Source organism: Eulemur rufifrons, chromosome 7 (genome assembly GCF_041146395.1).
Source record: "Eulemur rufifrons isolate Redbay chromosome 7, OSU_ERuf_1, whole genome shotgun sequence".
In the NCBI taxonomy this organism is placed as follows: domain Eukaryota; kingdom Metazoa; phylum Chordata; class Mammalia; order Primates; family Lemuridae; genus Eulemur; species Eulemur rufifrons.
The window spans coordinates 56331511-56403599 of NC_090989.1; the positions used below are offsets into that span (position 1 = coordinate 56331511).

The 72089-nt window shown below is 37.7% G+C and overlaps 1 protein-coding gene and 1 pseudogene across 2 annotated transcripts; one reads left to right on the forward strand and one right to left on the reverse strand.

Moving 5' to 3' along the window:
- Positions 1-26956: 26956 nt before the first annotated feature.
- BTLA (B and T lymphocyte associated) lies at positions 26957-57257 on the reverse strand. Of its 2 annotated transcripts, XM_069472604.1 has the most exons (5): positions 57170-57257; positions 40166-40489; positions 32539-32679; positions 31088-31134; positions 26957-27238 (listed from the first exon to the last, which is right to left on the reverse strand). In XM_069472604.1, exons 1-5 carry the CDS (start codon positions 57255-57257, stop codon positions 26957-26959), a joined length of 882 nt encoding a protein of 293 aa, XP_069328705.1. The 2 variants fall into 2 exon arrangements, with proteins under 2 accessions (XP_069328705.1, XP_069328706.1); XM_069472605.1 differs by lacking the exon at positions 32539-32679.
- Positions 28954-29671, forward strand: LOC138387729 (elongation factor 1-beta pseudogene; annotated as a pseudogene).
- Positions 57258-72089: the final 14832 nt, after the last annotated feature.

Below are 72089 nucleotides of genomic sequence, written 5' to 3' on the forward strand. Positions count from 1 at the left end.
AAAACCTTCTGCTGAATGATTATTTCATTAAGGAGGAAATCAAGATGGAAATCAAAAGATTTTTTGAACTAAATGACAAAGGAAACACAAGTTATCAAAATTTGTGGGATAAAGCTAAAGCAGTCCTGAGAGGAAAATTTATATCCATGAATGCCTACATCTGAAAGATAGAAAGATCATAAATAAACAATCTAATGAATCAGCTCAAAGAACTGGAAAAGAATGAGCAAACCGATCCCAAACGAGCAGAAGAAATGAAATAACAAAGATTAGAGCAGAACTAAATGAAATTGATAGTAAAAAAAACCATATGGAAGATTAATAAAACAAAAAGTTGGTTCTTGGAAAAAATAAACCAAATTGACATGCCTCTGGCTAGATTAATGAAAAGCAGAAAAGAAACCTCTAATAAGATCCATCAGAAAGGAAAAAGGAGAAATTATAACTGATGCCACGGAAATATAAAATATTATCTATGAATACTGTAAAAACCACTATGCACATAATCTGGAAAATGTGGAGGAAATGGAAAAATTCTTAGAAACACATAGCCTCCCTAGGCTCAATCAGGAAGAAATAGAATTCCAGAATAGACCAACATCAAGTACTAAAATTGAAACAGCAATAAAAAACCTTCCAAAAAGAAAAGTCCTGGACCAGATGGTTTCACACCCAAATTTTACCAGACCTACAAAGAACTCATGCCTATCCTGCAGAAATTACTCCACAACATCAAGAAGGAAGGAATCCTCCCCAACACATTTTATGAAGCCAACATTACCCTGATAACAAAACCAGGAAAGGACACAACAAAAAAAGAAAACTACAGACTAATATTCCTTATGAATATAGATGCAAAAATGCCCAACAAAATCCTAGCAAATCGAATTCAAGTGTTTATCTAAAGAATAATCCATCACAACTAAGTGGGCTTCATCCCAGAGATGCAGGAATGGTTCAACATATACAAATTTATAAATGTAATTCACCACATAAATAGAAGCAAAAACAAAGACCACATGATCCTCTCAATCGACACAGAAAAAGCATTCAACAAAATTCAACACCCTTTTATGATAAGAATGCTTAACAAAATAGGCATAGACAGGACCTAACTAAAATTGACATAAGCCATATATGACAAACCCACAGCCAACATCATACTGAATGGGTAAAAACTGAAAGCATTCCCACTTAGAACTGGACCCAGACAAGGTTACCCTCTATCATCGCTTCTATTCAACATAGTGCTGAATGTCCTAACCAGAGCAATCAGCCAAGAGAACCAAATCAAGGGCATCCAAATAGGGGCAGAAGAGGTCACACTATCTCTCTTTGCTGACGATATGATCTTATATCTAAAAACCCCAAAGATTCTGCCATGAGACTACTGGAATTGATAAACAAATTCAGCAAAGTCTCAGGTTACAAAATCAACTTACAGAAATCAGTAGCATTCCTATATGCCAACAACAGTCAAACCAAGAACCAAATTAAAGACTCAATGCTCTTCATAATAGCAACAAAGAAAATAAAGTACCTAGGAATATATTTAACTAAGGAAGTAAAAGACCTCTATAGAGAGAACTATGAAACACTGACAAAGGAAATAGCAGAGAACGTAAATAGGTGGAAAACCATACCATGCTCATGGGCTGGCAGAATCAACATTGTTAAAATGTCTATACTGCCCAAAGTGATCTACAGATTCAATGCAATCTCTATTAAAATAACAACATCATTTTTTGCAGATCTAGAAAAAATAATTCTACACTTCATATGGAACCAGAGAAGACCCTGCATAGCAAAAGCATCTTAAGCAAAAATAACAAATTGGGAGGCATCAATTTACCAGACTTCAAGCTATATTACAAGGCTATAGTAACTAAAACAGCATGGTACTGGCAAAAGAACAGAGACATAGACCAATGGAACAGAACTGAGAACCCAGATATAAAACCATCCTCATACAGAAATCTAATCTTTGACAAAGCAGACAAAAACATACACTGGGGAAAAGAATACTTATTCAATAAGTGGTGCTAGCAAAACTGGATAGCCACATGTAGAAGGCTGAAACAGGATCTGCACCTTTCACCTCACAAAAATCAACTGACAGTGGATAACAGACTTAAACCTAAGGCATGAAACTATAAGAATTCTAGAAGAAAATGTTGGAAAAACTCTTATAGACATTGGCCTAGCCAAAGAATTTATGAAGAAGACCCCAAAGGCAATCACAGCAACAACAAAAATAAATAAATGGGACCTAATTAAATTAAAAAGCCTATGAACAGCCAAGGAAACTATCATGAGAGCAGACAGGCAATCTACAGAATGGGAGAAAATATTCACATGTTACACATCTGATAAAGGGCTGATAACTAGATTCTATATAGAACTCAGGAAAATCAGCAAGAAAAAATCAAACAAACCTATCAAAAAGTGGGCAAAGGACATGAACAGAAACTTTTCAAAGGAAGATAGACTAATGCCAACAAACATATGAAAAAATGCTCAACATCTCTAGTCATCAAGGAAATGCAAATCAAAACCACAATGAGATATCACTTATCTCCTGCGAGAATGGCCTTTATCAAAATGTCCCAAAACAATAAATGTTGGCATGGATGCAGAGAGATAGGAACACTTATACACTGATGGTGGGACTGCAAACTAGTACAGCCTCTGTGGAAAGCAATATAGAGATACTTCAAAGTGACACAAGTAGAACTACCATTTGATGCAGCAATCCCATTACTGGGCATCTCCCCAAAATAACAAAAGACATTCTATAAAAATGACATCTGCCCTCGAATGTGTATAGCAGCACAGTTCACAATTGCAAAGATGTGGAAACAACCCAAGTGCCCATCAATGCATGAGTGGATTAATAAAATGTATATGCATACCATGGAGTTCTACTCAGCCACAAAAAACAGTGGTGATCTAACACCTCTTGTATTATCTTGGATAGAGCTGGAACCCATTCTACTAAGTGAAGTAACCCAAGAATGGAAAAACAAGCACCACATGTACTCATCGTCAAATTGGTATTAACTGATAAACACTTATGTGCACATATAGTAGTAACATTCATCGGGTGTTGGGCAGATGGGAGCAGGGAGGAGGGGATGGGTACATTCACACCTAGTGGGTGTGGTTCACACCATCTGGGGGATGGACACGCTTGAAGCTCTGACTTGGGTGTGGCAAAGGCAATATATCTAACCTAAACATTTGTACCTCTGTAATATGCTGAAATAAAAAAAATGGTAGATTGAATTGTTGTTAATTTGTAAGTCTTCCTATTGCTTTTTTACTCTTTTAATAAATCTTAATCTTAATCTAGCCAAATCAATGCTTCCTTTATGGCTAGCTCTTTGTGTGTCTTTATGCAGAAAGTTTTGTTTATTCCAAAGTCATAGAGATGTTCTCTTATAATTGCCTCTAAAAGTTTTATTGTTTTATCCCTCACCTTTGTATTTCATAGTTCTCAGATTTACTTTTGGGAAGAAGGTGTTGATACATACTTTTTTCATGTGAATATCCAATGGACCAATTCCTTATTGTACTGCAATGTCACATTTTTTATAAATCAGGTGAGTCTGTTTCTGGACACTCTATTCTGTACCATTGGTCATTTTATCTATGTTTGAGCCAAGACCACACTGTCTTAACTACTATAATATGTTATATAAGAATATAATTAATTATAGTTTTTAACAGATCTTGATATTTGGCACTATAATTTCCCTAGCTTTTTTCTTCTTCTTCCTCAGGATTGCCTTGGCCATTCCCAAACCTATGCATTTCCATAAAAATTTCAGATTCAGCTTGTCAATTTCTGAAAAAATAAAAACAGACAAAAAAACCTGCCAGTGCCTAACTGAAATTGATTTAATAGTTTAAACATATGACAAAATATTTTGTAATTACTAAAATTACACAAAGAATTTAGAAAAACTCTTTTAATATTAATAATGGCAACTAATTTTAAGGTTTCTTTGAAGTTGCCAGCACCAGAGAAAGAAAGACAAGCAGAGTTGAAAGGGATAAGTAAAGAGGCTTTATTGGGGCACTCCTGGGTGGGGGTAACGAGTCCCTGAGAGAGGGACCCAGGCGAGCCTTACGGGACCCACAAGACCCAGAAAAGCCGCCCTGCCCAGAAGTCTGAGTGGGTTTATATGGGTTTTTAGGGCTGGGGGATGGGAGTTTCTTCGGCTAGGAGATGTCAGTGCGAGGAGTGAGGAATTTCTTTGTTTCAGCTTTGGGGCGGGTATTGAGGGATAGGAGAGGTTTCTTCTTTTTTCATTAGGGAAGGGAGGGGTACCTGCCACCAGCTTTACACTAATATTGTCCAAAGCATCATACATGAACATTTCATTGAATTGTCACGATAACTATATCACCTATATACAATTACCCTTATCATTTGATAGTTGAAGAAATGAGAGCTCAAAGATATGATTTAAATTATGCAAAGTTACACAGTGAGTAGCAGAGCTGGAAAACAAATCCTAGTCTATACTCTAATGAAAAATGAAAATTTTGTCATCTACATTAAAAAAAAACACATTTTGTATGGAAATCTTTCTAAAATGAATCACAGACTTCTTTTGCCTTCTTTGCAACCTGAAGAACACAATCACACATTTTCCTTTCAATTTATGGTCATTATTATGAATATTAGTGATTGGCTTAAACCAAAATACAGTGTTGTCCTACTGCTCTTTTATGGTATCTAGGATTATTTTCTGTTACATTAAATAGTCTGACAATAACCTACTTTTTCTATTTGGAACTGCTCTTTTGGACTTTCTACCTTGAGTATGTTAACTTATCTTAACTCTTTCCCCTTGCTTCTTGCTGTGTGTTTTTAAGTTGATTTAATAAACCATGTAATTTAAGCATTTTAATCTGATCTGTGAGCCTCTCTGATATTTCTGGTCTGGGATAGCTTCTTTGAAAGTATACTTGGAGACAGCCATCACATGAAGGGCAAAGAAGGTAAAAAAAGAGTAGAGTCTTGGATGACACAGTTGGGCAGGTGAACCAAACAATCTACTAGCAGACTCACCATGGCAAAAAGGATAGAAAAAAAATCTTTCTTAGAACTGGTATATTACATATGTAGTGAAATATTTGTATCTGGTGATAAACTAATGAATTTTTAAAATATATTAACCAGGTGCCTCAAAACATGATATTTTACCCAACTTTTGAAATAACTGACAGATTTCTATAATATTCTTATACTGCTGTTCTAATATTTTCCAAGTATTATGGATTCAGAGAAATTTAATAATAGGCTTCCATATCAAAATGAAATACTTACTATACATACCTGCCTATCTCTTCTCTCCCTGAAATGATAAAAATAGCTTAAAACATTATAAATATGCAACCAAAAAAGAAGAAAAGGTTAGCGCATGTTAAAAACCAAAAGTTTTAACAAAGTTATGAAAGGTAAAAATGAATACAAGAGTAAATGTTGAAACAGGATGGAGAAAAGATGGCCTAGAACAGAGATGGCTCTAAAAGAGAATGTAATGAATTCTGAGGCAGAACTCTAGAGAGGCTTACAATTCAGACCCTGAAGTTATCTAACTGAAACTCTAAATCCAGGCCAATTGACTTCATATGATATTTCCCAAGTATTGCAACCACATGTAGAAACATGGGCAGCCATATAATTATACCCTAGGTTAAAAAAAAAAAATAGAAGGATTCTTCCAGAAAAAAATTGAATACATTATCTAAGATTACATCAGTTCCTCCAGAGCAAAGACCTCTACATGTGGGCATCAGAGGTCCGAAAACATAATTGACCTGTTCTCTTTTGTTTGCACAATATGAAGACTATCAGTTAATAAGCCCCATTTATCTACCCAGAGAACCCAAGAGTTATGCATCATCACCAGATAGTTGAGAGAATTTGGCAACATGAAATAAAGTTCAAGTTAAAAACAAAAAGGAGAAAAAAACCACCTCTAATCATTTAACATAAGAGAAAGAAGGATGATTTAAACCCAAAAGAAAAATTAAAAACAGACAAAATTCTAGCTAGTATCTGCAGAGGAATTTGAGAGGTTATCATTTACAAAAAATAATCAGTGGAGGCTATGAAGAAAGAAAAAATAGGTAATCTAAAAGAACTCTTGGAAATTAAGACAGACAGAAACAAAAAGAAAAGAAGAATCAAAAACGGCATTAAAAGATAAAACCTAAGAAATATTTGGAAAGAAGCAGAAGAAGAAAAAAAGAGATAAAAGCTCTGAACAAAATATGAAAGAAACAGAAAATTCACAAGGTTCAAAAATAGACTCAAAGAAGTTTCAAAATAATGAATTGACAGAAAGAAATTATCAAAGGAGGAAATCATCCAAAAGATGGAGTAGATAGTTTTGAAGATACGAAAAATGACACAGAAAGGTACCATAGAGTACCAAGGACAATAAATGAATAAAAATCCATACAATGTCACCATGGAAGTTTAGAACACCAGAGAAAGAGGAGGAGAAAAGAAAAGAAAACCAGATCACCCAGCAATGATCAAGAATCAGAAGGCATTAAATTTCTTATGGATCCTCAGGATTCTTGAAACACTTCAAAGTCAGGGTAGACATGAAGTTCAGAAGCAGTTACAGGTGAGGGAAACTAGAAAAATTAGTTAATTGATTAAATACAGAAATAAGTCATAGAAGATTTCTGTGGGGTCAATGACAGAAATTCCTAAATTTCTTTATATTAAGTCAAAATACAGATAATATGTTTATTTTAAATTCTTTAAAAAATATTTTTAGTGATTCCAAGTTAGTACCCTATATCCCCTGACAGAACTTCCAGCTTAGAAGAAGAGTTAAGGCTACTGCTATGGTTTGAATGTGTCCCCCAAAGTTCAGGTGTTGAAAACTTAATCCCTAATACAACAGTGTTGAGAGGTGGGACCTTTAAAAGGTGACAGATTAATGCCATTGTTGCTACTGTGGGAATGAGTTAGTTATCATGCGAGTGGGTTCCTAATAAAAGGATGAGTTCTGCTCCCTTTCCACTCTTTCTTGAACACTCTCTTGTTCTTTCATCTTTTGCCATGGAATGATGCAGCAAGAAGGGCCTCACCAGATCTCAGCCCCTCAGTCTTGGACTTTCCAGCCTCTAGACCATGAGAAATACATTTATGTTTATTATAAATCACTCAGTCTTGGGTATCCTGTTACAGCAGCACAAAACAGACTGAGACAATCCTTATACTGTTGCAAAAAGAACTTGGCAGAATTGTGTTTGTGTTCTAGGACTTTGTGTAAGGTAGAATTTAAGAGCAATGAACAAGGATGCTGGCAGAAGGAATATCTAAACAGCAAAGCATTCAAAGTGCTACATGACTTCTTTTGACTACTTACACAGTAAAATGAAAGAAGCAAGCAATGATTTAAAGACAGAATTTTTAATTAAAAGGGAAGCAGAATGAAAAGATTTGGAAAACTCTCAGCAGGGCCATGTAAAGAATAAAAAAGAAAGAATCCTAAGGGTGTGGCCAAGCAGCCATTAGCTAGAGAGATTAAATGGATAGAAGGAAGCCAGATTCTAGTCACCAACGCAATAGGAGAGTGACCCAAAAGGCATTTCAGAGATCTAGGCAAGCTAGGATCTTGAGGGCAAAGTTTCCAGAGAGGCAACCATAGGAGCTCAGTATTCACCACCCAGAACCACGTCACAACTTTTCTCCCTGCATTCCGGCACAGCACTCCTCAGCCTCCCTAGCTGTGGCTCAAGTGGGCTCAAGTGAAGCTTAACTCTGTCACTCTGGAAGATGCAAGCTGTGGGCCTTGGCAGCATCCATGTAGTGCTAATTCTGCAAGCTTGCAGAGTGCATGAGCAGCGGGGCCATGGTATTCTCCACCTAGATTTCAAAGAATATTGTGGACAACCTGTAAACCCAGGCAGAAACTTGCCATAGTGGCAACACTATTAATACTACCAAAAGTCCCCACCAGTGTGATATCTAATGGAGCCATGGGAGGGGGACCACCACCGAGCCCCTAGAACTGTAGCTCTACCAGTGTGCAATTCCAGCCTGGGAAAGCTGCAGGCGTGAGACTCCAACCCCTGAGAGCTGCTACCTGGGCTGAGCCCAGACTCCAGAACAAAGCCATGGGGGCTAGGCTTTCTGAGGCTTTGGGGTCCCAACACCTACCCCACTGTGTCCTGGAGTCTTAAGATTTAATATCTTCCCTGTTGGGTTTGGACTTGTTTGGGAACTGTTACTCTTTTCTTCTTGCCAATTTCTACCTTTTGGAATAGAAATGTCTGTCCTATGCCTGTCCCACCATTGTATCTTGGAAGCATGTAACTTGTTTTAATTTCACAGGCTCACAGGTGGAAAGAAATTTTCCTCAGATTGAATTGTACCTTGAGTCTTACCTATGTCTGGTTCAGATGAGACTCTGTCTGGACTTTAGACTTTTGAGTTGGGACTTAGGTAAGCCAAGACTTTGCATCTATTGGGTTGGAATGAATATATTTTGCATGTGAGAAGGACACAAATCTTGGAGGATAGTGGCAGAATGCTGATTTGAATGTGTCCCCCGAAGTTCATGTGTTGGAAACTTAATTCCCAATGCAACAGTGTTGAGAGATGGAACCTTTAGATGTATTAATGCTGTTATCTCAAGAGTAGGTTAGTTATTGTGGGAGTGAGTTCCTGATAAAAGAAAGAATTTAGCCCCCTTCCTGCTCTCTCTCATTTGCTCTTTTGCCTTTCCACCTTCTGTCACAGGATGTCCCTCACGAGATGCCAGCTCCTTGATCTTGGATTTCCCAGACTCCAGAACTGTGAGAAATAAAGTTCTGTTCGTTATAAATTACCCAGACTGTGGTTTTCTATTATAATAACACAAAGTAGACTAAAATAGTTACCTTTTCAACAAACTCTTATAATTTTAAGCATCTAAAAACAGAGACAAGAGATATGGGTAGGGGAAGCTACTACACAATTTTTCTCTTTTTAAGCTTCATTAATCTGAAAACAGAATGGATTTATTTTTCTAGTGTCACCTTTTTATCCTTCCCCTTTTCTCTATTTTCTCTCTTCTACTCTTTCTTCAACTTTGCAAAAGTCTTTCATAGTCTCTTCATGATTCTCCCCCACATTAATGAATTATCTGCTGGGGGAGAAAAGGTAGCATATTATGTGGTATAGAATAACCTGTTTCTGCAGTAGTCACTGTGCCTTTTAACCCTAGCTGGCCTTAGCTGTCTTGTATGCAGCATGAGAGGCATGAACTAGGTGAGCCAAGTTAGTGCTCCAGTTTTAACATTCCTTCACTGGACATAATACCCACACAGTCAAGGCCCAGGTCTTCTGCCGTAGCAATTTTCACTCTCTGGAAAACATTTATCTTGTCCTATATTCTTAGAATAGTAAGGTGTGTTTGTTCTCCATAGTTGCCACGTAGACACACATTAAAAGGACATTTTTAACAGTATTCATCCTCAAAAATCACATCTCATATGGTTGTGGACGGGGTTCAATATTCATACATAATAGTCAATTTCAGTATGGTTGAAGAATTTCCCCACATATTTATGTTATAAGTGCATCATTTTAATCTAAGAAGCTGTTCTCCTGCTAGGATATTTTACAGATCATTGGCCTTGTCAAATTGCAGAAAAGAGCCATATTCTCTTCTAGCATATATAAGAACTAAAAAGCAAACCCCTAATTAACAGGGAGCTACATATTTATACCATTCTCTGGAATTAGCCACGTTGGAGTATCAACTGTTGTATATAATAACTACCTTTTTCCTTGTCTCTCTTCTAGGGTTGCCAGATAAAATAAAGAACTCCGAGTTAAATTCAAATTTTGGATAAAGAACAGAAAAGTTTTTAATTTGTTCCAAATACTGCATGGACATTCTTATACTAAAAATTTATTTATTTATCATAAATTTAAATTTACTTGGACATGCTGCATTTTTATTTGCTAAATCTGGCAGCCCTATTCTCTTGCCACACAGACAAAATCCTTAAGGAAGGGATTCTATCTTGTTATTTCTGTTTTCCCAATGCAAGCCCAGCCCAAGTAATCTTTACATATTACTCAATTTTTGCTGAAATAATTAATAAAAATACAGACTAAACAAATATAAGATTGGTAGAATTTGTAAAAATTATTTGTAATTTAGTAGCTCATGGCATGAAAGTGAGCAATTCAACTGAGCTAAACTAGTGTATGATTAGAGTGGACTTGGGCATAGGGTGATCACACACAAATTTTTATTTTTAATCATATGTGAGAGGAATTATTCTGATATCTGGTTCAAATTCTTTATGAGTTCCTTAACTTCTGATCAAGTGTTAAGATTAAGAATGGCTCCAATATACTAAGTATATCATTTCTGAAAGAGGAAAAATACTGACTAATGTAAGTAGGAGGGTTATGGAAATTCAATTCAACTGAGAAGAATTTTTATTCCCTCTCGTAATATTTTCCCTTGACATGAGGGACCGGTAGTCAAAGATATAATAGGGTTAAAACACCAATAAAATGAAATCATTTTCCACAGGAAATTTAAAATTAAAAAAAATTCCATTCAGTGACAACAAGAAGAAAACATTCTGTAGAGATTTGACCATGAAGTACATACAAGTAGATATGTATATAAAAACCACCAGCAAAAAAATCTAAAACTGCTTCTATGTATCATACTTGATTTTATCCATTTACATTCGCTGAATTCTTTCTCTTTTCTCTGACTCTTATTCTAAAATTCATAAAATTTGGCTCATTTTTTAATAAACTTTTTGCTATCTGCCATAGACCAGTGTTTTAAGGACTAAGAAAGCATATATCTACCATTTTGCCGAAGATGACACACTTGTAACCAAAGATCTGTGTCCATCTGCTGCTTTCCAAAATATGGTCTGGTACCAGTCCCTTCTAAGCCTCAGTTGACTCAACTACAAGATGTGGCTCAGGATTCTTGCCTTGCATCGCTATTGTAAGGATCAAATGAGAACATGTGCAACAAAACACAACTATTAAGTACATTTATATTTGTTTCCATATATTTTCATTATGGCTCTTGTGTTGGGAAGAAAAAAGATAAGCATAGGGACAGTAAAGAGTAAATCATTGGGATTCAACTTGGAAGCTGCCATTAAAGCATTTGTCTTGAAAATTGCCTGATTTCTTATAACAGAGAATGGCCCACTTTATTACATTTAATTCTAAATCTACAACCACTTTTTGAGGATCTACTATGGAAGAAACTAGAAATGCTGAGATAAAATAGTTGTGGTTCCTTCCCCAAAGCAGGAACCATATATATATATATCACCAAGTGTGTAAAACCATACTTACATTGAAACATGCACTTTCTCCTCTCACTAGACCAGAACTGGGAAAAATCCTTAAAAGACAAAAATCATGGGAATTGAATGGCTAAAAAAAAGCCAAAATCCAAAATCTGTTTATGATTAAACTACTAAAAGTATGAGATGTGGTACAAAGAAACTCTATACCTGGAGAATTATGGTAAGAAGAGACAATAACTATGGTGATTAGTAGGACTAGCGGAGCTGATCAACCCCTGCCCTGATCAACCCCTGCCAGGGGCTGCTTACAATAGGAAGGACTAGGAGAGAGAAGATCAGAGAGAATGGAGAATGAATAATGTGCTTGTGACTGTGATAGTAAAGAAAAATGAGGAGCATCCACACTCAGCAAGCCATGCCTCCCCTACGCTTTCATTGAAATGATGCCCTGGCAGGCTGCATACTTAAAGCAGACAATTAAAAATAATTTCTCCAATACAGAAAAAAAAGGTCAAGAATACTGAGATGTTACATGGAAGCCAACACATAAAGAAAGAATAAGGTCAGTGAATCCAAGAACCTACAATGGGAGAAATAGAGTTAATAGAGCAACCCAGAGACTTTTTTCCTTTTAAAAGTATAATTAGTAAGTTGAATTGAAGCAGTGACAGAGGGCAACCTTGTCTGGTTCCAGTTCTAAGCAGGAATGCTTTCAACTTTTCCCGGTTCAGTATGATGTTGGCTGTGGGTTTGTCATATATGGCTTTTACAATATTTAGGTAAGTACAGTCTATGCCTACTTTGTTAAGCATTCTTATCATAAAAGGGTGCTGAATTTTGTTGAATGCTTTTTCTGCATCTATTGAGAGGATCATATGGTCTTTGTTTTTGCTTCTATTTATGTGGTGAATTACATTTATAAATTTGTGTATGTTGAACCATCCCTGCAACTCTGGAATGAAGCCCACTTGGTCGTGATGGATTATTTTTTTGATAAGCACCTGAATTCAGTTTCCTAGGATTTTGTTCAGAATTTTTGGATCTATATTCATAAGGGATATTCATCTGTAGATTTCTTTTCTTTTTTCTTTTCTTTTCTTTTTTTTTTTTTTGCATCGTTTCCTGATTTTGGTATCAGGGTGATGTTGGCTCATAAAGCATGTTGGGGAGGATTCCTTCCTTCTCAGTGTTGTAGAATAATTTCTGCAGGATAGGCACCAGTTCTTCTTTGTAGGTCTGGTAAAATTCAGGTGTGAAACCATCTGGTCTGGGACAGCAATCAGACAAAAAAAGAAAATCAAGAGCATCCAAATGTGAGCAGAAGAGGTCAAACTATTGCTTTTTGCTGACAATATGATCTTATGCCTAGAAAACCCCAAAGATTCTGCCATGAGACTACTGGAATTGATAAACAAATTCAGCAAAGTCTCAGGTTACAAAATCAACTTACAGAAATCAGTAGCATTCCTATACACCATCAACAGTCAAACCGAGAACCAAATCAAAGACTCAATACCATTCACAATAGCAACCAAGAAAATAAAATACCTAGGAATATATTTAACTAAGGAATTAAAAGGCTTCTATAGAGAGAACTATGAAACACTGAGAAAGGAAATAGCAAAGAACATAAATAGGTGGAAAACCATACCATGCTCATGGGCTGGCAGAATCAACATTGTTAAAATGTCTGCACTGCCCAGAATGATCTACAGATTTAATGCAATCTCTATTAAAATAACAACATCATTTTTTTGCAGATCTAGAAAAAATAATTCTACACTTCATATGGAACCAGAGAAGATCCTGTATAGCAAAAGCAATCTTAAGCAAAAATAACAAATTGGGAGGCATCAATTTACCAGACTTCAAGCTATGTTACAAGGCTATAATAACCAAAACAGCATGGTACTGGCAAAAGAACAGAGACATAGACCAATGGAACAGAATTGAGAACCCAGATATAAAACCATTCTCATACAGCCATCTAATCTTTGACAAAGCAAACAAAAACATACACTGGGGAAAAGAATCCTTATTCAATAAATGGTGCTAGGAAAATTGGATAGCCACATGTAGAAAACTGAAACAAAATCCACACCTTTCACCTCACAAAAATCAACTGACAGTGGATAACAGACTTAAACCTAAGGCATGAAACTATAAGAATTCTAGAAGAAAATGTTGGAAAAACTCTTATAGACATTGGCCTAGGCAAAGAATTTATGAAGAAGACCCCAAAGACAATAACAGCACAGCACCAAAATAAATAAATGGGACCTGATCAAATTAAAAAGCCTCTACACAGCCAAGGAAACTATTACAAGAGCAAACAGACAACCTACAGAATGGGAGAAAATATTCACAAGCCATACATCTGATAAAGGGCTCATAACTAGAATCTATGTAGAACTCAGGAAAATCAGCAAGAAAAAAAATCGAACAACCCTATCAAAAAGTGGGCAAAAGACATGAACAGAAAGTTTTAAAAGAAGATAGACTAATAGCCAAGAATCATATGAGAAAATGCTCAACACTCTAGTCATCAGGGAACTGTAAATCAAAACCACAATGAGATATCACTTCTCTCCAGTGAGAATGGTCTTTATCAAAAATCCCAAACCAATAAATGTTGGCATGGATGTGGAGAGATAGGAACACTCACACACTGCTGATGGGACTGCAAACTAGTACAACCTCTGTGGAAAGCAATATGGAGATACTTCAAAGAGCTACAGGTAGATCTACCATTTCATCCAGCAATTCCATTGCTGGGCATCTACCCAAAGGAAAAAAAGATAGTCTATAAAAACAACATCTGCACTAGAATGTTTATAGCAGCACAATTCACAATTGCAAAGATGTGGAAACAATCCAAGTGCCCATGAATGGATTAATAAGATATGGTATCTACTCAGCCACAACAAACAATGGTGATCTAGCACCTCTTGTATTATCCTGGATAGAGCTGGAGCCCATTGTACTAAGTGAAGTATCCCAAGAATGGAAAAACAAGCACTACATGTACTCATCATCAAATTGATATTAACTGATAAACACTTATGTGCACATATATTAGTAACATTCATTGGGTGTCGGGCAGATGGGAGTGGGGAGGAAGGGATGGGTATGTACCGCCCTAATTGGTGTGGTACTCACCATCTTTGGGATGGACATACTTGAAGCTCTGACTCGGGTGCAGCAGAGGCATTATTTGTAACCTAAACATTTGTACCCCCGTAACATGCTGAAATAAAAAAAATTAAAAAGCATAATTAGTACCCTCAGAAAGTAAAAAATTAACAAATTGTACATCATGAAAATTAAAAATTTGGTTGTTGAAATGAAAACCTTAAGGAGATGGTCTGAAAAGTAGAGCACACACAGCTGAAGCTTGATGTAGTAAGCTAGAAGAGTGAGAGAGAGAATTGTCAAGAACTCATACAAAGAAACAAAGAGGGGAAAAGTATGAAAGACAGCTTAAAAGACTTTGCAGAATAGATCCAGAATTTCAATGGCCATTTCAAAGGAGTTCCCAGAAGTAAGAATAGAATAAATGGAAAAGAGATTATATTTAAAGAAATGATAGAAGAAAATTACTCTAAACTGAGAAAGACATAAATCCTGAGATTAGAAGGTCCTACTAAAAGCCAAAGAAGAAAAAAATTTAAACACACTATCTATAGTGTTATCTTAGAACCTACAAAATTATGGAAGAAAATTTTAAGAGCTTCTGTAGAACAAAAGAAATTACCTACAAATGAATAAGAATCTTATTAGAAGATTGCTATCTTCTAGAGGCAACTCTGGAGGCAATAAGATAATGAACAAATATCTTCAAAGTTTCAAGAGAAAGTTATTTTGACCCTAGAATTCCAATCATAGCCAAATTATGAGATGAAATAAAAATATGTTATATGTGCAAGGACTCAGAATATTTATCACCTAAACCCTTTCTGTAAGAATTTCCTGAAGATTTATACCAGAAAGAAAAATTCCTAAAAGAAGATATGGAATTTTAGAAGCAAAGAAAATGATAACCAAAGAAATTAATAAAACTTACTGTGAAATCTGAAAATGTATTAATTAACTAGACTGAAACTTTCATATTAAACTTTCATATTAAAGGATATATAGAGAGGCTTAGGAGAGGGAGCAGAGAGATTTTTAAATGCACCAACTTCCTTATCTAATTGGAGGATATATTAAATAGTTACTAATTAAATGTAGACATTGTTAGAAAAAATATTTAATCACATAGGACAAAAAATTAACCTTTATAGAATAAAATGAGAATATAAAACATTTACATAAGTTGAAAGGAAAATAAAAAAAGCAGAAAATGGAAAAAATAATCAAAGCATGCTAAATATGATATTTGTGGTAAAGAATAAGTTTCATGAAATAAATGCATCAAAAACGAATGAGTTATATAACTCCATTAAGATAGAAACTTATTTTTTCAAAACCTAGATATGTACTAGTTAATAACATCTATGGTAGAAAAAATCAAAACAACAAGTTTTTCTGGTGGTGTGGAATATTGGCTGGCAGAGGACATAAGGAACTTTCTGGGATGACAGTAATGATCCACACTTCCATAGGAGATTGGGTTACCCAGGTATGTGCATTTTTCAACTCAGCAAATGTACATTTTATTGCATGCAAATTTTACATAAAAAGCAAAAGCTCTAGACAAATATTGACGTCCAGTTAATAATATACAAATTAAAGTATTTAACTGGAAGAATATTTTTGATGGATAAATTGATATCTACAAATATTGGATGGATAATTATGTGATAATGCAAGTATAGTGCAAGGTTAATTGCAATATATGTCAATAGCAGCATTACTCATATAGCCAAAAAGTAGAAACAACTCCAGTGTTCATCTATTAATGAATGGATAAATAAAATGTGATATATTCATACTATGGAATATTATTAGTCCATAAAAAGGAATGAATACCGGTATATGATACAATGCAGATAAATCTTGAAAGCATTATGCTAAGTGAAAGAAGTCAGACATAAAAGGCCACATATTACATGGTTCCATTTATATGAAATGTCCAGAATAGGCTAATCTGTATTGACAAAAAGTAGATTATACTTGAAGCAAATTATTGGCTAAGGTTTTTAGAATTTCCACTGTTGGTGTTTTTAATGGATAGTATTGGGGTTTGGGGCTGCCCTCTTCTTTCCCCTTTAGAATTTCCCTTTTTTAAGTTCCCTTTTACTTTACTATGGAATTAAACTGAAACCATCCTATATGTCTCTCTCTCTCTCTCTCTCTCTCTCTGTCTCTCACATGCACACACACACACACACACACACACATATACAGGCCAACCCTGTTCCCCCACCACCAGGAGAGCAGACCAGAGCAAGCCTGTCTGCAGCTAGGCAGATCCAAACTGAGAACAAACCAAGAAGATCAGTTCTGTGTCACAAATTTGCCAGGCAGTGTTACCACTTTTCTTCCCCTTTTGTGAGGAAGGGGTAGAGAATTAGAATCGTTTCTCGCATAGAATTTACTGTTGAATGGAAGGGAGTAAAAATTCATTTCCATTTTCAGAAGTGTAAGATCAGAGATTATATGCTTTTCCCATGGATATGTATCTGTCCAAAATGATTTCTCATAATCATGTGTATGTGCACAGCATTTTGCGATTTGCAAAGAATTTTCTCATAATTATCTCATGTGGCTCTCAGAGGGTCCTTCTGCAATGTAGCAAGTTGGGGAGCTCAAAACAGGAATTTTGGAATTAACTATGAACCTTGAAATTCTGAAATCTACATAGTGATTCCCATGACACTGCTCTTATAGGATTTTTGATTACAAGAAATGTCTCATTTGTCACAACATTTCGACCCATTTTACTTTATGTTACGAAAATATGGTCAATAAACAGAGACATTAAAAAGGAGAGGATAAAAAATTAGTGGACTTAGATAGGCATAAATAACCAAACAAATCATCCCTATCCTCAACATTCTCCTCTTCCATTAGCATCAACACTTACCTTGGTCAGAACCTTGTGCGTTACTCTCCATTTCTCCCTCTTTCTAATCCTACGTATCTACTGACCAAGTTCTGACAAGTGTACCTCCATGACATCGCTCCTTGTTATTTTACCTCCTTTGGATACCCAACACTACCTCCCCTCTCCTCTCACAAGTCTATTAACTGATTCCACTTCTGCCTTTTCATTTTCCATCTCCTACTTGACGGATAAATGACCTTTCAAAACTGTAAATCTAAATACCACTCCTTTCCACCCTTGGTGGAAGATGATGCTGCTGGGGTAAAACTACAGCTATTTTCAACTCCCTTTTTCCTTAACACTCCCAACTAAAGAATGTAGTTGTGTCCCCTCAATTCCCTGGTACCGAGTAATGGCCATGGTGCTCATTTTGGGCCATGAGCTAGTAAGGAATTCTGTTGCGTGGCTTCCAAAAAAGTTTTACTTTTTAAAGAAAGGAATTTGTGCATTAAACTCCCCCAACAGCCAGTATATTATTCTCTTGCTCTGAAACGCTCTTATGGAGATAGCATGATTGCACTTCTCCCTGGTGTAGGGATTGTGACTCATTTGCAAGAGCCCTTTCCTTCTGCTACAATCTCTCACTGTTTCCAATTATTACCTTTTTTTTTTTTTTTTTTTTTAAGGGACAGGGTCTCTCTCTGTCACCGAAGCTAGAGTGCAGTGGTGCGGTCATAGATCACTGTAACCTTGAACTCCTGGGCTTAAGTGATCCTCCCGCCTCAGCCTCCTGAGTAGCTGGGACTACTCAGGCACATGCTACTGCACCTGGCTATTTTTTATTTTTTGTAGAGGTGAGGGAAGAGGTATCGCTTTGTTGCCCAGACTGATTTCAAACTCTTAAGCTCAGGCAATCTTCCAGCCTCAGCTTCCCAAAGCCCTGGAATTATACGCGTGAGCCATGACACCTGACCTCAATTATTTCCTTTTTAACACACACGCTTACCCCACAGTTAATTTTTTTTGGCTCAGCAGATGTAACCATTTACCCACATAGCTGCTAGTAACAGCAGCTGTGCTAAGGTTTAGCCTTACTTCCAGGAAAACTTCATAGTATTTGAAAGGTAAACAAACAGGATTATTCCTGCCTCTTGGAAATGAAATCACATTTACAGTTACTCCACATTTGGCTACATAGGGTAAAGTTATGACCCACCCAAAAGTACTTTGAGGAATACACACTGTCAAATTTAATGACATAATATTTTGTCTTGTTCATTTGTAGCACCTTTCTTGGACACGTGTAAATTTTAACCCAGGCCTGATATCACTAGATCAGGCAAAATGGAAAAACTTTGGAAAGTGATACATTTATAAAGTGGTATAATTGCATTCTTTCCTACGCTTCCTTCTCATTTCCAGATCTTAAACATAGTTTCAGTGATATTGTCACTTTACTTTCCCTCATATTCAATCATTTGAATGAATAATTCAACCCTTAAAATCTTTTTTTTTCTCAACACCTGATGAGAAAGAAGTTTTTAAATCCCATTTCAGTTTTTCAATGAAACCACTGCTCTGAGAGTGAAAAGGAACGTGGTGCAACTGGTAATATTATTTTTTGTTCATTTCTGTACATTGGTAGAAGAAAAAATGTACCATAATCAAAAGAAGTATATCCAAGGGGGCCAAATTGATGGATAGTTTGCTCTTCCAGAACTTTCATTGTATTCACCGAGGTTGCTTCTCTTAGATGATAAGAAAAACCCACTGTAGTAGTGTCTCAATTCCAGTTAAAGCCAATGTGTAGTCCCCTGGGACTACAGGTAGCATCCAATCCACCTATCAGCTATGCACCGGCCCTTGCCCTCAAGCCATCCTACCAAAGCCATTTTAAGAAATTTCTTTTCTGTAGACAAAGGTGGAGTTTCTTATCACATTAGTCATCATGTACAAGGGGAATGTGTCATGTCTGAATCCATCAATGCATGGGCTGAGTTCCTTTATGCCTATTCATTTTAGGAAACCAGTAGCTGCTAGCTAGGGATATGACTTATGGCAACTGCCGTAGTCTCCATCCTCCTTCAGAGCTTGCAACTGGGGTTTCTTATGGCATCTACATGATCTACTTGAATTTTTCCTCTAAATTTCTAGAGGACATTCTGAAATTGAGTGCTCCATAAAGGGATGCTTTCTATGTCCATTCATCTCATTTGTCTGGCCATATAGCAAGGCCACAGGCTATAGCCCAACATTTGTAAGTATCCAAACAACTACCTGAGGATAGGAGTCTTATTCTACTTCCTACATTAGAAAACCCCCAGCTGTGCCCATTACACAGATTTATGTTGACTTTTTTCCTTAATGCTTCCCCTCTTCAGTGTGGGGCTCATTCCTACACAGTAAGGTGGTCCTCAATCCAGAAACTCCAATAGGTGAACAGTGAACAAGGCCAGTGAACAAGGCCTTGCCTCAGCTGGGAGAAAAAGTGTAAAGTTCAGACAGTGATGGGGTCAGGGAGGCCCTCAGAGGCCTATATCATTGTCCCTATAGGCAATAAAGCAACCCGCTCCTATATGGGACAGACAGTCTTTTCCTTCAGAATTACACCTGAGCTATATTTTTTTCATTTAAAACTTCTCCTTTTTTCTGAGACAATCTGGTGACCAATGTCTCTAGTCAGCCATCTTGTCTCCCTCCTTGACTGTGTTTTTGGAACCAGTTTTTTAATCTTCCATGGTCTATTGTTAACCTCTAGGAACTATCTGCCCTGTGGACTGGGGCCAGACAGGATTGTCAAGTGAGCTGTTAAGAAGCAAAAATTCCCACCTCCGTTATTTTCTTTATCAGAGTAGTTATATGTTAATGCCTTCCCAGAATTCTACATTGCTTAATGTTTACTAGGAGGGCCAAAATAATGCCAAAGGTTTTTATGCAGCACAGCCAACTAAAACTGGGCAAAGGGTGAGAATACCATGCCTCATTTACATACAATGTTATACCTATTATATATTCAGTTTAAGGTGATAACCACCAAGGCATCTCTCTAGTCACTCTGGTGGAGGATATTGGTAATGAGGGAGGCTATCTGGGAGCAGGTAGGGAGTAGGTATATGGGAAATCTCTGTGCCTTCTGCTCAATTTTTCTGTGAACCTAAAGCTGCTCTATGCATACTCCCACCTGGCCATGTGAAACTTCAATTATGATTTAAGTGAAAGTAGACCAATTAATTCAATCAAAATATAATATTTATACTATCTAATTTTAGATGATCTAATGAAAAGGAAATATATTCATAGGAATTATATTTAAATCATAAAAACAGGCATACCTTGGATATATTGTGAGTTCAGTTTCAGACCACCACCATAAAGCAAGCCACATGAACTTTTTGGCTTCCTAGTGCATATAGAAGTTATATTTACACTATACTGTAGTTGATTAAGCATGAAATAGCTTGTGTTTAAAAAATGCACATTCCTTAATTAAAAAAATATTTTGTTGCTAAAAAATTGCTAATGATCATTTGGGCCTTCAATGAGTCACAATCTTTTTGCTAGTGAAGGGTCTTACCTCAATGTTGATGGCTGCTGACTGATCAGGGTGGTGATTGCTGGAGGTTGGGGTGGCAATTTCTTAAAATAGACAACAATGAAGTTTGCCACATTGGTTGACTCTTCCTTTCATGGAAGATTTCTCTGTAGCATGCAGTGCTGTTTGATAGCATTTTATTCACAGTAGAACTTTTTTCAAAATTGGACTCAATCCTCTAGAACCCTGCTGCTGTTTTATCAACTAAGTTTATGTAATATTCTAAGTCCTTTGTTATTTCAACAATGCTCACAGCATCTTCACCAGGAGTAGATTCCATCTCAAGAAACCACTTTCTTTGCTCATCCATAATAAGCAACTATTCACGTGTGATCATAAAATTACATCAATTAAGTCACATGTTCAGGCTTGCCTTCTAATTCTAGCAGTCTTGCTACTTCCACTACATCTGCAGTTATTTTCTCCACTGAAGTCTTCAAGCCCTCAAAGTCATTCGTGAAGGATGGAATCAACTTTTTCTAAACTCTTGTTACTGTTGATATTTTGACCTCCTCCCATGAATCACAAACGTTCTGAATGGCATCTAGTACTGAATCCTTTCCAGAAGGTTTGCAATTTACTTTGCCAAGATCCACCAGAGAAATCACTACCTATGGTAGCTATGGCCTTACAAAATGTGTTTCTTAAATAAAAAGATTTGAAAGTCAAAATTACTCCTTGATCCATGGACTACAGAATGGATGTTGTAAGAGCAGACATGAAAACATTCTCAGTACTCTGGCAAAGGTACTGAGAATCGGCAATCAAACCCAAACCTGTATGAAACATCGTCCAGGACCAGAAAGATATGTTTACCCAAGCAATGCCCTGCCTGGACAAAAAGAATGGAGCTGTAGCTTTACATATCCAAATTAGAGACTGAAAAAAAAATTTCCCGAAACAACAAGGAACAGAGACCAGCTGCAGGAAATGGGTTGACCAGAATAAGAAAAGAAAACAGCCCACGGAGAGCTAACCAAAATAACACCGCAAGGCCTCTTCCCACTTCTCACTAAGAGTAGAATGAGAGAGGGTGGAAGGAGAAATGTTTTGTAACTGACATGTAGGCAGATTAGCTTTTCAGACCCTGGTATTTTGGTGAACCACTGACTGTTATTGCTGTGTGCTCACAAATTCAATTCTCAGTCAGGAATTGTTGACAGATAAAGCAATTGCAATGGAAGGTTTACACTAACTCATGAATAGGGTCTGATTTTAATGATTAACCCCCAGAACTTGCTTTTGAACCTGTAAATTGATTTCTAGCACAGGACTTTCAGTTCCCACGTTTTCAAGTTTAGCACAAACCTCTATTAGATAAAATAGTGATGTTTTCTTGTTCACTTGCTGTTTTTACTTTCTGGGTTGGGTGCTAAAACCCTAAAATAGAACTTTCTAAATTAGTCTGTCTTGGGAAATGCAAATCAAAACCACAATGAGATATCACTTAAATCTAGTGAGAATGGCCTTTATCAAAAAGTCCCAAAACAATAAATGTTAGTGTGGATGTGGAGAGATAGGAACACTCATACACTGCTGGTGGGACTGCAAACTAGTACAACCTCTGTGGAATGCAATATGGAAATAGCTCAAAAAGCTACAAGTAGAACTACCATTTGATCCAGCAATCCCATTACTGGGCATCTACCCAAAAGAACAAAAGACATTCTATAAAAAAGACATTTTCACTAGAATGTTTATAGCAGCACAATTCACAATTGCAAAGATGTGGAAACAACCCAAGTGCCCATCAATACATGAGTGGATTAATAAAATGTGGTATATGTATACAATGGAGTTCTACTCAGCCACAAAAAGCAATGGTGATCTAGCACCTCTTGTATTATCCTGGATAGAGTTGGAACCCATACTAAATGAAGTATCCCAAGAATGGAAAAATAAGAACCACATGTACTTACCATCAAATTGGTTTTAACTGATCAACACTTAAGTGCACATATAGTAATAACATTTATCGAGTGCCAGGCAGATGGGAGAGGGGAGGAGGAGATGGGCATATACACACATAATGAGTGCGATGTACACCGTCTGGGCGATGGACATGCTTGAAGCTCTGACTCAGGTGGGGCAAGGGCAGTATACATAACCCAAACATTTGTACCCCCATAATATGCTGAAATAAAAAAGAAAATAAATAAATAAATAAATAAATTAGTTTGTCCTATAAATATGACTTGGCTCCTCACCACACAGGAAGTCTAAGTGGATCAAAAATTTACAAATGGCTACTCAAAGAATGAGGGCCACTTCACAAACACAATCCATTCATTAGTTGAACATTTTTTAATTCTAATATGTGCCAAACACTAGGCTAAGAAACTAAAGAGGACTGTGATGTAATCCTTGCCCATAAGAAGCCCACAGTCTAATGTAGCAGCAAACATAATAACAAGTAAATGCTATGATCACAATGAGAATGAGAAGACAAGCCATAGACTGAAATTATTTGCAAAAGGCACATTTGATAAAGGATTGTTATCCAAACTATACAAAGAACCCTTAAAATTCAACAAGACAATGAACAACACAATTAAAAAATGAGCAAAAGACCTGAAAAGACACCTTACTAAAGAAGATACACAGATGCAAATAATGGAAACTGGTGTATGAAAATATTATTAACACCATATGTCATTCGGGAATTGCAAATTAAAACAACAATGACATACCACTATGTACCTATCAGAACAGCAAAATTCCAAAACACTGATATCACCAAATGCTGGCTAAAATGCGAAGTAACAGGAACTCTCATTTATCGCTGGTGAGAACGCAGAATGGTACAGTCACTTTGGAAGAAAGTTTGGCAGTTTCTGACAAAACTAAACATACTCTTATATGATCTAGCAATCATCCTCCTTGGTATATACTCATATGAGTTGAAAACTTATGTCCACAAAAAAACCTGCATATGGATGTTTATAGCAGCTTTATTCATTATTGTCCACACTTGCAACCAAGCAAGATGTCCTTTAGTAGATGAATGAATAAATAAATTGTCGTACATCCAGACAGTGAAATATCATTCACTACTAAAAAGAAATGAGCTATCAAGCCATTAAAAGACACGGGGGAAACTTAAATGCATATCACTAAGTGAAAAAGCCAATTGGAAAAGGCTACATGGGATAGGATTCCAACTATATGACATTCTGGAAAAGGCAAAACTATGGAGACAATAAATAATTTCCAGGTGTTGGGAGGGAAGTAGGGATGAATAGGAGCAGCACAGAAGTATTTTAGGGCAGTGAAACTATTCTTTAAGTCACTCTAATGGTGGATATGTGTCCACTTAGCTTTGCTGAACCTGAAATTGCTCTGAAGAAAAGTCTCTATATATACAAAAATAAATATGATCAAGCAAGAGGTAGTCTTGACTGGTACACAAAACTGATCAAATAAACCACATCTAGCAAACCTAGCTTCTACTTCAGCATTTCTCAAACTGTGAACACCGGGACACTTACAACAAAATCATCTGGGATGTCTTTTAAAGATGAAGACTAGGGAGTCATACCTCCTGAATCAGAATTTCTTAATGCTGGGAGTCAGTAATCTGCAGTTTAGCAAGTTAATTCAGGTTGTTTTTATGGGATTTAAGAATCACTCTTCTATTCATGTTCATACATTTTTTTTGGTACAAAGACAAATGCCAAAGGGATTTTAAATAAGTTTTAATAAATTTACCTTCTTATTTAGAACACTCAACAAACTTAAAAATACATGCAAAATCATTAAATTATCCATATATAATTTTTCTCAAACTACCTATAAATTAATAAAATAAGCCTCATGTAAATAATACTGAAATAGACTTATTTGGAGAAATACATATATATCTTTGACACCTTTTATTAAGAAGGAATAAAAACATAAATGATTTGTGATTTTAGCAAGGATGATACACATACAATAAAAAATCACTTACGGAAGTGAAATCACTATAACATTATCTTTACTGTAGGATATACTAAGAATACCTTACAATGACAATAGACAGAAATATTTTGTTTTTGAATTGGAGAGAATTCGAAGGAACTGTTCAGCTTTGTGTGTTCATCTGATAAATGTATCCTTCCCTTCCTTCCTGTTTCTATTTTTAAGAATACCACAAGCAGCCATTCTAATATGTCTTTTTACATAAGTCATCCACAAATGCAGTGTGGCTGAAAGAGCCTATTTAGAATTGGTTGCTTAAAATTCTAGGTGTAATAATATTATATTGATAGATGGATATCAAAAAAATAAATAAATGAGCTATTAAAACAATATGTGACTCAAAACAATATCTGCAGCCCCAAATCTAAGGAGCTAAAACATAATGTCAGCATTACATAAGAAAAGCGCCACTACAAAACCTCAATTTTATCTCTGTGTGTGTGTACTCCACTCATACTCTCATTCCCATAATTTCATACATTATTTTCTTTAATGATCCATTTACTCTAGTATTTTGTGCTCCATAAGCAAACAGAAAACAGAATGTCAAGTTGATCAATTTCTCCTGTGCCATTTCTTTAAGTCACCCATCCCTTCTGGACACTAACACACATATGCACACATAGAGATCACATTCATTTGTGCAAGCAGCTCATGTATTTGTTCAAATGGATCCTAAGCTTTGCTATTCACTTTGTGTGAGGATTATTGCATTATTTAGTAGCAGCACCTGAGAATTCTAATAGCCTCAAACTGTTAAATAAAATTGTAAGCTATTTTTGAAATAATTAGCCTCAAGTACTCTGGATATTTAGAAAATCTGAAACTATCTCTTGCTATGCTCTTTTTTTTTTTTTTTTTTTTTTCTTTTTGAGATAGAGTCTTGCTCTGTCACCCAGGCTAGACAGTAGTGATGGCCTCATAGCTCACTGCAACCTTCAACTCCTGGGCTCAAGTGATCCTCCTGCTTCAGCCTCCTGAGTAGCTGGGGCTACAGGCACACACCACGGGCCTGGCCCCCTCTTGCTATACTCTTAAGTGGCTGCAACCTCAGTTTTTTAAAATGAATGACTATCAAACTATAATACATCACTACATATGATTTACCTCTATTCTTCAGTAAGAATAAAAGCAAAACAGATGTGGTGAATGAAAGTATGTTGAACCCCTACCAAACTACTAAATATTCTTACCTTTTCTTTATTCCATTAATTATGCTTTTAATTTGCTATCAAGTCAAGCATGAAGTAGTTGAAGCCATTAATCTTCATTTGCCTAATAATTCATATTTCCACTAATTTGTTTATTTAGATACTCACAGTTATATTAATCCAGCAGCATTATGTCACATTCATACCCATTAGTCTATGTAACCCAAATACTGAGTCACCACTTTGTTCAAAAATGCACTATACATTGATTGCTCCATTAATACCTGTGTTTGCTTATCAATCTAACAGGGTAGATATAAGCATTTGTTTGCCAGGTATGGGAAACATCCACTCCATATACAATTGATAAATCCTATGTCTTTATTGCACCATTTATCCTTTCCATTCTCTTCTATATCAAGTCTAAAATGATTTCCCCTTCACCTTTAAGAAATACCAGTCTTAGCTTGACAGAGGAAAATTTCTTATTGTGGAAGATTGACTGGAAATGTACAATCATTTCTGTATTTATGGTTAGTCAAATTGGGACATTTTTTTCCTTTTCTATTGAATTGATCCAGATAACACAAACCTCTCGTCCCTGCAAGTCTTTCTGATTGCTCCAAAAGCAAGATTGAGTTTTTATATTGAATAAAATGCAGCTATGTTTAAATATCTACTATTCTGCTACTCATGCTATCAATCAATTTTGCAGAGAAATTTTTGTTGTTAAAGACTATAATATAAAAGTCTCCCAAAGGAGTTTCCAGAAGAAATTGTAATCATTTGTACTGTGGACTCATAAGGCTCAAACACTAACATGAACCTTTTTAAAGTGAAAACTGTCAGGTTAACGAATATTATTTGACATCCTTTTGGGCCCAGACAATGGTGTTGACCTGCTGATCATGGAACCATCACTGGTTGGAATCAAGACCAGATTTAACTCCTCACACATATGGATGCATATTCTGTCGGTGTTTCTTGCACATTTCTTGCCTGTCTTGGGTTTATTCCAATGATGGAATGGTTCAGGGAAGCATAAACAATGCCATGTTTGTTTTCCTCCAGGTGTGGTTGAGAATAAACTTCAGACCCTTCCTGCATCCTGAACCAAGTTTCAGGGTCATTATCATAAATTCCAGTTTCTGATGGCAGTGTTTGGGAATTTTGTCCAGTGCCCTCTTCTGTTTGCTCAGTCTTAAAGGGCTGGGGAACATCAACCTATAAGAGGGAAAAAAAAGGTGATTTTAAGTGTCACCTAAGGTGTGATAGTGCATGTGTATTAGTAAACTACGAGTGAAAAGCTAAATGGACTCATGTACCTTGGGAGAAACAATCTGCTGTTCCTCACATATGCTGGTGACAACTACATTTTTAACAGACTCAATTAATAAAGGATGAAAGGCCTGAGAACCACTATGTTTCCCTCATATAGTTATTTTGTGCTTTATTGTTGGTCATTTTTGAGGTCACAGAACACTTTTCAAACCCCCTTCAAGATGAAAAGCACAACTCAAATTATGGAAAACACATAAAACATCCCATGAAAACACAATGGACAGAATTAATGCAGTTTAAAATAAAAAGATTAAAGATAAAGCAGAACAGATAACTGCTAAGGGGGCAGAAAGAATACATATTATGAGTTATCCAAGATATATTATCATAAAGTAGGACCTGGAATTGGACAATTGATATCAGTTTTAGAGGGATAAAGCTTAGAAGAAGTTCTAAAACATTATTCCAGTTGTTATTTTTATCACAAGAAAATTTTTACACTTTCAAATAGAGCCAAATAGTTTAGATCTTATGAGAAAGAGGTGAATTCATGGACACTAAAAGTAAAATGAGTCCTGATGTTTTCTCACTCACAGTTATTTGTTAGCCATTCCTAGCTACACAAGGATCCACTTGGTAAAAATGAAGATATTGTGTTAATTCTAGGGATTATTTCAATTTTTTAAATCCCAATTTTGCCAATTTATGTTCTTGAAGTTTGGCCTAACTCCTTTAAGTCATCAGATGCACAGTCTTTGATAGTCTACATACATTATCGGGTCCTTTGTCATACTCAATGTGACGTGTGCAGTAGGATGTCTACATCATCCGCTTGGCAGACTTGTACTATGCAAGCATATCTGGCTTTATCCTGAGAAACTACATAATAACTGCTGGTACACTGGCTGCCTGTCATGATGTGGCTGCCCAGAAATAACATGAAGGCTGGATGACTGAAAGAGGCAGGAATTGCTTGGCTAAGATGAAAAGTGGTCCCACCTCTGTTAAAGGAGACTGGTGAAAGTCAGGTGACCTGGAAAATAGCCACATGTCCTCAATCTATCAACAAGGTCCCTGTCATACTTTTCAACCTGTATAAGTCTGTCAATTCAGTTACCTGTCTGACTTCTCAAAAGACGGTTCATTTTCATGAAAAATTTTGTTAGGACGAATGAGGTACAAGAACACATGGTGCTCCACAGCTGAACCTCTCCCGTGATGCCCCATCAAAGCAGCTGGGTGCCACAAGGCTAGTGCACCAGCATGTGGTGGGTAGTGAGGATAAAGATAGAAGCAGCAATCCCACCTTACACTCCTATGACACATTATAAAGCACTTCAAGCGCTTTATAGAGCGAGAGAGAGAGAATTCACATACTGTGAAATTCACCCTTGTGTACAATTCAGTGGTTTTTAGCATACAAGAACTTTTATGCTCTCAAAGGACCATTTTGGATTAAGATCAGAACTTTGGCTTTTACATGTACCTGCCACGTTTTTCCAATTCCTTTCTCTACTTTGATGTGTCCGCTGGCTCCCATACAAGTTATTACTTAAGAAATTTTTAGCCTCAGAGTTCTTTTTCTTTTCTTAGGTGGGCATCTTAGCTCAGAGCTGTTTCCTTCTATTGCTGCTTAGCTCTCCCATGCAGCTCATGTCATGGGTTACCAAGACTTGAAAAGCCCCACCGGCCTCCAGGTGTTCATCGATTGCCTGGAGGACAAGAGCTACAGCAAGGGCTCTGTGCCATCATAAACATACCTGGCCACTTTGAAGCAATCTCCAGCCCACCACCTGCAGATGTTATGTCATGCCCTGAGTTGGAATAATCACATGAAATCTTATGAAAAGGAAAAGGCCAGCCTGCCAGGACTGAAGGTGACTTTGAGCAAGGCTGGCTCTGCTAATGTGACACTACAAGAAGTGGAGCTACAGATAGTTGAGATGATGATGACATTGATCTCTTTGAATCTGATGATGAGGAGGAAAGCAAAGAATCAAAGAGGCTAAAGGAAGGGCACCTAGCACAGTATGAATCAAAGGAAGCCAAACCCCTCACTTGTTTCCAAGTCTTCCACCTTACTAGAGGTGAAACCTTGGGATGATGAGACAGATCTGGCAACATTAGAAGAGTGCACCAGAAACATTCAAGCAGACAGATTGGTCTGGAGCTCCTCTAAACCAGTTCCAGTGGGATGTGGAATTAAAAAAACTTCAAATACAGTGTGTAGTTGAAGATGATATAATTGGAACAGATCTGCTGGAGTTGCAGACCACTGCTTTTGAGGACTATGGACAGTCCATGGATGTGGCTGCTTTCAACAAGATTAAAGTCCATCCTGGATCATTGTACTTAAATAAAAGCTCGAAAGATTAAAAAAAAGAAGAATGAATGAAAAAAAGAAAAGAAAGAAATATTCAGCCCCAGGGACCTAATATGGCATCTCTTTGATTATTTTATGAAATGCTAGGCAACTCAGATGGGGTGAAAACTTCAAATTCCTGTGAATAACAAGAACACCTAAAAACAAACTTCCAAGATAATTGCACACACAGAAAAATCCATTTTGAAGTCAATTTGAAATCACAATTTATCCAGTTTATATAGAAAGGAAAATGACACAATTCAATCAACCTGGGTTTTATTTACACAGCCAGTTATTTAGATTTTTGTTTTAAATAGTTTTATAGCTCTCAGGACTGATTATAACCGAATATAGTTTTGTTGTTATTCACTATAGGCAGAAAAGAAATAATATTTAAGAAAATTTCCCGATTTGAGGAAACAGAGCCTTAGCACTCAACACAGTGCCTACTGATGCTCACTAAAAACTTAACAGAAGTTTATCAAGTTGAATCTATTTGGTTTGGTTTAAAATTAGGCATCCAGGTGGGGAATACTCAATGCCATTTAATATATGTAGAATTGTTGGCTATGTCTACTTCTGGCATTTCTGGAATATTCAAGAGAGTTACCACCTCTTTATCACTTTTCTTCCTTACTGAAATATAAACACACACACACACACACACACACACACTCCCCAAGTTCTTTCGCAGAACCTCATTTATGACAATTTATTTTTAATTAAAGAACTTCAGATATTGTTTTTGAAAATTGTATATAGCCCCATCTTGCATTTTTATTTATTTCCAATGTCTACATAACATTGGATTCAGAAGGAAAAGGAAGGCTTAACTTTATATCCCAAACATTGCAGGAAAAATTGCCTCCAAAATTCCTCTTCCTTCATCTGATGGTCTCTTTCTTAATGAGCCCACACATATTACCAGGGATTTTTGCATAGTAACTAAGCCTGAGATCATGCCTCTTTATCTTTTGGTGTGATTTATGAAAACACCTTGGCATTATATGAGGCTGTTTATGGGTTCATTCTTTCATTAACTCCCTACTCTCTTCCAGAATTACTTTAAGGTGTTGTGTTTGTGAAAATAAATGCATATCCTGAAGCCACATAACAGACAAAAGCAGAGCCAAAGTTATATGGTTCAGTCTCTGGCTTTTCTGCTTCAGGTCTAGACTGCTTCCTGTGCCCTTCCAAAAAACCATTTATTCTGAGACCTGTTAATGCTGAAGAATCTTCGATGCAGAGAGAGGTGAATGTAAAATAAAGACATTTAAAAAAATGAGTCTGTATATGTAGTATTCAGAACAGTGCCTGGCATATGGTAAGTGTTATATAAATTCATTGAATTAATTAATTAAACAGATAAATAAATACACATGGTATAACACAAATTGCATTTATTCCAACAAATATATCAAACATACCATGTCAATGTCCCTTCTCGCTGTATCAGAGAGCTTCTTTTGTTTCCCTGGAAGACCGAAAGAAAAATAATAATCAAAAGGAGTAAAGAAAGTAAACAAAGGTAAATCACCTTCCTTCCCATGCTCACCCATTGTACACCAGTGATGGTGTTATTAGTTTTGGCCTGTTTGTTTGCTTTGGCTAGCATGCCGCACACACCTGTCAGTGAGCATTCACTCTGCCCATTTCCCTCACTGGTTCATCACTTCTCACTCTACATAGCCCTATGGCATAGCTAAGAGGAAGAGACCCAGGACATCACTTGGGAAAGGCTGGAAGTCCTTTGTCTGAGGACATTCCATACTCAATGCCAGAAATGCTGCTGCCCTGTCACCTACCTCGCCAGGATCTCCTACTGCCTAGTTCACTTTGGATGTGGTAAATAAAAAAAAAATGTATCCCTGACTCTTTTTCTGAGGTTCTGAGAGAAGTTCTTCTAGCAGCCTCAAGAAAGATGAGGAAATCTGCAGAGGAACCACAGAAAGAGCTGTGTGGCTTCAGACACAGAGTTTGGGTTATAGGAAATTTTTCAGAATTCTGAGAAGATTCTGGGCTCACCCCAAAATACCGGAAGCACTTTTGCCCAGACAAAGCTTTCTCCTGTGCAGACAAAATAAGGGTTGTTGTGTCTAGCTCAGTTTCTATGGCTACACTGTGGGTAGTGTTGTGGGAAAAGGATTAGAGGGATGGAGGAAAGGAAAAACTGAAGTGGTTCAGATCAGAGCTAAATCAGAATTCCCTATGCATCCCTCTCTAACTTAAACATGTTTGGCCATGACACTCAGGGAGTTCTTAACAAATGTAGAAAGGAATTGTTTTTAGAATATCACATCTCTCCCATCCTAGCCACGTATTTCAAACGCATTGTTGTTGGGTGAGGATTGCATTTAAGCATGTGTCTGTAATGGCAACAGAAAGTAGGGACATAATGAATTCCCTCTAGGAACATTGGATCTTCATTTAGATAAGGGTATGTGCGTGCCTGGCATGATGTGGCGTGGCTGGGAAAAGAGGACAAGACAAAATAACTCAAATCAGACATATCAATCCAATCCAAGAGGTTATTTTAATCTCCCTTTCAATCCTGTTAAGATTTGGAAGAACCCCTTCACATACAAACCTAAGACCAACGCAAACAGACTGAGAAGGTCCCGGCAATGTGCCCGCCTGGGCACAGCTCTGGGCTGGAGCACTGAGTCCTGGTGAGCAGGCCTCCCCGTGACTTGGGGGAGCCCAGATTAACCCATTTGGCTTTTTAGTGGAAGTGTGAGTTGTCCCCCAGGAAATCATTATCCATGGTTTACCATGGGATTGGAAAAGAAAACAATAGGAATAAACCAAAAATAGATTAGTCCCAGGAATAAGAACCCAAATGTGTGGTACAGAAGGGCAGATGGAAAATGGAACCCACCTTGGTGCCTTCTCAGGCAGAAGAACAGGCAGAAACTGGCAATGAGTAGAAGCAATCCCCCCAAAGGAAGCAAACTATAAAGAAGCCATGGTGTGTTTTCCATCTCTTCCTTGGAGGGTCTTCCTGAGGCACTGGTTGAATCTGGAATGTTAGTCAATGCTAAATACAATTAGGAAATCTGAGGTATATTAGGATCAGCAAGACTCCTCTGCATTGTCGGAACTTGAATGCCTCCATTCCCCCTTCAGAGGCATTCCCCAAGAATCCCAGGCCTCAGTTCCCTCTGCCGCCTTTTGCTTTATTGCTGAGGACATGTGGCTCTGTAATAATTTATCTTTTGGAAAAATCCCTTATTCTGTTAGGGTTAATCTTCCATAGAATAATCTCCATAACAATTCTTAGAAAGCACTTCACCAAGCCCTTCCATTTGCAGTATCTATTTTAACTCTCATGTTCATCACTTATAGGGACGCCATTGCCTTTATTCAGTCTCATGACTTGAGAACAGTGTTATTGTTCCAAGAATTTTGCCCAAATTCAGACACCTAGTGAGTAGCAGTTGGAACTCAAGTCAACATATTTCTGACACTAAATGCAGGTTTCTTCAACACAATGATCTTTCCTTATCTTATAACTCATTGATATCTCCAAATACCAAATAATTTTGGTAGCCCCAAATATGTTCTTCTTAGCATACAGCTAATGCTCATTACAATTGATCAATATTAGCATGCATTAAGGCCCTGTTTGTCCACAGTTGGTAGCAACTTATTAGCATATAGTGAAACAATTTAGTAGATTACAAATAGCATTTAAAAAAAAATGAAACAGAGCAAAAGAGAAAATATAGAATGCATCACACACAGTAGAGCAGTGGTTCTCAACCAGGACAGTTTTGTCCTCCAGAGAACATGTGGCAATGTCTGGAGACAGTTTTGGTTGTCCCATGGTGAGGGGAGGGAGGATAGCATCTAGTCAATAGAGGCCAGAAATTCTGCTAAACATCCTACATTATGCAGGATACCACCTCTCTCACTGAAGCAAAGAATTGTCCACCCCAAAATGTCAATGGAGAAATTCTGTCTTGAAGTTAAGTATGGCTTTGTGAAACTTCTTTTTATATACGTGTGTATTGTGGGTTATTACATAAGATCTATTTTTTATTGTGGGTTGCTATTAACATAGTATGAAAAATACTGAAGTAAGATATTCTATTATAATGTGTGTGGTTTGTTTCCCTAGAGACTTGGTTTCAAGGTAAAAATGATCAGCGGCAATCGAAGCAGGGCATAAAGCAGTTAGATAATTTAGAGTGGTAACAAAGATTGTATTGTTCATGCTGCAGCTGCTGTTTAGGCTGGGCCGTCAGCTAGATCATTGCCAAGAGTGATAGGCACAGCTGTCTGGGGGAGGGTGTTAGATAGTAATAAAGATCAAGGTTGCCACAACCGACAACCTAATACAAACAAATCTGCTTGATTAAGAAGATCCAACTTCTATTATTTCTCTAAGCACAAAACAAACTAGTTTTCTTAACTTTATTTGATTAGTTTGATACTTACTTATTAAAGGGAGTTCTGAATTATTTTGAATTTGTTCTGAAATAGAGAAACAAGATAAAGAATTAAAATTGGTTGAGAAAACAATAAGAGCGTACACTTGGGTATGTCCAAAATCAGAGCTAGTTTTGGAGAGGACTCCAACATTTGCACACTAACAGAGAATCTAATAGCCTAGCTCAAGGTCACTTTGTATAATTTGTAGATCATCACCTTGAGGTCAAGAACACAAAGTAAATTCCGGGGTTTATTCTGAAAATCACAGAAAGACTTTGTAAATATCACATAATCTTCATCTGTTTGCTTTGATCAAGGGAAGGTTGGGAAGGATGGAGTTTCAGGCCAATGTGTCTTCTAGTGACTGTCCCCTGCTCTGTCAACTTTTCCCCTGGGGCTTTGCTTTGTTTTGCAAAGTGCTTTTCTTCATTCTGGGAGAATATTGCTTTCCCAAGAGCATAAAAGCCCCCACTCTCTTACAGACCTGTTATTTTATGAACCAATTCTTAACTTGAACATAAATAGCAAAGGACAGTCAGATATAAAAACAAGAAAATTCCCAATATCCCTTCAGAAAAATATTTCAAGGATAGAAAATAAAACATTTTTTATACCTTCCAAAATTTATTTATGAAAAACATGGTTCTTAAACATAATTCTGAGGATATTTTCCTCATACTTAGTTTATATTTAGTTTGCTGAGCACTTCTTATACTTAGTTCACTGAGCCCTTTCAGGTTCAGAAGAAAAAGGAATTTTTCTTTGACCCTCTCCCTGTTATTTTTGTTTTTATCACTTCACTAAAGGAAAATACACACCCAGTTGAAATTAAAGCTAATTCCTAAATAATTTATTTGACTTTTGGGAAGGAAGTAGAAACAATCCAAAGAAATATGACACAATTTGTGCCCCCCAAGGCATTATAATCTTTCCTGGGACTTAAAAGACATTACCATCCACTACCACAGTGAAAGGACATGTGTGATAAACGAGAAGCACACACTCAAATGGCGTAAAAATTGATAGAAAAGAGAAATCACTTCCCCTAACATGATCGTGGAAGGCTTCCTGGAGAACTTGGGAAATGAGCTGGGGTTGAAAGGAGGGTTAGAATGTCAGTAAGTGGAGACAGATGAATGGATGCCCTACAAGTGGCAAGAGTGGCATAGAAGAGCCATGGTGAAGACATGGCAATGGCAAGTAGGGCTGTTAGGCTGGAGTTGAGAGGCTCTGTATAGAATCCAGAAAGGTAGGTGTGAGGGAACTGTGAAAGATCTTGAATGCTGGTTAAGAAACATGAGCCTGACATTGAGAGCACCAGGGATGCTTCGCAGGTGAGTGGCCCTTATGAAAGAAGTTATTAGGCAAATTAAGCACATTAGTAAGGTATTTGACTGAAAAGGACCAAAATGAGGAAACACTAAAGACAAAGAGTTCAGTCATAGAATTAATTAATTGGAATCATTTAGAAGGAAGATAATGAAGGTCCGAGATGTTCACAGAAGCTATTGAAGGGAACAAACACATCATAAAGTGGAAGGTTGTTGACAGACAAGAGTAGAAAGCCAAAGCAAAGGTTCTGGGATTTTTCAGTGTGGATCAAGAGCATTAATTAACAAAGTGATAAGAAAGGGAGTGGTAAGAATGGTAGGTGAGCAGGAAACTGGGAGAGTAGAAATCTTCAAAAAGACACAAGACCTTCATGTCTCCTATTTAGCTCTTAGACTTTTCTCTTTCACTACTTCATCCTTCATACTCTTTGTTCCAATTGGACACTAATAAAAACCCCTCAGGGAGCAGGGTTTAAGAGGGAATGCTGTTTCCCTTGTCCTAAAGTTGGGCCCCCTCCTTCACAAAATATCTCAGCCCACACTTGGTCCCTAGAGCAAGCACCTTTATGCACTTTAAAAACTATAACCCATCTTCAGTGGTTATGGAATGATCCAAATATGGGATAGAGGACAATCCATAATATTGCTTTTGTGCAACTGAAATTTCTGTCACAAGTAATTATTAGCTTGCCTCTGACCCTGCCTAATTCCTCCCTCTTGTATGGAAGTAGACCAGTGCCCACAAAAAAAGACTGAATTACACGAGAGGGCTTCTCTTCCAAGGAAGGTGGACTCAATGCCTTGAAATTTAATTTTATTATATTTATCATATAAATTATTCAATATCACTTATTTGTTCAATATATAATTAATATCATCCCAAAAGTAACATTTTATAAATTTTCCTTATTTTTATAATTTATTTTGCCAGTTTAAAAAGTAACACTTTTTAAAAATTCAATATTTTTATATCATTAAGTGAATTAATAGTGCAATTCTTTCCAGAAGGTATTCATTCTATACATCCTCAACATAGGCTTCTCCAGGTTGGTAAAGGCAATTTTTGTACTTTGCATAGATTATATTCTTTAATTCATTTACAAAGAAATATTTATTGAGCCGCCTATCATCTATTGTAGAGAAGCAAACGTGTTTAAGACACAGCCTCCATACTGAAGAGGTGTATAAGTCAGTGCACAGATAGTCACTGGCAATTAGCACCGAGCTTGACCCCAGAGTCTCTAACTCTGTCGTAAATTTCTTCCACGCTTCTATGCTTCATAGTTGAGGATTGTAGCTAGCATTAAAGTGCTATGCATTCTTTCATTGGGCTGCTGTAAGGGATTTTAAAGTGATTTAAAGCATTTTAAAGGAATTTCAATTGATTCCTTCACTGGAGTACTTCAAGGAAGTTTAAATACTGACTCCAAAGTAAGCATATAAGGTAATAAATTAATTTTTAAAAGAACAGACACAAAATATATGCATTCAAGTGAATGGTATCCACAAAAGAAGTAACCTTATATGGCTGCATCTAGAGGTTAGTCATTCTACTACTACACCAAACCTCTTTGAAATTTCTCCTTCGCAATAAGCTTCAGGGTTAGTTTATGGGCAACAAAAGGAAATTCATCCTATTTTTTATAATTAAAGGGTGCTCTTCTTTGATCCAAATATGCTGTTTATTGTGGTAATATACACATAACATGAAAATTACCATTTTAACCACTTAAAGTGTACAATTCAATGTCATTTAAGACATTTACAATGTTGTACAAACATCACCACCATCTAGATTCAAAACATTTTTGTCACTCCAAAAGAGAACTCTGTATCCATTAAGTAATCACTCCACATTCCTTATTTCCCTAGGACCTGGCAACCACCAATCTACTTTCTGTCTCTATGGATTTGACTTTTCTTAATATTTCATATGCATGGAATCATAGAATATGTGACCTTTGTGTCTTGCTTCCTTTACTTGGCATAAGGTTTTTGAGGTTCATCCACATTGTAGCATACGTTAGTACTTCATTCCTTTTTATGACAGAATAATTTTCCATTGTGTGAATATACTACATTTCCTTTATTCAGTCATCAGTTGATGAACATTTAGGTTGTTTCTACCTTTTGACTATTGTGCATAATGCTGGTTTAAACATTCATGTGCAAGTTTTTGTGTGGACATATATTTTAAATTTCACTTTAGTATTTACCTATGAATGGAATTGTTGGGTTCTGTGGCAAGTAGGTTTAACCTTTTGAGGAACTGCCAGACTGTTTTCCAAAGCAGCTACATCACTTTACATTCTCACCAACAATGGATAGTTTCAGTTTTCTCCACATCTTTTCTAACATTTGTTATTTTTGGGTTTTGTTTTTGTTTTTTTAATTTTAGTTATCCCAGTGGATGTGAAATGGAATGCTATTGTGATTTTGATTTGCATTTCTGTAATAACTTATGGCATTGAGCATTTTTGTGTGCTTATTGGCCATTTGTATATCTTCTTTGATGAAATGTTTATTCAAGTTTCTTTTGCTCATTTTTAATTTAGGTTGCCAGTCTATTTGTCGTTGAACTGTAGTTGTTGTTTAATATTCTGGGTAATAATCCCTTATAAGATATATGATTTATGAATATTTTATCACATTCTGTGAGTTGTCTTTTCACTCTCTTGATAGTCCCTTTTGAAGCACAAATGTGTTTAATTTTTATGAAGTTTAATTATCTATTTTTGGTGTAGTTACTTACGCTTTTGTAATCATATCAAAGAAACCATTGCCAAATCTAGGATCAGAAAGATTTACTTCCATGTTTTCTTCCAACTTGTGTGTGGTTGAAATCTATCTCCAAGATGTAAACAGTCTGATCCTTTGAGCTTGCACCAAGTCACATTAGGCCTGTCATCACAGTATTTCACAGGGCATTCCAGTTTAAAGGGATCTCCCACTGAGAGAGAGTGTGCAGATTGTCTCTTAATGTAAAGTTGTACATCACATGATTTTTCCTCTATAAAATATAGTTTTATATAAATGTAGTTCTTATAGTTTTAGCTCTTATACTTAAATCTCTGATCCATTTTGACTTTTTTTAATATGGTGTGAGGTAGGTGTTCAAATTCATTCTTTCACATGTAGATACCCAATTGTCCCAGCACTATTTGTTGAAGAAACTATTCTTTTCCCATTGAATGGTCTTCACACCCTTGTCAAAAATCAATTGCCTATAGATATATGGGTTTATTCTGGGCTCTCAAGTCTATTGCATTGATCTCTATCTCTATCCATATGTTAGTACCATTCTGTTTTGATCACTGCCATTTTTTAGTAAGTTTTGAAATAGGGAAGTGTTAGTCCTTCAAATTTGATCTTCTTTTTAAAGATTGTTTTGCCAATTCTGAGTCTATTACAATTCCATGTGAATTTTAGGATCAACTTTTCCATTTCTGCAACAACAACAACAACAACAACAAAAAGCTGTTGGGATTTTGATGGAAATTACATTGAATCTATAGATCACCTTGGTGAATATTGCCATCTTTACAATATTGCATATTCCAATCCATGAACATGACATATCTTTCCATTTATTTATATCTTCTTGAATTTCTTTCAGCCATACTTTCTTTCACCTTATTGGTTAAATTTATTTCTAAATATTTTATTCTTTTTAATGCTATTATAAATGGAATTATTTTCTTTTGGGGTTGTTCATTGCTAGTGTATAGAAATATCACTGATTTTTGTATGTTGATCCTGTATCCTGCAACTTTACTGAATTCAAATATCTGCTCTAGTAGTTTTTAATGAATTTTTAAGAATTTTTCAATATATAAGGTCATGCCATCTGTGAATGAAAATAGTTTTACTTCTTCCTTTTCAATTTTACTGCCTTTTATTTCTTGTTCTTGCCTAACTGCTCTGGCTAGAACTTCCAGTTTAATGTCAAATGGAAGTGTCAAAAGTAGGCATCTTTGTCTTCTTCCTGTTTGTGTGGGAAAGCTTTCAGTCTCTCACTGTGGAATATGATCTTGGCTGTGGAATTTTCATAAATCAAATATTTTTTACTCTCCCCTACTCCTGTCTCTTTGGGTTTTTTCATGTTTTATTCAACTTGGTTTCTCCTAGCTTAACTCTACCTGTCTTTCTTCAGCTGTTAGAGCCTATTAAAGGCCTCTGGACAGTGATCCAAAGACAGCTGAAGCTGTGAATATTTCTAGAACCTCATTAGGTGGTGAGGTTATTTGTGTGTTGTTTGTCCTCTAAGAAAATTTTAATCTATTAACAAGTGTATAATTGTCCAAGCACCACAAACATAACCTCAAGGAATTATAAATAACAAAAGTCAAGGACAAATAAGTAAAAGAAAAACTAAAAGAAAAACAGGACAAAAAAATACAGAACTATCTACAACTAGAAGTATTCACTTTGTTATAGTTTTTTCAATATTTTAGCGGTCTACTTTTGAACTTAGCAAATAAATTTTATAACCCTTAAAGGCAAGATCAATAAATTTTATTATATTTTTCTCTATTCTTCTCTGCCTCCCTCAATCCCTAAAACACACACATACATGCATACACATGTGTACACATGTGCACATAATAATCCGTGAGGTACAGCAGACTTCTGGTGTGCCATAGGAGTTCAGCCTCTAACACAATCACTTGAGTCTGGATCCTCTTCTTCCTGGAAGCATGATGAGAAACACATTAGACAGTCTAGGTGTTGAGAACTCACCTGTCACATGAATGATTGTTGAGTGGCTTGTAATGAGTTTTGACGAAAGATTCACAAAACAGCGGTATGACCCATTGTCACTAGGAGACACTGGTTCGAAATGTAGGATAAAAACTGAAATATTCTTGTCTTCTTTCCAACTTGTGTGTGGTTGAAATCCATCTCCAAGACGTAAACAGTCTGATCCTTTGAGCTTGCACCAAGTCACATTAGGCCTGTCATCACAGTATTTCACAGGGCATTCCAGTTTAAAGTGATCTCCCGCTGAGACAGAGTGTACGGATTGTCTCTTAATGTAAAGTTGTACATCACATGATTCTTCCCCTAAAAGATGGAAACAAAACTAAAATCAAATATGTTCTGGAATGACCATATATATGTGGCTTCAACGGTTTCTGCCAACTATTTCTCAAGCATTATTCTATAATTTTCCTAGATAATGGTTTCTAGTAATTAATTCCCACTAGCAGAGTTTCTGGTACATAATAAATATTTGTTTCAAAAATAAAATAAAACATTCAATCTTCTGTCTTAGTTCATTTTGTCAGAAGACCTAAGACTCGGTAATTTATAAATGATAGAAGTTTATTTGGCTTGTTGTACTGGAGGCTAAGAAGTACAAGAGCCTGGTGCCAGTATTTGGCAAAGGCTTTTGTGCTGTATTATCCCATGGTGGAAAGCAGAAGGTGGAAGAGAGAGCATGAGTCAAAGACAAAGATGGGGACCAAACTTCATTCTTTTATCAGGAGCGCACTTTTGCGATAGCTAACCCACACTCACAATAAGGGCATTAATACTTTCATGACCTAATCAGCTCTAAAGGTCCCACCTCTTAATACAATCACAATGGCAATTAAATTTCAACATGAGCTTTGGAGGGGACATTCAAACATAGCATTCTGCCGCTGTCCCCCCATCCCACAAACTCATGTCCTCTTCACATACAAAATACATTCATTCCATCCCAATAGTCCCAAAAGTCTTAACTCATTCCAGCATCAACTCAAAAGTGCAAAGTCCAGCATCTCATCTAAATCAGATACCAGTGAGACTCTGGGCATGAGTTATCCTGAGGCAAATTCCCCCTACCTGTGAGTCTGTGAAAGCAAAATAAATTTTCTACTTGTAAAATACAGTGGTGAGACACACAAAAGATAGACAATCCCATTCCAAAAGGGAGAAACAGGCAAAAAGAGAGCAGTAACAGTCCCCAAGTAAGTCCAAAACCCAACAGAGAAATCAACATTAAGTCTTAAAGCTGGAGAATAATCTTCTCTGACTCCATTTTCCACATCCTGGGCACAATGCAAAAGGGGTTGGGCCCCCAAGGCCTCAGGCAGCCCAGCACTTAAAGCTTTGCTGGTCTCAGTCCACGCTTTGGCTCTCGTAAGTTGGAGACTCATAGCTGCAGCTCTCCCAGGCTAATGCTGCAGGGTGCTCTATAGTTCTGGGGACTCGGTGGCCATCTCATTCCCATGGCTCCACTAGGCATTGCCCTAGTAGGGACTCTCTGTGGTAGCTCCGATACCACATTTTTGCTCAGCATCGCCTTACTAGGAACTCTTTGTGGTGGCTCTGCCTCTGCAACAAGTCTCTTCCTAGGCCCTCAGGCTGTTAGCAACATCCTTTGAAATCTAGGTGGAGGTAGCTATGCCCCCACAGCTCTTGCATTCTGCAAGCCTGCAGAGTTAACAAGTGGGTGCTGCCAAGGCTTTCAAATTGTGCCTTCTGGAGCAGTGGGTCAAGCTGCACCAGGGCTTGCTAGAGCTGAGGCGGGGGTGGCCAAGGAGCACTGTGACAGAATGTAGGGAGCACGAACATGGCTTTGGGCTGTGAGCCTATGTAGGGCACTGCGGTTTCTCCTCAAACCATCCTGCTGTCCTAGAGCTCTGAGCCTGTGATGGGAGGGGCAATCTCAGAGATATTTAAAATGCTTTAGGGCAGCGGTCCCCAACCTTTTTGGCACCAGGGACTGGTTTCATGGAAGACAATATTTCTGCATTCCGTGGGGGAGGAGGGGGTGCGGAGCTCAAGCAGTGATGCAAGCGATGAGGACAGGCTGTAAATACAGATGAGGCCTTGCTCACTTGCTGTTCACTTGCTGTGAGCACGCCCCCCCTCTCCCCACCCCTGCCCAAGTTTCATGGAAGACAATTTTTCTGAGATAAACTGAACCCTTTGTTTCTCCAAGTGAAAGGAGGAACAGTGATCTACTTCTTTTGGAAATTCTGTCTACTGGCCCAACATACTAGAAATTTACCTCCCTTTGTTTTGGGGAAAAGAGCTTTTTCTTGGAAATAGGTCTTGCTATTATTTTCTTTGAGCCTCCAGTTAGTAATTGTCAAATGTATATAAAATCTGTAGCACCAAAGACTTTTAAAAAATTTCTATGGCATTGAATAAGTTATATTATTGTTAACTTATCATTATTTACCTTGTAACCTCAGCATCTGAACTATAACTGAGAACAAAGATACATGAAACAGAAATCTTCTATAGCCAGATGAAATAGATATTGCAAGACTGAAAATTTATCTCATTTTATACACAATTATTACAATTTCATTGTCAATTCCTAATTAGTTCAGAAGGCATAATTGTATTATGTAATACAGACTAATTATGACGTTATAATAATGTGACAGAGTAGTCGCCCCTCCTCCCATAGATATGGAAGCGTAAAATTGAGAGTGGAGAATATATAACAGAGGGAATGGCCTGAGAAAAAAAATATTTTCTCTCTTTGGAGAACTGAAACCTGCATCCCTGCCTTAGGCCAAGGGGTAGGGAGGAGCAGGGAGAAGGCCTTTTATTTGTTTTGTTTTGTTTTTTTATTTTTTATTTCAGCATTTTACAGGGGTACAAATGTTTAGGTTACATATATATTTCCTTTGCCCCACCCGAGTCAGAGCTTCAAGTGTGTCCATCCCCCAGATGGTGTGCACTGCGCCCCTTAGGTGTGAACATACCCATCTCCTCCTCCCCCTCCCACCTGCCCGACACCGGATGAATGTTGTTACTATATATTCACTTAAGTGTTGATCAGTTAATACCAATTTGATGGTGAGTACATGTGCAGTATCACAAGAATGGAATAAAAGGCCTTTTATTCTTATCCCAAGTGGCACCAGCTGCCCACTTGCGTGGCTGGCAGAGTTCACAGGCTTTCTCTTTGGCAGAGATGGGATGATTAGAATAGTTAACCACCATAATTGCCTGAAGCTGACAACACTCCCTTTAAAAACTCTGTATTTCTGCCTATGTTCAGGACAAATTTGGATTTTGAGATGATAGTCTGCTTTTTCCTCCCTTTGCTGGCAAAGGTAATAAATCTCTTTCTTCCTCCCCACAGACACTTGTCCTTGTTCTTCTGATTCGGCCTCATGGACAAGTGCCAAGTTTCAGTAACAATAAGATTAACAATAAAAATTTTAATTATGTTTAATGTCATCCATTTTTTTTTGAAACAGAAAATTGTGCAATCTGTTTTACAAAAAATTTCACCAGAATGGTTACTTCAAAAAATGTTTTGGCCTCCAAAGGGCCAAACTTCAATTACTTAGAATGCATATTTTTGTGAAACTATTTATTCTCTGATAATTGCTGTACTAATATTTTCCATTTTGGATTCATTTCCATTTTGAGATTCATGCATAAAAAGAGCATGAGAAATGGCATGTATTTTACAACAGCCACTTAAAAGCCTTTTTGCATCAGTTACATTATATGACTGATGTATAGATGATATGTATGTAAATGGCAGAATATTCTGCTATAGATTTGACTCCTTAAGAGCTGGTGAAACAAAATAAAAAAGACAAAGATTCCCTTTAGTTAGGCACTTTGTAGTGATTTGTGTTTTTTATTTTTCCAGTAAAGTTAAGGCTAAACGCATGGTCTTAGGAGTAATTTCTCTTTAAGTTCTTTTTTCTTCACCCTTACAGTTCTTTCTTAGCCTTTCTATGTTTTCAACTACTATTTCTCTCAGCAATATATCTAATCCATCTACTTCATTAGTTCTTTCATTTACCTTCAAGCATTCTTCTGAATAAAGTCACAGTTTTCATAGGTCATAGTGACATAAGCGTGCCTGAAATTATAGCCAAAACTCTCTTTTCTAGACAAAGACAGCTAAGAGCCTTACCTGTGATCATATAGCTAATCACATGTTGAACTAGGGAGCAACTTTTGGCCCCGAGTTTCACGTATCTGTCTACCTAGAACATTGTTTCATTTTATTTCTACACTCTTGCCAGCATGAATATTCTCATTTTAAGTTATTTCCTAACACCCAATAAACCTTTCACTATAATTTCTTCTCACATCTCATCAACCTGTGCTCAAAATAATTGAAACCTGATTGAGTTTCCAGGAATCAGATGGAGACAAAGGGACCTGCAGAGAATGTTTAGAGCCTCTGAAGATTTATTTATTTACAACTGCTTTGAGACCTCAAACAAGTTCACTTTAAGGCTTTCTAATTCATTTTCTTCCAAAAATTCAGAATTAAAATGAAAGCAAACTGAAAGGTAAGTTATGAGGATGAGGTTTTCAAAAAATTGAAGAGAAAGGGTAAGATAATTTACGAAAAGGAAGTGCCTAACAATACAACACCTGAATGTGGTTAGACTTATGACAAAAATACAAGGAGGCCAGAGGCAGAAAGTCCAAGTGAAACCCTTGTTTCCAAAAGTCCGTTCCTCTCCCTGAATTTCATAGACTCTGTCAACCTCGTAACTTCCCTTTTCACTTTCTTGGATAAGTCAATAATAGTTTATGGAGCCTATAAGTCTGTGCTAGAATTGTGAAAAACTATAAGATGGTTATAGACCAAGATCTTTTTCCCACAAGGGGCTTACCATTTAATTGGTAAGGCAAGAGTAACTAACCATTAGGGCACTTTTCTAGAATAATTTTACTATCTACCACTTTTTTTCTTTAAGTTTACCTGAGCAGAAAGCAAACTCAAGGAACCTTATAAGCTGGTTGTTAGAGGGCATAGGAATAAATAAGACAGAATGCATGCCTTTGTGGAGCTTGTTTTCTAATGGGAAATAAAGATGCATGACAAATCGGAGAATGAAATAACACTGTAAAGAAGTGCAAACCACTCTACATGGGTGTCCAAAGGATTAACTTCAGCTGGAGATACTGGGGCAAAGCTTCATGAAAAGGTTATGTTTGAGCTGAACCTCAGTGAATGAGTAGCCCTTTGACAATCAGAGCACAGGATGGGGTAGGGAGGGGTTTTAAGACTGAAGAAATGCATGGGCAGAGGCTTAGACTCCAGGAATCTCATGGCAGATTTAGGGAATTGATAAACAGCTGGATCATGGTTTTCTGAAATAATGATATGGAGACCACTGGTTATTTCAGAATAAATGGAATATACATTAGGTGGGATAAGTTGAAACTTTGCTCATCCACCATGAGAAAATACAGTGCCTAATTTATAAAGGGCATGGAAATAAAAGTGAGAAAATTCATTTGAACATGGCTATTTCAAATGCTAACACATTGTATGAACTTGAGATAAACACCCAGTCTTGTCAGCCCTCAATTTCTTCCAAATAAGATAAAGGATTGAACTACAAAAATAGGAAAGTCTTTACTCACCATCCCCCATCACACAAACACACACAACTGCACCTCCCTCAATGTATCACTGAAACTATGAAACCACTTATAGTCTGCAATCTATTTCTATTATTAATACAATATGTTAACTTTCCATTTAGCCATAGGGCTGTCATGTGATGCTAGTACCACATTACATATCCCTTTAAGTTCCAGCATTCTGTGACTATATGCTTGGGCAAAGTGCACAAAGAGGGTTAGGGGTAGAGAAAAGACCTAGCTATTTGTCCTGGCCACATCACTGACTTGCAGTAGGATTACAGAAACATCCTTATGGTTCCTGAATATTCTTTCATCATTATGGTTCCAGAAAATTCTTTCATTCACGGTCACATTGGCTGGCTTTTGAATGGAGAAATGAATAGATGGTGAATGCAGGTTTGCAGGCTGACATTAAAAATCATCAAGAGTACTCCTTCTGTGAGCAAACCAGGTATTATACTTCTTATCTCTCAGAGACTAAAAGTGACGCTTGTAGTGTAAGAATGACCCACGGAGCCAAACGCACAATTCTCATTTTCCATCTGACAAGCATGTTAACACTTCTTTTCTGCCTGTCCTGAATCACACATAACCATCTTTTGGCACTCAGGAAAACACAAAAAGCTGCCCCCAAGGGGTTTGTCTTATCAAACAAGTTTTTTTTTGTTTTTTTTTTTTTTTTGTTGAGACAGAGTCTCACTTTGTTGCCCAGGCTAGAGTGAGTGCCGTGGCATCAGCTTAGCTCACAGCAACCTCAGACTCCTGGGCTTAAGCGATCCTACTGCCTCAGCCTCCCGAGTAGCTGGGACTACAGGCATGCGCCACTATGCCCGGCTAATTTTTGGAATATAGATTTTTAGTTGTCCATATAATGTCTTTCTATTTTTAGTAAAGACGGGGTCTCGCTCTTGCTCAGGCTGGTCTCGAACTCCTGACCTCGAGCGATCCACCCGCCTTGGCCTCCCAGAGTGCTAGGATTACAGGCGTGAGCCACCGCGCCCGGCCCAAACAAGTATTTTCTAAAGAGGAATGACAATCATAGCTGCTTTGGGGTGTGACTTATCAGCCAACTATCAATTATTTTTGTTCCTGCTGTTATTAGTCCTGCTGTTTTTCTCAAACATGCATATCTGATGGTAGGGAATTTTCAAAGTTAAAAGTAATTTCAATAAGTATATGCAGTAAAAGCATGAAAAACCTCTACCACCCCCAGGTTCTTATATAATGATATATCCCTTTTCAGGTCACTATAGGTTTAGAAAGCCTCTCAATTTCAAAATTCTCATGAAAACCATTAGTTATTATGGTATGTACATTCTGTGATCAGGTGGTACCTAGTATATTTTAGGTCCAGAGAACATCATCTTTAAAAACCCATTGTTCTATATGGAAAAATATTTACTATTTTCAGAAATAATCAAGAACTGAAAAAAACCAATAAAATGGCCAGAAAAGAAATATAGACAGTAAATATTTTCCTGTGTTGTACTTCATATATAAAACCATGCAGGTTAAACAAATATTTGAAAAATAATATAAGAATACAAAAATGGAAAAATGCACAGCTATTTATTAATAATTTTTATATCTCCCTAAATAATACGAACTTTGATCCTTTAGTTACAGTCCAATAGTTTATGAAAATAATTGTCTAGTAGCTAATAAGTGACTTGTATTAAAACTGAAATTCTGCAAAGGTACAATTTAGGCAACTACTAAATTGTAACACTCATGTAAAGTTTTATTTTCTTGATTCATTTTTTAGTTTTAAAACACTTTAAAGAGAATACATTTCAATGAGAAAGATATGAATCAATAAAACATGTCATGTATGAACGAAAGTTACCAAAAAAAAAAAATTACAGCTCATAGTTTGTACTCTCTTTCATTGTCCTAAATTTTAAACACAAGTAAAAATTCAAAATGGTTGTATAGAATGACAGAAATGAAATAGCTCCTGTTCTGCTTCTTTGTCTCTACAATCTTTGTGGTATTATTGTATATTTAAAAATTGGCTGTTGAAAGGCAGGAATATGTAGTGCCATAGAGACTGGGCATAATGTGTTTGGAGCAAACTCAAGTGATTCTGAACATTATGAATTTACTCTCAAAATGAACACAAGTAGCCAGGGCCAACTCTATAACTAGGAAGTCTCTGAGTTAACTTGCATATAGAATGCAAGTCATGTCAAAGGATAAGTACTGCAAACATGCTAATTTGAAACATACATACATATTATTAAAACTCACTAGTAAACATAGTAATTATTTAGAACTTAGGCCAAAAATATTTTTAGGGGGAGAATATTTTACCACTGACATTGTTCAGAATTGCTAGTACATAGTGATAATTAAAAGTAGACCAACTTATAGTTGTTTTTAAATTCAGTACAGACAATGTAGTCCCTTATTGTCCACATCCAGAGGATGTAAACATCCCACTGTCTGTGACAAATTGATAACATGATAGTTTGACAGTTTCCAGTGCAAAGAAGAGGCAAAAAGATGCTTACATCACTCTTCAATTTTATCATTATATTTTTATTTGATTATCTTACACATGATTTAACCTCTCAGGGCTTTCAAATTCCCAAGAGGGAAAGAGTCTGGTTAGGTCAATCAGGAAAGGCTTCAAGGAGAAGGAATCTCTTCCTACCTCCAACCTCACCATCAGGCAACGTGATCCTCTTCCCATTATCACAGTATAATATCATCATCTGCCAAGTCACATTGGCCAGAAGCTGGGGGCCATCTTGGTCTCCTTCCTTTTCACCGTCCCATGCTAGTTAACTCGATTCGGCATCCAGAATACCTTCCAAATTTGTTTCCATGACACTGTCTTAATTTGGGTCTCATTCTAGTCCATGTGGATTATTGTCACAGCCTACCAACTGGTCTCCTACATTCATTCCAGACTTGGCTTTGCTTCCCTCTCTCGACCTCAATCCATTCTCTACATCACTGTCACAGTTTGCATTCTTAAAATGAAAAACTAATTGTGAGATTTTTTAAAATCTAAAACCCTGAATGACTGCAGGAATATGTCCAGACTTCATGAAATGGCATTTAGCCCCTGCTTCCTTATGTAAACTCACCCCACCCACACACTTCAGCAACCCAAGACCACTTGACTTTCCCCCATCTCCACTCCCTAGCAAACACTCTATTATAATTACATTAGTGTTTATGTGTCTGTCTTCTATCTGGTCTGCCACCTTCTTGATGGCATGGTACCTGTCTCTGCAGGAGATGGCCTTAGAAAAGTATGAAGGTGAGATGGCATGATGTGGCCTGAGACTGAATGGAAAGAGGTTCATGAAGTGAAGAATTCTTCTGACTAATTGTTCCTGTGCAGTACGGACTGTAGAGCAGAAACAGCTAAGCCCTTAGGACTGTGAGCTAAAAGACATTGAAGTGAAAAACTTATGCTGACCGACATACTCTGCAGTGGTTAAGTTGTAACCACTAAAGAAAAACTAGACCTCATAAGTATTCAGTGTGGGAAGGCATGATTTATTAATATGTCCATTCAGGGGTGATTTTAGAAATATTTAACAAGTGATGTTTTGCAGCCATCCAGCTACCCAGACCAGCCAATCAGAAAGAAATAACAGCTACAATCAACTGCACATTCTAGTATCTTCCAGCTGAGCAAGTGTAGTTGCTGTATAAATACCATCAGGAGCTGAAGAGGGTAGGTAATTTGTGAAATCTATTAGCTATTTTTTAAAAAGGAAGGGTTATGATTATGAAACTTTTGTAAAATATTATTTCTTATTTTAAAAGACCACATGCCTTGATTATAACTATTATTGTGAGGAAACTCTCAACTGAGTTTCACTATTTCTCCATTGAAAAACTCTTATAAATTTAGGGAAAGTTCAAAATGGTTACAGTCATTGAAATAAATGAATGACTGTAATGAATGTAAATTGCCTTCATTTGAGCTAAGACAGCTTTAGAGTTGAACATAGAAATCAAACAAAATTTTTTTTGAGAAACTAAAATGGTTACTAGAGGTATAATATGCCAATATTATACCTTCCTGTGACATCAACCAGGATTTAAGCTTCTATCAGAAGATAACTATGATGGACAAACAACAAATAAAAACTTCAGGCACATGCTGGGAAGCTGCAGAAGGAAAGAAGTCTTTACACTCAGGAAAAAAGGCTTCTAGAGAAGGCTAATGGTATGTTCTGGCTTACTTTAGAGGATTGGAATGGTGGAGAGGAGGGAAGAGCTCATGTTTACCAGGGAAGGGAAATCATTTGCCTTGCAAATCCTCCCTTACAAATCAGGGTTTAGGGATGCAATGAGGCTGTGGCTTGAGCATAGTCAAGGCAAATCCACACATAGCAATAGCAGCCATATAACCACCCATCAAAGGATGTCAACCTGGATACCTCGGGAAATCACATGCACAGCAGCAGAAAGCCCAGTGGCATGCTTCCCATCATAAGCTAGCTGATACATACTCACAAAATCACAAATGTGATGACATGAGATTAGGGTGGGGAGTTCCACCTCATACAGGAACCACTAATTTGATGTTGTATTACACAGTGTCTATTAAACTTATTGCTTTAACTCTGTGGTAAACAGACCCATTCCATTAGTCAGATAATCCTAGAAGTACTAGGAATACCTGGGGAAATTTAAATAAGAATGATGTGCACACACACATTAAAATCAAAGCTTCTATTGTAAAAGGCAACCATTGTTATTAATAGCTTAAGGAAAACCTAAGCTGTTCTTGTACAATGAAAACTACTGAGCCTCAGTTTCTACTATGAAACTAAAATATATTCATATATATCAACCTGGCAAATAGCACTTAATGTAACACAGATCACAGAAAAAGACGTAGTATGTAATAGTAGTTTTAAGTTCTTCTGTGTGGACATTGTCTAATACTGATCTTTCGACAAGCAGAGCCATTTCCTCCCTATCTAAACACAGACAAATGCACACACACACAAGTTCCCTTAGCAAAAATGGAACTGGAAAGAATGAACTTCATACCAAGAATGCACACCTTATAAATCTATACTTATTCCCATTATTTGAAAAACAAACACCGTGAAACAAGAAAATTGAGAGAATTTTCACAACCATCTTTTATTACTATTTCTTCTTAAAACTCCCCATCTTACAAAACTATATCTTCTTATATTTATATGTGAAAGTGTTTTCCAAGTTTGCTTTCATATGATATTTACTTAGCATACTTTGAAGCAAATTCTTCTAGAGATAGAATTTCTCATAGTTAGCATAATCTGACTATTTTGGGGTAAAATTTGAAGATTGATCTCTTCATTCTAGTTGTATTGAGCAATTTAAGATGTTAAGCCATATATTCTTTTATTTTTATCTAGTTTGGGATGATTATTAGATTGTTTTATCTAAAATTAGTCATTCTAGTACTTGCCATCACTTTTTTTGACATTTACCAAAGTTTACAAAGTGTCTGTGCCATTTCCTCTCCTTGAGATATTTAAGAATAGGACAAGCAGATATCTTTAGAGGTATGGGGATCCCTGAGGACTTAAATAGTTAAATTTAAATAGTTTAAATCAGGGGTCCCCAACCTATGGTGAGTTGTATTATTATTTCATTATGTATTACAATGTAATAATAATAGAAATAAAGCGCACAATAAATGTAATGTGCTTGAATCATCCTGAAACCATTTCCCCCATCCCCAGCCCATGGAAAAATGTTCTTCTATGAAAATGGTCCCTGGTGCCAAAAAGGTTGGGGACTGTTGGTTTAAGTCACATTTGGGAGGTCACCTCTAGCATCACAGCTACACATTCATTGCCACTTGCCCACAAGCGTACCATACCTCACATTATCAATGTGCTGTAGACCCATCCTAGATCCATCCTGACAGGAGAAAAACAGGGATACGACTAATATTTTTTGAGTTCCTATTATGTGCTAAGTACTTTAGGTACCATACATGCATTGTTTCCTTCGATCCTCACAATGATTTACGAGGTAGTTACTATTATAGTCTTCATTTTTAAGTTGAGGACACTAGCTATTAAAGAAGATAAGCCACTTGCCCGAGGTTAGCAGGTGGTGTGAGGCAGAATCAGGAGCAGGACTTTAACCCAGGCCTGGCTAATTCCAAAGCACAAACCCTTATGCAGCAGGATTGTTGTGAAAGTATTAATAAATGAGAACATACAGGAAAAGTTCTCAGCACTATGCTTGGCTCATAACAATGACAATAAATGACAGATATTATTATGTTTTCTGATGGAATGGATTTAGGAAAGTGGCACAGAAGTTGAGTCATTCCCCAAAGCCCTAAAGCCTGTGAGTGGCAGAGCCAAGATGGAAACCCGGAAGGTCTTCCCCAAGTGACTGTGCTCTGAAAAATTACTCCCAGCCACCATCATAGGAATCAGCAGTGGTGCCAACAACTGGTATTTACATCAGGCAAACAAATATAATAGAGGTAGAAAAGGCAGCACATCCCATATAAAGATTTTCTTCTTTTATATGGGAGAGGAGGTCATTCAGAATTATACTAACCAGTAAGGCTGGCCTGGTCAAAATTAGGAAGTAAAAAACTTTGTCTTTGGATAACTTTTCAAGCTTGCACTCAGGACTTTTCCACTACAACTCTACCCAGTAACAAATGTCCCCTGTGGTTCCACCCTATTGGTCACCGACTTTGCCTCCCCAGGCCAGAGGATTCGCATGCATTCTACTCCTCAGAGCCCTGTCCACATTATGTGACAAGGATGAGTTTATGGTGGAGGGTTAGCTGGCCAGTGTGTAATTATTCCTCTTGAGTAGCAAAAGTTTTCAGTCAACTTAGTGAGTCCTAAAGAATAATAAATCATGTTGACAATCTAGAGACTAGCTCTGGTTAGGTGAGACTTTGATTGTCTGGTACAGGTGGGCCCTGTCTTTCAGAGAGCCTACATTCTCCACCTTGGTCACAGGGCCTTCAGGAAGAAAAGCAGGGCAGCAAAAGCACAGAGCATACCTTAGAAGCTGTTGACAGCAGTTTGAGTGAGAGCCTTTGGCATTTATCAGAAACCAACATGAGTATTTCTAAACATTGCCCTGAGTAGAAGGGTGGTTACCTGCGATGCTCAGAGTAAGTGTGGGTTATGTGTTACGACTAGAAAAGGAAAGTCCACCTCCACTTTCTTCCCAGATATTTCCTCACATCTCTAATATATTCTATCGCAGAGATCACACTGAGATTCATTGGCATTTTCAAAGCCCTTGAAAATACTTAGCAACACCCATGTGGACATAAACTGCCAGTTGTCCCCCAGTATTTATTCTCCTTTTATAATATGATAGAGGAAAATAAAATGGGGCCATGACCCCTGCCCCAACTAAAATCTAAATGCCCTGCCTCCCTTGCAGCCAACTTCTGGACAATGGGCTGTTTGTGATGTGTGTGAGTTCCACGTAGTGCTCACAGGGGGAACATGGTTACCAGGAAGAAGGAGAAGAGGAGTTAAAGAGTTCTGTCAGCTAAACCTAATGGTTTCCTGTGATGGGCCTAGACAGTCCTCTCACCCCCTCCTGGACTCTGTTCAAGGTGAATCCCAAATGGTATACTCTGAGCATACTAAAAATGACACCCCTGCCTGCACACACACAGACACATGCACATAAGCTCCTCCCTCCATAGAGAGAAACATGTAACTCAGGGTCCATAACCATGAGAGTATACCGGAAAGATGCCTAATATTGAGCCTATTTTGAGGTAATGGAATTGAGAATATTTAAAAAGTGAAGTAAATGCATAGGATACAATTCACTGACACAGTGAAACTCAAGTTGCATAACTCTCAAACAATATTATCATTTCTTGGTGACTGGGGATAATACTAAATAACAATATCAAAAGTTATTTATGGCAGACTTTTGTCAACCTCAAATGAAAGATTGTCTCTGGATGCTACTTTAAGGGGTCTATTAAGCTAACTAAATTTTGGACTAAAAGAAAAAAACACTATTAGCTAAACTTGCACAGCATTTATGGTATACCAGGCACTGTTTGAAGAATTAATTCACTTAATACTCACATCTAATTTATAAGGTCAGTATCACTATTTTCCCATTTCTTAGGTGAGGAAACTGAGAATGAGAGACTGTCACAAAACCATTAAATGACAGGCATGGAGTGCTAATTCAGGCAGTCTGGCTCTAGAATCCCTGATCTGAACCACTCTACCACGCTACTTCTACAAGAACACAGGAAAAGGCTGATTTCATTTTTTGTACCTGATTACAAATGCCTATGAACATTTTTCTTTCAACAATTAGGAGTTCTAAAGAAAGGTGAAACTTACAAATAATGGAAATTAAGTAGGAAAGTCTTAGTGAGGCAAGATAAACAGCTTTTGACTTCAACATTACAATTGAGCAAATTTTTATAGTGGGACAGAGACACTAAATTAAAGAGCTTCTCAGTGACACGGAAGTCTATTCAAGGTGGTAATCAACACTGGGGTTAATCTTTTCATGCCTTAATTCAAGAAATCCTGTAGCTGTAGAATGCATTCCTAAACCTTTATATAATATGTGGCAGACATTTTTGTTTTAACAATACATGAGCATTTGGTAGCAGACAGAGCTTTATCTCTGGTGTTTCTCCCTGTGCACATTTCAATAGAAGCAAAGAGCTAGAGCCATAGAAATAAGCCTGATGGAGACACTATGCTATAAAACTTCAGGAAATGATAGACAGAAGTAGAGCCCCTTCTGTCCTCATGTGTCTGCTTCAACTCTAAGATATGGCCAGTTTATGATGGAGCAACATAATTTGTGTACGATGTCGAGTATAGTGTTTAAAAGCTGATCCATCGACCATATTGAACAACCACAATAAAGCAGAAAGAGGACACAGGCAAGACCCAAATGGAGACATGGCCCTAACCATGTGTTCTCAAAAGAGCCAGACTATAGGTGTCCTCTCCTTACTGGATCAGATTAGGATTTTTTTTTTATCACAATAACCAGCGATCAATCGCAGATTTCCTACTACCTTTATTCCAATCACACATAATGCCAAGCGACCTCTGGACATTAACTGCAGCACTCCTGCCTGTCTGAAGGTGAAATCCTTGGTTGATCCTCAGCTGAACAAGAGTTCCCAGGCCTCAGACAAATGGTTCAGGGCAACAGGACAGACAACCAACAGAGACACTTGCCCCTGCAGCCTAGTTTTTGCCAGCATGAAGGAAAGGTGTTGACACTTTTATTACTTTCATCAGGACAGAAATCATATGGCAGACACTGAGAGACAGGTTTCCCTCTATTTTTTTTGAGAAACACAAAAAGCAAGCAAGCATATTTTTGTTATAATGAAGGGCTTTAAACAGGAAGTTTGCAGAGAACATGACATTTGTTTCCAACCTTATCATAGATGCAGCCTTACTCCTATGAAGAAGCACATGGACCTCTCATTGCTTTGAAGTAGGGGGAAAATCTTCAAAGATTATCTTTAAACACTTTGAAAATAAGCTACTCTAAAGAATTCAGCAATTTAGTAAATCACAGGAAATCCCCAAATACAAAGGATATAATGAATGTGGTTTTAAAAAATGAAGCTGTCAGCTCTGTCTGGGAGAACAAATTGCACCAAATGTTCCTTAGTTCAACTCATATCTTTAATTTAATGCAATTAATGCTACAATCCATCATGTCAACTGCTTTATAAGATATCTGGCCAGTACTTTATACAAGTCTTTCCATTTCATTTTCCAAATAATTTGATTCATTATATTTTGGGCTAAGTATATTGCACAACATATTCACACATTTATTTTATTTAACTTTAAAAACTTAACTATTTTAAATAATAATGTTAAAACTTCTCATTTAATTGAATTTTGTGGGGGTTCCTTAGTGAAAATAATATTAGCAAAAATGCCATTAACATTTATTGAGCTTTTATTATATACACTTAGTATTTTAACCACTTTACCCATACCATTGCATTTATAGTCTTCACAATAGCCCCACAATTTAGGTACAATTGTTATCTCTATTTTCTAAACAAGGAAACTAAAGATAAGAGAGGATAAAAAAACTTAGTCAAGGTCACACAGTAAGTGGCAGAGCCAGTCAATGAACCCGATTCTAACACTGCAGTCCATTTTTTTTGCAAGCACTATGTTAGAGCACATTGGGAGGAGGAATGGAAAGCATACTCCACGTGCAATGTGGTATAACACTCAAAATATTTTGTCTCCATTTCACAGAGAATAGTTTATATGCTCTTCAAATTGAGATGAATTCTGTTCAATAATATTTGACTCTAGTTGTGGTTACATAACTGTAGGCTTCTCATGGAAGGTGAAAAAGTCACTTAACCATCTGAGCATCAGTCGACTTAATACCAAATACTTACAAACATAAAAATGTTTAGTTGACTGAGCATAATTTTACTCCATACCTGGTTTTGTGGCATCCTGCCATCATAGAGACAATTTCTAAACCACACAGTTCTAGAATTGAAGATGGGCTTCCCATAAGACCTCAGTGATCATATTTTCTAATATAAAACCGCAGCACACAAACTGATAAATGTGCGCTTATGAGGGATAATAAGACAGAATATTTAAAGCTAGAACCAACTGAGAAATCAGGAACTTCTGCTAGCCATTCATAAGCCTTTCACCTTTATAATATGTGGGTACCTGTGTAAACATAAGGGAGCAAGTGACCTCACAATAAAGAAGAAATTGCCTTTTGTTGCCTGCATGAAGTCTTTGCAGAAGAGGTCAAATGTTATCTAGGCAGAACTCAACCTGTTTTTGATGTTCAATTGACAGTCAAGTAGGAATCATTCCCTTTTAACAAAATAGACAAAATGACAGAATGCTCATCTCTTATATTTCTCAGTCTCAAGGCACATACCCTACTGAAGCAAGTATAGAGATTTTATTTAGAGAAAACATTATTCAAGAGTAACCATGGAGACAGGTATAACCCCAGTTATCCAACACCTGTCCTACACAACCGAGCACTACAACATTGTGCTAGACTCAGTTTGGAAAGAACAAGCTAGCCAGAGCATTTTTTCTGGTAGTAGTGATAAATTTGTACTTAACTATTTATAACATCTACTTAGTTCTCTTTTCGTACCTTCAGTATACGTTTTTAAGAAAATTGGCCAAGCTATGGATGCAGTGCCTACTATTTAGACAGGTGAATACCATGTTCTAATATGGTTTATGTCCTATAATGTCTTAAGTGAAGAAATCTAACTGCTTGGTTTCGTCTACCATTACCCACTTAGCACAAATCACACCCTACTAAGTTCAGCAAGGAAACAACACATTGCCTCCAAGACCATCTGAGAAACAAAACCAGAAATAAACTAAGTAGGTGCCTTACCGTGGATGCTCCAAATGTCTGGATGTGGGCTTAGGAAGAGGACCCAAAACAATTTCCCAATTCCAAGCATGGCTGGCAGTGTCTTCATAGCCTGTGCATATCAGGGATGGAAAAACTGCTCAAGTAGGTTTTCCTTCCTTCTCTGAGTTCTTCAGAGTTGGATCAGGTTACCTACCCCAGTGGCATCTGTGAAATAATAAAAAGAGAAGAGAGAGGAGGTGGAAGAGGACAATAGAAAGAGCCTGAATGATTTTGTGAAACAACGTGAGCAGAAAGACTATGCGGTATTCTGTTGTGTGGTTTTGCTTCTTGTCAAATCATCTGCTCACTTTCAAATGCTGTGATCTGCAAAGCAGCTCCGTCCTTAACTTCTCCTTCCGCTCTACCAGCCTTTTGCCTGCCCCACCTTGAGGTTTTTTTCCATTCAACGTTCAGTGAAATGAACAATTAAACTTTAAAGAAATCTATATTGTTGCAATCTTTAGGTTGAGATTTTAATCAAATTGAGGTCAGGAAATTCATCATAAAAGTACCTACGGTAAGTATATATTTTCCCCCTTTTCATAGCTTGTGATTATGAAACTTCTTTTTATGTAAAAGATTTTAGATGTTTTTTCCCTAAACATCATGTCTCGGTAAGATGAGAAGGCTTATTGTCATTACACCAAGTGAAAACTTATCTGAGGTTATGGAGAAAATGAGTGACAGGAAGCGCTTCCTTAACAGAAGAGGGAAGAACAGCACTTTTAAATCTGTAGGCACATATCAATGGAACAGATCATCATTGATATTGGCTACATGTTCTCTGTAAATAATAAAGTTCTGAGGTAAAGGACATCTTGAATATCAATTAAAGGAAACTTCCATTTAAGACATTCTTCATGCAGTTGTTATCTGGATATTGTAGAATAGAAACAGTAATCACAGAAGTGAATCAAATTCACCCACATTTTAAGATTTCAAAGGAGAGATCTAGATTTGTGATATTTGTGGTCATTAACAGAAGTTGATTTTGTAAGTCTTTCTCTTAGAGGCTGATGATTTTCTTACAAGGTCAATGGTTTTAAATACATAAAGTTTAACAAAAAAAGGTATTGTATTCATTGATTCAAATAGATAATGTGCTATGGTTGGAGATAAAAGATGAATAAGTAACTGATACTGATTTTAAAGAACTCAGTCAACAAGATTTGTAACTTCCTCATATCAGCCTTTAGTGTTGGCATTTAAATATTCATCTTTTCAACCACACATAGTATAATATAGAGCAACTATACATAGCCTCTTAGAACTTCAATTACTGATCAAGTAAACATCCTGGGAAATAGCATTTACACAACTCCTTCCTTTTCCTGTGTTCAAGGAGGCATACAAATCTTCTATGGCAGATGAAGCAAGGCTCGTTGTCCCTTTAAAATGGCCCTATTGAGCAAAAGCCATAAATCATAAGCCAAGGTGTTCAGGATATCATTCCCAACCAGAAAGAAGTCATACTAACTTTGTTCATCTCAGCTTAAACCTTTATGATGCACTATTTTAAGTATTATTTTCTTATTTTAAAAAAGTCCATGCTAACTAGATAAAATTTGGAAAAGTCTTATCTAGCATCTAATGCATTTTTTAAAAGCTAACGTATTTTGTTACTTTTTTCAGTGTGCCTGGCTCTTTATCCCTCCACAGATGGAGTCCTAAGACCTTCACTGCAGACAAAACCTTGTCTCAGATCTGACTGCTGTCTTTAGTCTAGTAAAGAGGAATTGAAAGAAGCCAGACACAGAAGTTTGTTAGCTCAGTAGGAAGTCAATCTTGCTCTAAGTTTATACCTCATTTAGTAATTAAGCTTCTACTTTGACCCCATCCCATCGGAGTCATGTACTACTTGATCAGAAAATTGTAATCTTCATTTAAATGTGCAAATTTAAAGAGTTTACTATATTCTTAAAAGTGATTGCATTGTATGTCAGAACCAATTTTAAAAACATGAACCTATCGTCAATTTTATGTTAAAAGACAAAAAGCAACATGAAATTTGGTATCTTCAAATTCTCTTTGCAAACATCTCAGGTGCTACTTGGAGGACAAATTTTTCAGTTCACTTACAGACTCAGCTGCTTTCATGGATCATGAAGCAGCTACACTTTCTGCAGTATTTTCCACCATGTAATTAGAGAACCATCAATCGCAAAACAAGGTAGAGGGTCCTGGAAAGGTTTTTCCACTGACGTTAGACAACATCAACCCCAGAGAGATGAATCTTGTTTCTGATATACCTCTAAAAAAACGTTGCATAGCTTCTACCAGAAATGTAGTCGAGCATTTAAAACCTTTGACATTCTTCTACTTAGTATCCTCTCCTCCCTGTTATTGTTAATAATGGTTTCTATACATAACTACTTTAGAATCAGCCTGGGTACTTTTTATAAAATGAGTGAAATTTCTGGATCTTATTCCCATTGAATCAGAATCTCTCTGGGTGGAGGCCAGTATCCCTATTTTTCAAAAGCTCCAAAGATAAATTTGATATAGTTGTTTGAATGGATATTTGGAAACCAATTGTGAGCCAGCAGGGGGCATGAACTTTTGAGTCACAAAAGACATGGTAGCAAATCTTTGTCATTTACTAGCTATAAAACCTTTAACAGATTTCCTAAATTCTTAGAGTCTATGGTAGACTTAGAGATGCACCTCTCAGCTCTCCCTTCAATGGTATATTTGCTCTTAGCTGTGGGGAACACAGTAGGCAGACTGCCGCCAGGTGTCAATTCCTTCAAGGTCAGCTCAGCTGAGAACCCACTTTGACCAATGTCATGCTCTCCCATCATGGCCTGCATCCAATGATAGAGCAAGGAAAGTGCATAAAGTGCTGGCCATGTTGACCTGACATGGGATGCTGATGGGCAATACTTGATCCAGAGCTGTCACTTGAGTTGGCCACGGGTAGGTCAGGCCTGTGTCACAGTTTAATTTCTTCTTCCGCTCCCTTCCTTTCACAGGTGTTGATTGCTATTCTATCTCACTGTCTGCTTCCAGAGAATAAAACTTGATACATATCTCTGTTTCCTGTTCTGTAAAACACAGACAGTGGTCCCTATCTGTTATGTTGGTTAACTGAGGTGTATATGCAAAGTGATCAGTAAATTGCAACTATAATTATTTTCAAACCAATAATGGGCTTTTATTTGAAGAAGATGAATACCGCCGGGCTCAGTGGCTCACGTCTGTAATCCTAGCACTCTGGGAGGCTGAGGCGGGAGGATTGCTTGAGCTCAGGAGTTTGAGACCAGCCTGATCAAGAGCGAGACCCCGTCTCTACTAAAAATAGAAAGAACTTAGCCAAACCACTAAAAATAAAAAAAAAGAAAATTAGCTGGGCATGGTGGTACATGCCTGTAGTCCCAGCTATCCAGGAGGCTGAGGCAGGAGGATCACTTGAGCCCAGGAGTTTGAGGTTGCTGTGAGCTAGGCTGATGCCACGGCACTCTAGCCTGGGCAACAGAGTGAGACTCTGTCTCAAAAAAAAAAAAAAAAGAAGAAGAAGAAGAATACTAAAAAGTCCTGTATTAATAAGCCATAGAGTAACGATGGTGGAAAAAGTTGAAAATGTCTATTTGCTAATGGGAGTCATTGTTGCATAGAGATTGAGACCTCAAAGTAAATGTCATAATAAAGCTTTAATTAGCAGAGGAATGGGGCACATTAAAGATAATCTGAATTATAAAAACCTTCACAAGGATGGATCAGCCCTGCAGCAAGGCCTTAGGTTTATATGTAGCTTCTCATGGTTCCATGACCTATGAACTAAAAATCAAGTTATGTGCTCCCAACTTTCCCATAAAAATGTTATAAAAAATTTCATAGACAATTGTTGATTGTTGAGTGAAGTGTCATTTGCAATAATAAAGCATAATATAAAGGAATCTTACTTTTAGAACAACTGGTCTGCAAAAATAAAGAAAGAATATAGTATTCATATTCAAATTCTTATATGGCAGTAATCAATTCTAACTGGATAATGTTTGGTTTCTTTCTTTTTTTTTTTTTTTTCTTTTTTTTTCAATTTAATTTTACAGAATCAAAGAGTCTAACAGTATATCTTGTTAGATACAGTATGTCCTCATAATGTATACATTATTTCTTGTACAATGATATGAAATAATATGGGAAATATTCATGATAAATTATTAAGTGAACAGTGCAAGTTAAAAACAATAGTTTCATATTTTTTTCCCCACTCCCCCCTTTCCCGAGTCAGCACCTTCAAGTGTTACCACTCCCCAAACGGTGCGCAATGCACTCATTGTGTAGGCATACCCCCATCCCCTCCCCCACCCCCCACCTCAGTCTGATGTCCAATTGGTGTCGTTTCCAGATTTGTATTTAGGTGATGATCAGGGAAACCAATTTTCTGGTGAGTACATGTGATGCTTGTTTTTCCATTCTTGGGATACTTCACTTAATATAATGGGTTCCAACTCTCTCCAGGAGAACCATAGAGATGTCGTATCTTCATCATTCCTTATAGCTGAGTAATATTCCATGGTATACATATACCACAGTTTACTAATCCAATCATGTATTGATGGGCATTTGGGTTGTTTCCACATCTTTGCTATTGTGAATTGTGCTGCTATAAACATTTGGGTACACGTGCCTTTGTTACAGAATGACCTTTTTTCCTTTGGGTATATGCCCAGTAATGGGATTGCTGGGTCAAATGGCAGGTCTACTTGAATCTGTTTAAGATACCTCCATAATGCTTTCCACAGGGGTTGCACTAGTTTGCAGTCCCACCAGCAGTGTATTAGTGTTCCTGTCTCTCCACACCCATGCCAACATGTGTTGTTTTGGGTTTTTTTGATAAAGGCCATTCTCACTGGGGTTAAGTGATATCTCATTGTGGTTTTGATTTGCATTTCCCTGATGATTAGAGATGTTGAACACTTTTTCATATGTTTGTTAGCCATTTTTATATCTTCTTTTGAAAAATTTCTATTCATGTCCTTTGCCCACTTTTTGATAGGGTTGCTTGATTTTTTCTTGCTGATTTTCCTGAGTTCTAAATAGATTCTTGTTATCAGTCCTTTATCTGATGTGTAGTATGCAAAAATTTTTTCCCATTCTGTAGGTGGTCTGTTTATTCTCTGGGCTGTTTCTTTGGCTGTGCAGAAGCTTTTTAATTTAATCATGTCCCATTCATTTATTTTTGTTGCTGCTGTGATTGCCTTGGGGGTCTTCTTCATAAATTCTTTGCCTAGGCCAATGTCTGTAAGAGTCTTTCCTACATTTTCTTCTAGAATTCTGATTGTATCACGCCTAAGGTTTAAGTCTGTTATCCACCGTGATTTGATTTTTGTGAGAGGTGAAAGCTGTGGGTCCTGTTTCAGTCTTCTACAAGTGGCTAACCAATTCTCCCAGCACCATTTGTTGAATAGGGATTCTTATCCCCAGAGTATATTCTTTCCCGCTTTGTCAAAAATTAGGTGACTATATGAGGATGGTTCTATATTTGGATTTTCTGTTGTGTTCCACTGGTCTGTGTCCCTGCACTTGTGCCAATACCAGGCTGTTTTAAGAACCACGGCCTTGTAGTATAGTTTGAGGTCTGGCAAATTAATACCTCCCATTTTGTTTCTGTTGCTTAAAATTGCTTTTGCTATACGGGGTCTTCTTTGATTCCATACAAAGTGTATAATTATTTTCTCTATGTCTGTAAAGAATGATGTTGGTAATTTAATAGGGATTGCATTGAATCTGTAGATCACTTTGGGTAGTATAGACATTTTAACAATGTTGATTCTTCCGATCCACGAGCATGGTATATTTTTCCATCTATTTGCAAGTTCTGCTATTTCTTTTCTCAGTGTTTCATAGTTTTCCTTATAGAGGTCCTTTACCTCTTTAGTTAGATATATACCTAGATATTTTATTTTCTTTGTTGCTATTTTGAAGGGTATTGAGTCTTTAATTTGGTTTTCCGATTGACTGTTATTGGCATATATAAATGCCTCTGATTTGTGTATATTAATTTTGTAGCCTGAGACTTTGCTGTATTCGTTAATCAATTGCAGGAGTCTCTTGGTTGAATCCTGGGGGTTTTCCAGATATAACATCATATCATCAGCAAAAAGTGAGAGTTTGATCTCTTCCTTCCCTATTTGGACTCCCTTGATTCTGCTCTCTTGCCTGATAGCTCTCGCAAGGACTTCCAATACTATGTTGAAAAGTAATGGAGACAATGGGCAGCCCTGTCTGGTTCCAGTTCTAAGTGGGAGTGCTTTCAGTTTTTCCCCATTCAGTATGATGTTGGCTGTGGGTTTGTCATATATGGCTTGTATCATTTTTAGGTAGGTTCCATCAATGCCTATTTTGTTAAGCGTTTTTATCATAAAAGGGTGTTGAATTTTGTCAAATGCTTTTTCTGCATCTAATGAGAGTATCATATGGTTTTTGTTTTTGCTTCTATTTATGTGGTGAATTACATTTATAGATTTACGTATGTTGAACCACCCCTGCATCTCGGGGATGAAGCCCACTTGGTCGTGGTGGATTACTTTTTTGATAAGTACTTGGATTCGATTTGCTAGTATTTTATTGAAAATTTTTGCATCTATATTCATGAGGGAAATTGGTCTGTAGTTCTCTATTTTTGTTGTGTCCTTTCCAGGTTTTGGTATTAATGTTATATTGGCTTGGTAGAACGTGTTGGGGAGAACTCCATCCTTCTCAATATTGGAGAATAGTTTATGTAGGATGGGCACCAGTTCTTCTTTGTATGTATGGTAAAATTCAGGTGTGAACCCATCTGGACCAGGGCTTTTCTTTTTGGGAAGGTTTTTTATTGCTGTTTCGATTTCAGTTCTTGATATTGGTCTGTTCAGGTACTCTATTTCTTCCTGGTTGAGCCTGGGAAGACTATGTGTTTCTAAAAATTTGTCCATTTCCTCCACATTCTCCAGTTTGTGTGCATAAAGATTTTTGTAGAATTCATAGATGATATCTTGTATCTCTGTAGCATCGGTTGTGATTTCTCCTTTCATGTTCCTAATGGAGGTTATTAGAGATTTTACTTTTGTGCTCTTGGTTAGTCTAGCCAGAGGTGTGTCTATTTTGTTTATCTTTTCAAAGAACCAACTTTTTGTTTTATTAATTTCCCTTATAGTTTCTTTGTTGTCCTTTTCATTTAGTTCTGATTTGATCTTAGTAATTTCTCGCCTTCTGCTGGGTTTGGGATCGTTCTGTTCTTCTTTCTCCAGCTCTTTGAGTCTATTCGTTAGGTTGTCTATTTGCATGTTTTCTGTCTTTTTGATATAGGCATTTATGGATATGAATTTTCCTCTCAGGACTGCTTTAGCTGCATCCCATAGATTTTGATAAGTTGTATCTCCATTGTCATTTAATTCAAAGAAATTTTTGATTTCCATCTTGATTTCTTCTTTTATAGAATAATTATTCAGGAGAAGGTTATTTAGCTTCCATAACTTTGAGTAAGAGTGAGGGTTTCTGTTTATGATCATTGTTACTTTTATTCCGCTGTGATCTGAGAAGATGCATGGTATAATTTCTATTTTTTTGAATTTTTGAAGACACGATTTATGTCCTAGGACATGGTCAATCTTAGAGAATGTCCCGTGAGCTGATGAGAAGAATGTATATTCTGTGGACCTTGGGTAGAATGTCCTATAGATGTCAGCCATGCCCATTTGTTCTAGCATTCTATTGAGGTCCATTATGTCTTTGTTTATTTTCTGTTTAGAGGATCTGTCCTGTACTGTCAGTGGGGTGTTAAAGTCTCCAGCTATTACAGTATTGTTATCTATCATTTGGTTGAGATCTAGTAGGATTTGCTTTATGAATCTAGGTGCACCTAGGTTGGGTGCATATATATTGAGTATAGTCATGGCTTCTTGATGAATTGTGCCTTTAATCAGTATGTAGTAGCCATCTTTGTCTTTTATTATTTTTGTTGGTTTGAAAGCTAAGTTATTGGAAATTAAGATTGCCACACCAGCTTTCTTTTGGTTACCATTTGCTTGAAATATCGATTTCCATCCTTTTATTTTCAGTCTAAATGCATCTTTGCAGGTTAGGTGAGTTTCTTGAAGACAGCAGATACTTGGATTGTATTTTTTTATCCATTGGGCCAGTCTATGTCTCTTGAGCGGGGAGTTCAGCCATTCACATTTATTGAGAAAACTGATAAGTGAGACAGTTTTTTGTTCAGCTTGTTGGGTAGAACTTCATTGTGATGTTTTCTCTCCTGGGCCATTGTGGTATCTGGAATTTGATCTTTAGCTCTTGAGTAGTTTTACATTCGTGGATCTTTCTTGTGCTGATCCGTGTATAATTCTCTTTTGAGTACTTCTTGGAGGGCTGGTCTTGTCTTGGTGAATTCCCTCAACCTTTGTTTATCTGAGAATGTCTTGATTTCTCCTTCGTATAGAAAACTTAGCTTAGCTGGGTACAAGATTCTAGGCTGGGCATTATTCTGTTTCCGAAGTGTGAAAATGGGGCCCCAACCTCTTCTTGCTTGTAAGGTTTCAGCTGAGAAATCTGGCGTAATTCTGATGGGTTTTCCTTTGTAAGTTACTTGTTTCTTTCTCCTTACAGCTCGGAGAAGGGACTCTTTAGTGGATATTTTGGTCAGCCTGATGACTACGTGGCGTGGTGTTTTCCTATTTGCTATGAATCTCCCAGGGGTCCTTTGAGCTTCTTGAATCTGTATGTCTAGAGTATTGGCAAGGCCTGGAAAATTTTCCTCGATTATGTCTTCAAATAGCTTGTCCAACCCTTGCTTGTTATCTTCTTCACCCTCAGGAATGCCAATAACTCTCAAGTTAGGTTTCTTCACATAATCCCACATTTCTTGAAGACTCAGATCATTTCTCTTACTTTTTCGATCTATCTCTGTGACTTACTTATTTAGTTGGAAGGAGTTATCTTCAATTTCTGAGATTCTTTCCTCTGTTTGATCTACCCTGCTCTTGAGACTTTCCACAGTGTTTTGTAGCTCTCTGAGTGAATTCTTCACTTCTAGGAGTTCAGTTTGGTTTTTCTTCAATATTTCAATTTCTTTAGTGAATTTTTCCTCCAAATCCTGTATTTTTTTTTGTGTTTTCCTTGTGTTGTTTATCCATTGATTCTTCTATATTATTCAGCTTGTTTATAATCCATAATTGGAATTCTTCCTGTGACATGTTGGTGTTTTGAGTCTGGTTTATGTCAAATGGTTGGGAGCTGGTATTTCTCTTTGGGGATGAGCTTTCCATTTGATTCTTTGTGCTCTCCGTGTTTTTTCGCTGGGCCCTTCCCATCTAGATTTATCGTTGGATCTTTACTTATAGGTTTAGTCTGGTTAACAGGACTCTTTGTGCTCTATTCTTAGGCTGTGAAACAGTCTAGGTATGTTGCTTCTTTTGGCAAGAGGGGGAGACTGTTGTGTATTGTTCAGAGATTTTTCTGTTTCCGTTGGAGGACTGCTTCCGATGGGTCCAATCCTAGAGGATTGGAGTGATCCAGGACCGCTTTGGTGAGTTAGAACACTGTGTTGTGGTCTTTCAGAAGGCAGGCAGGGTCCACACTAATAGTAGACCGAAATTCTCTTTGTTTGTTTGTTTGTTTGTTTCCCTTTGGTTCTTCCTCTATAGGGGAGGTTTCTGACTCTATCTGCCGGCAAGATACTAGCTATGGGGAGAGGACAGTGACTTCGCTTGCTCAGCGCCCCAGTTGCTGTAGCTCCCACGGGCAAAAGTCTGTCTTGGCCCAATGTCCCCAGGGATCAGGTTCCACACTCTCACTTCTGGAGAAGTGTTCAGTGTTTACACTTGGGCGGGGATCCTATATAAGGTCCGTGGACCAGGGGAGAGGGCTGTCCAGGGAGCCTCTTGGTACCCTATTGCTCCGCAGTGACTTGGCTGTGGGCCCTAGAGTGGCGATTGCGTGCCTGCAGATCTCCGGCCCTGGGGGTGACTGCTCAGGATCCGGTATGTACCAAAGCCAGGGACCTGGCCCGTTCCGAAGCTCACCGTGGGTCCCCAGTTAGAAGGTGAAAAGAGAGGAGAAAGAGAAGAGAGAAAAAGAAAAAAAAAAAAAAAGAAAGAAAGAAAAAAGAAAAGGAAAGAAAGAAAAGAAAGAGGAGAAAACAAAAGAGAAAAGAAAAAAAGAAGAAAAAGAAAGAAAGAAAAAGAAAAAGAAAAAAAAAAAACGAAAGAAAAAAAAAAAGAAAAGAAACGCAAAAAGCCAAACCAAAAAACACCAAAAACGTCAACAAAAATGAACAAAAACAAACTACATAGCACCTCACCACACCGCAAGGCAGAAAGATACACAAATCTGAAGTATATAATTCAGCGACTCAATGTTTTTTTGTTTGTTTGTTTGTTTTACGCCTTAGCGCAGCTCCGCCCCTTCACACCCACCCGGCTGGGTCCCGGGCGGTTTCGCAGTGGATTTCAAGATGGCGTCTGCGCGCCCGCACAGCTCCGAGGGTGGTGGGGATCCAACCTCCGCGCTCAAAAAGGCGCGGCAGCCAGAGGCCCAGAGGGCAAAGGTGCCCGCCGAGGCTGTCCGCCGCCGGAAAAAAAAAAAAGAAAAAGAAAAGAAAAGGAAAAAAAAAAAAACCCCCAAAAAACAAAAACAAACACAAACACAAACAAACAAAACCCAGAAGAAATTTACCAAGAATAAAATATACAGTTCGGCGAGCCTATTCTTCTTGTTCGTGGTGTTTTTTGTTTTTTTTTTTGCCTTAGCGCAGCTCTGCCCCTTCACCCCGAGCACGGCCCCAGCATATCCCGCACTCCTGGCGTTGGTTCAGAGACCAGCGGAGGGCGCCGGGCAGAGAGAGCCGCTCGGCACTTTATGGCTCCCGAGCGGTTTCGCCCTCGCTTTCAAGATGGTGCCTGCAGAGCTCCGGGGCTGGAGGAGACCGGCTCCCCGGCAGGCGGAGACCGCCACTGCCCGGGGGCTGGCGAGCAAGGACGCGCACTGGGGGTCACTGGCTGGAGAACCGCCAAAAAAGGCAGCACGGGCAGAAAGAGCCGCTGGGCACTTTTTGGCTCCCGAGCGGTTTTGCCTTCGCTTTCAAGATGGCACCTGCCGAGCTCCGGGGCTGGAGGGGACCGGCTCCCCGGCAGGCAGAGACCGCCACTGCCCGGGGGCTGGCCAGCAAGGACACGCACCGGGGGTGACCGGCTGGAGAACTGCAGAAAAAGGCAGCACGGGGTAGGACGCTATTTGCTGTCCGGGAGTCTTTTGTGTTTTTCCGCCCTGGGGCAGATCCGTCCCTCCTCGCCAAGCGCTGTCTCAGCTGAGAGCCCCCAGGTTCTAAGGTAATTTCGCAAAAAAGCCTCCTGTCTCCAATGCGCCACGTATCCCTCAGTGATTCTGTGCTGGCCTGGGTCAGGGCTCTGTTCAATTGGGAGCGGAGGGCTAGCCGCTTTCCCGAGAGGCTGCACCCACCCCGGCTGGGGGCGGGTGTATCCGACCCGCGCTCCGCTGGCTAGTGTCTGTCCCGCATTCCTAATTTTCGTTCACCTCAGACCTCACTCGCTCTGTTTGTCCCACGCTGATTCTCCGTGGATTCACACCGCTGTTCCTGTGTGGGAGCGGTCTTCTAGCGTTGTGGCAGGTCCGGATCGATGCCTTCCTTCCCGGGAGCGCAGATTCAGGCCGTCACCACCACTCCGCCATCTTTAGCTCTCTCTGGTTTATTTCAATAAAAATAACTGCTATGGTTTGAATGCTGGTGTTCTCCCAAAATTCATATGTTGGAATTTAACCCCTAATGTGATGGTATTAAAAGGTGGGGGCTTTTGGAACATGATTAGGTCATGAGGGCTCTACTCTCATTAAAAAGATTAATGCCCTTATAAAAGAGGGTTCAGAGAGCTGCCTGGCCCTTCCATCTCTTCTGCCATGTGAGGACACAGCGTTCATCCCTCTTTGCCACTGTCTGCCATGTGAGGCAGCAAGAAGCCACCATCTTGGGAGCAGAGAGCCCTCCCCACACACTTGATCTACTGGTACCCTGATCTTGGACTTCCAAGCCTACAGAACCATGAGAAATACATTTCTGTTCCTTGTAAGTTGCCCAGTTTAAAGTATATTGTCACAGCAGCACAATTGGACAAACACAGTAACATAAGTTTCTGCATAGCTTTTCTAGGTGCATCAGAGCTTCATATTATTTAGAAAGCTACTTTAAGCCAAGGGGAAAAAGTATCAATATAACTTATTTTCAGTTTTTTTTTTTTTTTTGGAAAAGACACACACACACACATTTCTCTTTAGAAAAAGGAATAAGGGAAACATAGGTAGCCACTGGTCAATAGCCAAGGTTTCCTGCTGCAGCAGTGGCTGAAGTTTCTTAGCCCGTACAACAGCCCTAGCCTCTGCCTCCTGGAAGATCTTTCGAGTTTTTGAAAATAAAGTTCACTGGGAAGCAGACTCTGAGACAGAAATTGGCATGCAGGAAGTTCATTAAGGAGTGTACTGAGGATCACTGAGTAGAGAGGCAGAGAAGACAACAGACTTGAACAAAGGGCATAGGAGAAATCAGATGTGATGCAGTCTCAGCAGAAGCCTGAGCAAAGCAGAAGGTCTTGAAGCTGGGTTGACCCTGTAGAGTAGTTTTGAGTTGGGCCAAGGAGATTGGGACCTTAATCTGATCTTTATGTACCTGCATTGACCAGTCATTCATTGGTTATAGGACATGTCTGGGAAAGCGGGTGTGTAGTTGGGCAAGGTAGCTCTCTTCAGCAGTGGGAAATTCCCAGACAAGACTAAATGCTGAGGGCTCTCAGCCAGGAACACTTCCAGCAGTTGGAGGAAATAAATTCTTCAGTCCTGAAGAAGATCTGGATGGTGCATTGTAGCCTCCACTACACTTATCCTCTTTCCTTTATGATCACAGCTGAAGTAGGCATTAGAGAAGATGGCTTTGGGGGAGGCAAAACTTTATCATTCTACTTCCTGTTTGTGCAAGCTGAGGTCCAAATATAGTTTGGGTGTTTAACAGTCACAAGCTATTATAAGCTAGTTTTAGGGTTCTCTCAAAGTCTGGTAGGATTTCTATTATCTTTTATTATGTTTCATGCACAAATAACCACAGTTTAAGAGCTTATACAGTCATGGAGCTTTCTGCCAAAATAGACTTATTTACAAGGCACTATGCTCTCTCTGACCATCCTCCAGTTCCCATTTTAGTGACAACTATCTTGAGTCTATTTGGAATAGGATTAGGTGGGAAGGTAACTCTTAATCTGATCTTTATCAGTGAGCTGGCTCCCATTGTCAGGCAAAGAACTCTCATAGGACTTTTTTGATCTTGGTATTCAAACTTGGGGTCAGAAACCTATCTCCTTCAAAGGCCACAGTATTACAGTTGGGGTTAAGAAGCAGTTAATTTTTAAAAAACAAACTTTATTTTTAGAGCAGTTTTAGGGTTCACAGCAAAATTGAGTGGAAAGTACAGATAGTTCCCATATAGTCCTGCCCCGACACATGTACCACCTCTTCCACCATCAACATTGGCACCAGAGTGGTACCTTTGTTACAATTGATGAACCTACAGTGACATATCATCATCACCCAAAGTCCATATTTTACATTAGGGTTCTCTCTTGGTATTGTACATTCTATGGGTTTTGACAAATGTGTAATGACATTTATCCCCTGTTATAGTACCATAAAGAATAGTTTCACTGACCTAAAAATTCCCCATACTCTGCCTATTCATTCCTATCCTAATCCCTAGTAACCACTGGTACTTGGGTATTGCTCATTGGTATTGTCTCCATAATTTTTGCTTTTCACAGAATGTCATATAGTTGAAATCATATGAGGCCTTTCCAGATTGGCCTCTTTCACTTTGTATTGTGCACTTAAATTTCCTTCATGTCTTTTCATGGCTTGGGAGCTCATTTCTTTTTAGTGCTGAAGAATGTTCCATGTGTGTGGATATACCATAGTTTATCCATTCACCTGGTAAAGGAAATCTTTCTTGCTTCCAGATTTTGGCAATTATGTATACACTTCTATAAACATCTGTGTGCAGGTTTGGGGGAGATGTAAGTTTTCAACTTATTTGGGTAAATACCACAGTTGATTTTTTTTTGACTCTGTAAGATTCCAAATTACTGAAGGCTCAGTCTGCTTAGATTTCAGGCCACAGACACATAGCCTCTCTTAGCCAAGTACTATTCCTTCTACCTCTAGTTTGAATTGATCTGTATCCTGCAGGACTTTGCTAAAAGCAATGAGAATTAGTCTGTACACACTAACATGTTGGATCTTACCTAACATTTTGGCTAATGTCACAGGCTTAGTTAGCATGAATCCTGCCATGTAAGGATCGTTAGACATGATATAACTATTAAATAAGTTCACCAGCTTTCCAGCCTGAAAAATCTAAACTCTTAGTATCTTTCTCCCTACTTTCTTCATGAAAACAAAGCCGCAATTTAGATTGTGATGTTCTCTGTACACAGTCCTTGTAAAAATGACTGTATTGCAGATACCAGAATCATCTCTAGCTAGTTTAATCAGAAAGGATTCTTTACACATTTCCAGAAGTGCCAGGAGATAAGCTTGGGCTTGGATGCTACATGAGAAGTCATACAGTGAAGAGAAATGTCCAAATATCCAACAGGGTGCATTAGCAAAAATCACGTTGCTGCCACTGTGCTCAATATGTGCGAAGTCAGAGACCACATCTTCACCACTACTGCTCTAAGAAAAAAAAAAAATACCTCTATGACATTACTGTCAGAAAAGTTACATGCCTCATGATGTTCACTTCCATGTTCTAAGTCTCATCCAGGTTTGTCTTTGGAAGCTGTCACGTGCTATATCCTAATTGTAAGGGAGTCTGGCGAACGTTGTCTTTAACTTGCCTGCCTCCAGAATTGCAAGAGATTTAAGG

What these genes read in the sequence shown, in the direction of transcription:
- BTLA (XM_069472604.1), bottom strand. Translation starts at nt 57,257, where the DNA reads ATGAAGACACTGCCAGCCATGCTTGGAATTGGGAAATTGTTTTGGGTC. An exon ending in AGACATTTGGAGCATCCACG is followed by an intron (nt 40,490 to 57,169) that starts GTAAGGCACCTA and finishes TCCATCTTTTAG; the next exon opens with GGGAAGAATCATGTGATGTA. An exon ending in CTGCCTGAGAAGGCACCAAG is followed by an intron (nt 31,135 to 32,538) that starts GTGGGTTCCATT and finishes TCGGTCTTCCAG; the next exon opens with GGAAACAAAAGAAGCTCTCT.